Consider the following 72089-nt stretch of genomic DNA (forward strand, 5'->3'; position numbering starts at 1 on the left):
CCCACTAGGGAGAGAAAAATTACTTGCATATAAAATATGTAAATTGCTTTGGTTGACCATAAGCCTTTACCCTTTCTGGCTAAAATTAAACAACGTGTGGATTTGGGAAGATAAATTCAGCCCATCAGTGGAGAAGAATTTTCAAACTCAGAGGCTTCCCCTGCAGGTTAGTCATTGAAAATCATTGAAAATTGACCCTATAGGTATTATATGAATTTTACCTGAACTTCTCTTCAGAATAAAACAACCCTGTTAAACCATGTAACACATAAACAGAAGTGGCCCCCCCTGACACATAAGGGAGGGAACTCAATAAATGGTGCCGAAAATTCAGCGCTGAAAAACTTGAGAACCCTTTTTAAAATATCATTCAGCATGTATCCCATATCTAACTTTCAAGTTTCAAGTTTATTAAAATATTTTTTCAACCGCTTATTCAGATTTCTAAGCGGCTTACAATATAAAATTTCATAAAACACATAAAAACCAGGGATACAGAATATCAAAACAATCTACTTAAAATCATTAATAAAAATATGGACTTACTTCACATAATAGGGTAGTGGGGAAGAACTACATTTGTTATAGAAAAGGTGTTACGTTTAAGGGGGAAAACATAGAGGGAAGGTTACAATGTGCTTTAGTTTAGCTCAGCTTTGTCCTTAAAAGGACAGTTGTTAAGAACATAAGAAGTTGCCTCCGCGGAGTCAGACCAGAGGTCCATCGCGCCCAGTGGTCCGCTCCCGTGGCGGCCCATCAGGCCCATTGCCTGAGCAGTGGTCCTTGACTATTTCTATAACCTATCTCTACTCCTATCCCTATAACCTAACCTCAACCCTTATCTGTACCCCTCAATTCCTTTGTCCTCTAAGAACCTATCCAAACCTTCTTTGAAGCCCTGTAACGTGTTCCCGCCTATTTTGTTATCCAAAAGCGTCTTTAAACAAGAATGTCTTTAACAGAACTTTAAATTGTTTTTGATCGAGCTCACTGCGCAGATAATTAGGTAATGAATTCCAAAAGTAGGAGCAGTAACAGCAAAGTTATTGGAGCGCAATGTATCTATTGATTTCAAAGAGGGTATGATAAGAAGGTTCTGCATACTTACACCTGCTAAAAGCAGGTGTAAATGCCGGCACCCAACTTAAGCGTGCTTTGGGCGAATTCTGTAAAATCTATGTAAAATTTGTTGGAACACCCCCGACATGCTCCTGGCCACACCTCATTTTGAGATGCACACAATTGAAGTTAGGCGCCGTGCTTTATAGGATAGTAAGCGGCGAGATGCATGTGCAAATTTTTAAGACTGACAATTAGCATCAATAATTGGTTGGCACCCCATTCTATCAATGTTATTTGCATGTGCGTCTCTGATGCGAGCACAAAGTTGGGCATGAAAATTTGGGTGTGATATATAGAATATGGGAAGAAAATATTTAATAAAAACCTAAAAAATATGCAGTAATGACAGGTTTACTACAGCTTGTTTGGAGTTTTAAGGGATTTTTTGTACTTACCCCCTCTTTTACTAAGGTGTGCTAATTGATTAGTGCACGCTAATTGAATTAGTGTACGCTAAACGCTAATGCATCCATAGAATAACATGCATGCATTAGCATTTAGTGCACGCTAAATCGATTAGTAAAAGAGGGCCTTAGTTTTTATTCATTTTTCAAGTTCCTTCAGATGTTTGCTTCTTTGTGATATGAATTTCAAAATTATTATCAGAATGTTCACTAACTTTCTCCTCACAGATCAGGAGAACTGCCTCTGGAAGCGCGTTCCTTGTATCTACCACCCTCTGAGTGAAAAAGTACTTCCTAGCGTTTGTTCTAAACCTGTCCCCTTTCAATTTCCCCCAATGCCCCCTTGTACTTGTGGTGCCCCTTAATTTGAAAAATCTGTCCCTGTCTACTTTTTCTATGCCCTTCAGGATCTTGAAGGTTTCTATCATGTCTCCTCTAAGTCTTCGCTTCTCCAGGGAGAAAAGCAGTTGGGACTTTTCTCCCTGGAGAAGCGAAGACTTAGAGGAGACATGATAGAAACCTTCAAGATCCTGAAGGGCATAGAAAAAGTAGACAGAGACAGATTTTTCAAATTAAGGGGCACCACAAGTACAAGGGGGCATTGGGGGAAATTGAAAGGGGACAGGTTTAGAACAAACGCTAGGAAGTACTTTTTCACTCAGAGGGTGGTAGATACATGGAACGCGCTTCCAGAGGCTGTTGTGGACAAGAAAACACTAAATGGATTCAAAGAAGGTTTGGATAGATTCCTAGAAGAAAAAGGGATTGGGGGGTACAGATAGGTATAGACCATTGCTCAGGCAATGGGCCTGATGGGCCGCCGCGGGAGCGGACCGCTGAGCAGGATGGACCTATGGTCTGCCTCAGCGGAGGCAACTTCTTATGTTCTTATGTTCTTAACTACTTTCCTATTGATATATCCATGTAAATGTTTGATCCAATATTTGGGGATTAAGCACACCTTTTTTGTAGCAATGCAACAATGAGCCTTTCTTGACCTTAAAAAGATTTCTAGTGATTTACAGTCTTAAATGGAAATAAGGATTTTGTGGGTTTATTAATCATAACCTGCTTTCTTCTTTAAAATTTTTTCTCCATAGGATTTGTGGTCAATTCCCCCTAGTGGTGGTCTAAGAAAGAAAGATGTTATTAATAGTTCTATTAATATTTTCCTTATGTATTTAATTAATTTCTGGTTTTCTGTAACAAGTGTTTACTTATGATATATTAAAAACTTAATAAAAATTAAATATAATAATAAAAATAAAAAGATCAGAACTACAGACTGGATCTGAAGAAAATTCCTCTGGATCAAAAAAAAATAAAACCTGAGGTAGATCCACAAATCCAATGACATTCAGAACATATTATTTGTTGATGCATTTTTCTGAGTAGACTGTTGTTAGAATTAATGCTGTTTGTTTCTACTTGTTCCGATTTATTTTAACATTTTCCCCCTCTAACAAAGGTGTGCTAAGCTTTTTAGCACGCGTTAAATATTATCACGCGCTAAACGCTAATGCGTGCATGTTATCCTATGGACACGTTAGCGGTTAGCGCATGCATTGATTCAGCAGATGCTAAATCCGTGCTAAAACACTTAGCGCGCATTTGAAAAAGAGGGGGTTTATGTATGCAATTATTTTGTAAACCGTTTTGATATAAAATGGTATAGAAATTTTAAAAAATAAAAATAAATAAATATTTTCTTGTATACATTTTGAAGTTTCCAAGGATCCTGTATGAACATGACACAAATGTGGCTTGTCATTGGACAAGTTCAACAAACATGCAGGTGTTTTAATTTTGGTAATTTGAGGTTGCAACCTTCGTTTGAATAGATTTGCATATCTATAATCTTTAACTGGTGCTTTTCACAGAAGTTTTCTTTTAGTTTAACTTATAGGGTTCAGCTATTAAAAGCAACAGCCATAGCCAGAAGAAGACCTGCTCGGAGAGTAATGACAAAAAATATAAATACACTTCTCCCTCTGTATTCGCTGTGATAGGGGATTAACAGACCCGCAAATACAGAAAAACCGCGAATAACTTTTTTATTTGTTATTCACTGTTTTCTATTAAAAACCATCGTAAATATGGTGAAACCGCAAATAACATGGTGGGAGACCTGGCCTGTTCCTGAAGGAGAGGCAAAAACACGGTGAAGAAAGTGCCAAGAATTGGCGATTTTCTCAGCGAATGCTTGGAATCGTCGATTTCTCTATGCAAACTGATGTCATTTGGGGGAGGGAGCCAGCAAGCAAAAACCTGCGAAAAATCAAAACCGCGATTGCTGAAACCATGAATACAGAGGGAGAAGTGTAGCTCCTTTTTGCCTGTAGAGATTGACCATCTACAAATATATAAAACCACGTCCTTTGAAAAGCCAGAATCGCTTTCATGGTAGGTTAACTGCTTGATCATCGTTAAATCTTGGAATCTTCTTGAATTCTTCCTGTTTCTTTAAGAAAAGCTGGGCCAGGATATGGTCTGCTGTGGCATGGAAATAGTCATCCATATCCAGAGTTTCAAGCTGCCGAAAAGACAATAAGAGTTTTAGAATAATAATAATAATAATAATTTATTTCTTATATACCGCTATACCGTGAAGTTCGAAGCGGTTTACAATAAAGATATATTTGACAGTATATGGGATAGAAACGGTTTACAATAAAGATACGTTTAGTCAGTACATGGGATACAAGTGGGTTACAGTAAAGATATATTTTGTCAGTACATGGGATGCAAGTGGGTTACAATACAAGTGGTTTACTATCAAGGTGCATTTTGTCAGTGTAAGGGATATAGGTGGGTTACCATAAAGATACATTTAGTCAGTACATGGGTTACAATAAAGATACGTTTTGTCAGTACATGGGGTGCAGGTGGGTTACAATAAAGATACATTATGTCAGTACATGAGATTCAAGGTGGAAAGTATAATTAGTTTTGGGCCTTGGAATTAGGGGGCGAGGTGGAAGGGTCATGGCGAGGAAGAGTTGGGTATGGGAATTTAGAATTTGTTAAATAGTCGAGTTTTCAGGGATTTTCTAAAGTCCGTGTATGTAGTGGCCTCAAGTAACACTTGTTCAAGATCATTTTAAAAAATTCTTTTTCTAGGTTTCACTTCCAAAGAAACATGACTGATACATACTTACCTCTTCTATACACCAGCCCCATCGCTGCATAGACCACAGATACTTTTCCACTATTTTTTTTAAGTAAAAGGCGAATGCCTAGTCTTGCCTAGCTTGGGCTAGCTCTGCACTTAGGAGCCCTTTAACAAAAAATGCAGTATGTTTGGGCACTTACTGGGGTTACTAGACATCCAGATTAGAGAATGACACGATGACAAAATTCATCACCGTTCCTGTCCCCGTGGATAACCGCGGGAAACCATCTTCATGTCATTCTTTAAGGAGAGAGGGAAGAATCAGAGTATGAATGGCCACAACCACTGACCCACAAGCTTTGCTTTGAAGAATGCTGGTGTAGAAGGACTGAGGTTGAAACAGACACTACAGAATGACAGTCTCTGGTATCCAGAGCAGATATTGTGATGTCATAATGCCTCATTCCACCAGTGCCTAGGAGCCAATCACATCAGTGATGTCACAATGGATTCATTATCCTTGGCTCACATAAGAATCAGAGTATGAATGGCCACAATCACTGACCCGCAAGCTTTGCTTTGAAGAATGCTGGTGTAGAAGGACTGAGGGTTGAAATAGACACTAGAAAATGACATGGGATTATTTCCCGCGGTTATCTGCGGGGACGGGAACGGTGATGAATTTTGTCACCGTGTCATTCTCTAATCCAGATTTACCCGGACATGTCCTCTTTTTTAGAGGACTGTCCTGGCATCCGGACGGCTTTTCAAAACCTGACACTTTGTCCGGGTTTTGAAATTCTTCGAGCTCGGAGCCACGTCTGGGTTTTAAAGGCCCACATTTCTGGCACCTACCTTTTATGAGAATTGATTCTACAGATGCGCCTAATGGCACCTCAGGTCACTTCCGGTATTAACCATGCCTACAGAGACCTTAGGCGTCACAAGGCACTTCCTTAGACTGGACAACAACACCGTTTTTGGAGGCAACTATGGGTGTTTCAATTGGTTTTTTTATTTGGCGCAGTCAATTACTACACCGATTGAACCAATTAAAGCAATTAAGTTAGGCAGTGGTAGGGCACCCTACCGCCACCTAACTTACAGCGCCATTACTAGAATCTGGTCCTAAATGTTAAATTCAACTAATGAGCCAAATGAAACAAATATATGTGCCTGGAGGGACATAATTTAAAAAAAAAAACAAAAAAAAACCGTCTAAGTCCGTTTTGGGCCTAGGTCGCTAGTCACCCAAAGTCGGACATGTTAAAAGTCCATGCTCAAAAAATACATCCATAATATATTATTTTTTGAGAATCATCTAGTTCTATGTCCAGCCCTTTGATTGTCCAGACCGCCAAGTCATTTATCTTTATACACCATTCTCATCCAAAAATTCATCCAAGTCAAAAACGCCTAGAACAAGACCTTTTGGACATGGGCAAAGTCAGCAAAGTAATGAACCCATACATGGCAACAGAGTAGTGGAGCACCTTACAGGGCACTGCTGCGAACTGCTGCGATATTTATGTGGCACAAAAAGGGTGCCACATAAATATCTCACCATAACTCCCTTGCAGATCATAGTGAGACCCCACAACCCCCCCTCCCAAACCTACTATACCCGCCTATCTACCACCCCAATAACCCTTATGAATGCAGGAGGCACCTATATGGCAGTACAGTAAGATTTTGGTGGGTTCACATGTTTCACCATGAATGCAGTGGTTAGAGTGGCTTATAAGCCTGGGTCCTCCTCTCTCTGGTTCACTAGCCCATCCACCCCCCTCCCCCCCTTCCCCAGACTACATACGCCACCTCTATGCAGCTCTACTAGGCTTTCCTATGTCAAATTCTGATGTTCTGGAGGCAGGTAGGTATGTTTTTATTCCGATTTATATGGTATTGGGGGGGTCAGTGATTACTAGGGTAGTGGGGGGGGGGGGTCTGTAATTTGTGTCTGCAGTGGTTATCTGGTCATTTTGGATACCTTTTGGGCACGTATATCTAGTTTTAGATTGCCTAAGTTACAACATATAAGTTCTGTCTAGGCAGTCTCGTTAAACTTTCGGTTGTACTTGCAGTATGACTAAGTCTAGGTCAGTCCACATCCCGCCCAAATCCCGCCCTCACCACTCTTCCTATAACGCCCCTTTTTACTCTGGGTGTACAGTGGCAGGGAAAAGACCTAAGCTGCTTTTAGATACGTCTAAAATCCGTTTCGATTTTTGGCACTTGGACGACCTGTCTTTTTGATCGTCCAAGTGCCGATTTAGGCGGGATTTCAGACATATTTCCGTTTCGATTATGAGCCCCCTAGTGTTTAAATACTACAACCTCTTCTGACAAGCCAGTACTTTTTTTCCAAACAATTTTGAAATATCCCTAAGACAAGAAGCTTATTAATAATTCCCCCAACATTCAGCCAGTGGTGGTAAGCATTTTGCTGCCTGACACTATTTATTCCTGGATATTCAATGCTGGATATTGTCCCCATGATCACCCTACACTGCTTAAAGATAGTACTGCTATTTATGCGGTCTGATTTAAATGATTTACGTATGAGGTGAGGGGCTGAATATCGGCACTTAACCTGACTCAGCCCCTGGAACGGCCACATGTTAGCTGCTTTTGAATTTGATGCTGTTCATTTTCAATGAAGACAACCAGTTAAGTGCCACTAACAGATAGCCACACACAAGCGATTTTAACCAGTCAATAGTCATATCCATTTTGAATATAGGCCGGAATAATCCCCCATTTCTCTCATTCTTACCTTTAACATCCATTTACATTTTCACTCAGTCACAGACCACACACAAACATGTAATAGAGAAAATATCTGTAAATAAGTAAGCCACTTTGGTTGTAAGGTGGTATTATTTACACACTGTATATATCCCATACCTATACCTATATAGGTATAGGTACTTTCATATTGAATGTAAATCCATTTCAGAGCCATATAATTGAGTTATAAGATAACCATTTAACAGATCATTATACAGATCTAGTCACATGTTCCAATTTTTATAGTAATAGATGTAAAATTAATAAATATTATATCATCTTGACAATAATCTATTAGTGTAGGAGCATCTAAGCAAGTTAGACAAGTGAGAATTAAGGCAAAGTGCATACAGAGGTGATTAGACAAGAATGTTCTTTACTTACAGCGAAACGCCGTTATGAATGTGTTCATTAAAAAGCTCTTTATATGCATATAGTACCTATACCTATATGTAGTGCTATATAAGTGCTATATAAGTGCTATATAAGTGCTATATAAGTGCTACATATAGGTATAGTACCTATACCTATATGTAGTGCTATATAAGTGCCTATAATGCCTTAGGTAGCACCTAAGGCTATAGTGCAAGGGGGGGTGTACAAGTGGGTAGAACATAGGTGGGCCATATTTGTGTCTCCCAGTTACATGTGTAGATTACAGAATGTAATAAATTACGTGCATCACTTGGCACATCTAGGCATGCCAACTTACGCCTGCCATAAACATGGTTTAAGAGGGTACACCAATGCCAACTTAGGTTTATATTCCATAATTGAATCTTTGCACCAAGATGCTGTATTACACCTGGTGCTATGTATGCAGTATTGGGGAACCTAGACTGAGGTGTCAGTTTATAGAATTGTCCCATTAGCCTTTCTAGGCATATTGTATTTCCTTCCCTCGATCTCACATGATTTTGTCTTACCTGATCACCAGTGCTGAAGGCCAGAATCATAAACAAGTCTTCATCACATATGCTCTTAATATAATGCTGGGTTCCAATGGGGAAGAAGAAGACATCACCAACCCCAATATTAAAGTCAGTACTGGGTCCAGTACCAATGATTCCAATCTGGAGATAAGTTAATCAAATTGTTCAATTTTTCAAAGTACGGCACCTTTCCACCACTATCATGTAGATTTTTTTTTTAATAGTATATTAGCAGAACGCATTGTTATACAGAAAAAAACTTTTTTGACAAAATATAAAAACATGTTTGTGTTTGTACATTTTATTGTAATATGCTTTGATTTAAAGCGGACAAGACATTTTTAAAATAAAATAAATAAAAGACACACCTTTTTGTTCAGCCCTTTTACTAATTAGATTACATTCTTAGAAATCTAATGAAATCCTGAAGAAAAGGAAATTGATAACTTAGGGCCGGATTCTGTAACCGGCGCAAGGTGGCCACCGATCGCCTGTCAATCATTTCAGGGCACCCATTACAGAATCACGCCAAGATAGGTGGCTGAAATGTAGGCCTGGAAAACCCAGACCTACATTTCAGCTGCCTATCTTGGCCACTAGACTGCAGCAGCCGAGAGCGGCATGGGGATTCCCCCCTCCCCCATCAGCTGAACAGCAAGTTCTGGGTGCCGGTTAAAGAATCGCGGCTTTGGGGAATCTCTGATACTCAGCTGAAGGGAGAGGGGGGGGGGAATTTCCATGACATAGTTGGCTGCTGCGGACTAGGCAAAGATAGGCGGCTGAAATGTAGGTTTCCCAGCCCTACATTTCAGCCACCTATCTTGGCGTGATTCATGGCTGGGTAGCCACTTTAGATCACCTAATGCCACTTTGGGGGTTGCCCCACTTTAAATTCCACACTCAACCAAATATTGTTGAATGGACTAGTACTTTATCAATGGACATTCAGAATCCACCTTTTCATAGTAGAATTGGTGGAATTATGTGGTACTCTTCATCATTCCATTTTTGTATTAGAGTTATTAATCTTTTTTTTATAAAACTTTTTATTATAAATTAGAATAACTTATCTTTTTATCTTTTATCATCGGTTCCCCTTCCCGACGCGTTTCGCAATTCTTTTTCAAGGTCGGGGGAACAAAGGTTAAGAGTAAACTTTTTCCATTTCACTACTGCCGCTTGCTATCAAAACTTTGCTACTTTGGGGGTTGGCCATGCCTACTTTGGCCTTCTGCGGCCATAAGCGGCTTCCTAGCCGCGATTCCAGTAGCTATTTCAGCCACCTTTTATTTAGGTGTTGGTAGGCGCTTTAACCCTGCCTTTTCTGACCATTGGAAGGGCGCCTACCGACACCTAAATTTAGGCACTGGTTATAGAATTTCCCCCTTAAGAGTCCGTTTACTTGATTCTTGGGTGCATTTTATGTGTGTGTGTTTTGCATGTGATATTTGAATTTGTATGTTTTATTGTAATCCGCTTTGATTTAAAGGTGACAAGAAATTTTTAAAATAAATAATGTACGCATAGAAGAGCTTTGGGGGTCATACTCTATAGATGGCACCTTAAGTTAGGTGCCCTACCAGTACCTACCTTAATTGGCAAAGCCGTTAAAAAATGATTCAAAAATTGCATATAAAAATGTAGGCACCCACAAAAATGGCACCTTGATTGCGTCTACAGAGGTGCCTTAGAATACCAGAAATGACCTTAGGTGTTTCCATAGATGTGATTCACGTCAAACATAAATGCCAGAAATGTAGGCCTTCAAAACCCCGGCGTACATTTCTGGCACCTATGTTTGAGGTGGCTGCGATCTATACACAATACTGTTGCATGATTGACATGCGATCAGCAGCCTTTTTTAGGCGGTTGCCAATATCGGCGTCATTTGTAGAATCTGGCCCATTCTCCAGATGTTTTTTGGCCTGCCAGTTTTCTTCTTCTATTTTGGTTTTCCAACTCAATCAGAAACAATCTCTGTTGCACTAAGGGCCTCTTTTTTGAAGCTGTTTAGCACGAGCCACTGCGGCAACAGCCCCGAAGCCCATAGAGATTTAAAGGGCTTTGGGGTTGTTGCCGCACGGCTTTGTAACATAGGGGGGTATATTTGAAACTACCTGGATTTTATTTCCTCTATTTTTATAAACACCTAACAAAACTCTAGTTAGCACAATTATAGTAACCACAATTTCTAAACAGGAGTCTGTGGCTTCCTCTGAAACGCAGTAAATATGATTCCTGAATCTAGCCACTAGGTGTCGATAATATTCCTTGGAGGAACTTTACTTTCTCTAGGGCTCTGAATTTTGCTGAAGTAGCAAACTGAGCCCCAAATATCACTCATCATTGGACCTACTCTATACACTGTAATGTCCCTTGTTTGCTACTTTCTATCCTGCCCTCTGCTCTATCTTTGTGAGCATAAACCTAAGCCCTTCTCCACACTTCATGCATTGGATGAAGTGAACTCTTGTACTGAACAGTTCACGGTTGGTCAACAAAACAGAAAAAAAGAGAACTGAAAATTGCTTCTAACAGATTACCTTTGCACAGCCAGTAATGACATATCCCATTTCATGAGCGTTGAAGTGAAAATGAGGCTGGCGTAAGCCATTGGTATATATTCTGAGTGTGCCTAAGGTCAAAGTGTCTGCATGCTGGAAACATAAAGAAATGGTATTTATTTCTGTCACATAGAATATCTACAGTATCTAAGATATTTAGATGTCTTCAACTAAACCACTTGGGAATACTTATCAATCTGCTTTAGGGCACTAACCCACGTTAATGCCCTTTAACACACACTAAAAGGCAAATAATTAGGACAACATGTTTTACATAGTAATAAGATGCAAAACAGAATTGCATGTAAAGAAGTACATGCTGCCAAATATCTGCAGTTTCCTTATGATATCACTGGGGTAATACTAGTTAGAAACTAGAGGAAGTCAGAAAAATGCTAGAGTCCAAACAAGTCAAACTGACCTCACATTCAGATTAGTGACCAAACCTCAGGATTGTAACCACCACATTTAAAGTCACTCAGAGGTATGAAACTCTTCAAGGAGGGAGCCGCGCCCCCCTAGTGGTGAACCAGCGTTTACTTTCCAGTCATTGCAACTCTGTTGGTGCTGGTTACGCTCCAAGGTTGATTACAAAAAATAAATAAATAAATATCGTTACAGTCTTTCAAACACTCGTGTGGAGATTCTTTGTTTCTTTTTTATCTTTTCAAACGAACATCGCTCTGTGAATAAGTACAGTGTAGCTTGATAACTTAGCTTGTGACAGGTTTGGGGTCTCTACTTGGCCCTGTTTCGGTTTCTTCTTCAGGAGACCCTATCATAAGTATGCTGAAAATCCTTTTCAATGCTGGTAGAATATTTTAAGTTTGCGATGAAGCAACATCTAAAATACAAAGTGTATACAAACAGCCGGGTTTGAGAGGAGAGGTTTCACTATCCTCACTACGGCAAAATTTCTAAATAAGTTATAAGGCTAATACAGGAAGAGAGGCACAGCAAAATTACATACCGTCAAAAGAACGCTGCCGGTACTAGAAATTTCAACTGCCAGAGGAACCACAGCGACAGCTCTCCGGTTTAAATGTATACAGGGGGAGGAGTTTGCTACACGTCAGAATTATGGCTGACGTCATTCCTAGATGTGATTCAATGTTTATCTTCCAAAAGATATTGCTAGATAGGTCCATAAAAATAACTAATTACTGTTTTACTCCCAAAAATTGAGAGGTAAAACTACAGTTGTCACTGTGAAAGCAGCGAAGTATGAGTCGGGTTGATGTCACCAAGGAATCATATTCATAAAAAAGCGATCCATTCCATTTCGCTATTTAAGCCATGGGGCTGCAGCGTATTCAAAGTGAAAATCCACTTCTGTTCTTGTCTCCAAAGCACATGGGCCACATCTCCTCCTCTAGTTAAGTTAATAACATTAAGTACTGAAAATTTGAGATCTGTGATCGCATGCTGGTATAGCAACCAATGCTGGACGAGAGGGGCCTCTTTCACCTCAGAACGGATTCTACTAATGTGTTCTCCAATCCTGGTTTTAATACAGCGTGTGGTACAACCCACATACAGTAGATGGCACGGGCATTGAATCACGTACACCACTTGTCTAGACTCACAATCTGTGGCAGAAGTTTTAATTTTGCTTAGACAACTATTGTGCGTGGACATGTATTGTAAAGTGACACTATATTGGCACATTTTACAGTGTCCGCATGGAACATGTTGCCCTGCCATCCGTTCTGCTGGGTGTTTTACAAACTGGGACTGTACCAGCTGTTGTCTGAGATTACGTTTGGAGAACGTGAAGCCGGGTGTTTGTTGAAATGTCTTGTGATATTGCATAATTCCCCAATGCTTTTTGATGATCCTTTTAATATCAAATGCTCGAACTGAGTACGGGAGGACACATACTAGAGTGTCCTCCTCTTCTTTAGAAGTGGGATTCAACAATAGAGATCTATTGGCATACAGTCCTCTTTTATATGCTTTTTTGATTACTGATGTTGGATACCCCCTTTGTATAAATCGCATTTTCATGTCATTAGCCCTACAAACATACTCCTGAACTGTAGTACAAAGTCTTCTGAGTCGTAAAAACTGCCCCACAGGAATGTTGTTTCTTAAATGTTTAGGGTGAAAACTGCTGTATTCCAATAAGTTATTTATTGGCCTCTTTTCATTTATTCACGTCAGAGGACACAACGACCATTCCCACAGATTGGGACCATATTGAGTCTTTATTTAAACGGGTGGCTCATGCAGATTTACACGCAGCCACGCTTGCTGAATATTGCCGTTTGAAGAGGATCCCACGAGGATTGAGGATGAGAACAGCGCCCAGACTTTTCTTAGATAATCCAACTTTTTGGGACAAGTGGAATGCGGTGCTTAATAAATGTTCCCTAGATCTAATGCTATTAGTAATAGAAACAACAAAAACAGAATTGCAAACATATAATATTGAGTTAGATCAGGCTAAAGAGAGTTTAAAATCTTTAGACACTGTAGAGGATTATAACCAAAAATTAACAGAGCTCAATCTTAAAATTGCTGCATTTAGGGAAGATTTACGTAAGAACAAGATCAAAAAACTAAGACGAGATGAACTTGACTACACGAAAGGTTTTGTCTATCCATGGATGGACAAATCCAGTAGCAATAAAAACAAAAAACGTTCCACGTATACACACACATCCTCTGATTCCTCAGATGATGACAAAACATCCACTTCTGGCCCCAAACAAACTCAGTCGGTCCATTTTCAGGGGGGGCCATTACCAAATCCACGCAGACCAACCAGAACAAAATACAACAGGGCTCCACCTTAGTATCTAATGTATTTAATCTGTCTCATAGAATGCTAACCATGGTAGAATTATCTGTACTAAGCAAAGGATTGTCGTTTGTGCCAACTAATTCATATTACCCTTTTGACACTAGGGTATCCATGTTTAAGTTCATTAGGAAATGCAAGCTTAAACATTTTTTCCATCAGGATGAGTCACTTGAAACATTGTCATCTACTAGTGATAATGTGTTAAGGATCAAATCCACATGGTGCCCTCCAGGAACAGTGGATTCTCATATTCAAACTTTTGAGAATTTAGTATTAAAAGACATTAGTGATTTGGAACAAAATCCACTTAGAGTACGTCATAATCTAACTAAGTCTCAGCATTTTGCTTTGCAATCCCTTATGTCTGATCAGAGTATCGTTATCCGCCCCGCGGACAAAGGGGGAGGAATAGTACTTATGGATTCTGATCAATACGTAGCAGAAGCCTTACGTCAATATCACACCTAATCACCCTTCATATAAACAGACCATAAAAAGATTGTAATCTTGCCTACTCTAACTGTGTTCCATTTCCATTTGCTAATATCACACTGCTAGACACTGTTCAGTTTTCTATCCAACCCATAAGATCCCCAAGAAAAAAAAAAAAAAAATTGTATCCTCACTGGAAAATGTCCAGTAAAATCCTCTGTAATGTGATCATCTCTGGAAATGTCCAGTCAAATCTTTTGTAATCCGCCTTGAACTGCAAGGTATAGGCGGAATAGAAATCCGTAATGTAATGTAATGTAATGTAATGTAATTATCAGATCAAAATTATTATATTCCTCTACAAGAAGATCCTACCCCACACATACGGGATGCCATTTCTACACTTCTAGTATATGCTGTTGAAGCAGGGATTATTACAGATAAAGAATTTCAGTTTCTTTCATGTAAACACCCTAGGATCCCTGTGATTTATTTTGTCCCAAAAATTCACAAATCTCTCCACAATCCCCCAGGAAGACCCATTGTCTCTGGAATAGGTTCCATTTTAGAACCTCTATCTACCATTATTGATATGTATCTAAAAGATAGAGTTCCCTTGGCTCCTTCTTATGTTCGTGACTCAGCTAACATGATTAACATTTTAGAACAATATCATGATGTACCCGCACACGCTACACTTCTCACGTTAGACATATCAGCTTTGTATACCAACGTTCCACAGAATGCCGCAGTGGAAATTATTAAAGAAGAATTATTGGCATTGGATTTGTCTCAACATAGAATAGATTTGTTAATACAATTAGCACATATCGCACTAAGTATGAACTATTTCCAGTTCGATATGCAGTATTATAAACAAATCAAGGGTACTGCTATGGGGGCTAAGATGGCTCCGTCTGTGGCATGCTTGTATGTATCTAAATTTGAGAAAACCTTTTTATACACATCCATATATTGGAAAGATTTTTTATTCTGGAAACGGTACATCGACGATATCTTTGCGGTATGGATAGGAACACCTATAGATTTTCAAACTTTTCTGGAGTGGTTAAACTCCTGTGACAGCAATTTACAATTCACCATGAGCACTGACGTGAGACAGTTATCATTCCTAGACATACAGATTTGCTTACACCAAGGTAGTTTTTCTACCACTATCTTTCGCAAACCCACGGATAGAAATAACTTATTGGAATACAGCAGTTTTCACCCTAAACATTTAAGAAACAACATTCCTGTGGGGCAGTTTTTACGACTCAGAAGACTTTGTACTACAGTTCAGGAGTATGTTTGTAGGGCTAATGACATGAAAATGCGATTTATACAAAGGGGGTATCCAACATCAGTAATCAAAAAAGCATATAAAAGAGGACTGTGTGCCAATAGATCTCTATTGTTGAATCCCACTTCTAAAGAAGAGGAGGACACTCTAGTATGTGTCCTCCCGTACTCAGTTCGAGCATTTGATATTAAAAGGATCATCAAAAAGCATTGGGGAATTATGCAATATCACAAGACATTTCAACAAACATCCCGCTTCGCGTTCTCCAAACAACGTAATCTCAGACAACAGCTGGTACAGTCCCAGTTTGTAAAACACCCAGCAGAACGGATGGCAGGGCAACATGTTCCATGCGGACACTGTAAAATGTGCCAATATAGTGTCACTTTACAATACATGTCCACGCACAATAGTTGTCTAAGCAAAATTAAAACTTCTGCCACAGATTGTGAGTCTAGACAAGTGGTGTACGTGATTCAATGCCCGTGCCATCTACTGTATGTGGGTTGTACCACATGCTGTATTAAAACCAGGATTGGAGAACACATTAGTAGAATCCGTTCTGAGGTGAAAGAGGCTCCTCTCGTCCAGCATTGGTTGCTATACCAGCATGCGATCACAGATCTCAAATTTTCAGTACTTAATGTTATTAACTTAACTAGAGGAGGAGATGTGGCCCATGTGCTTTGGAGACAAGAACAGAAGTGGATTTTCACTTTGAATACGCTGCAGCCCCATGGCTTAAATAGCGAAATGGAATGGATCGCTTTTTTATGAATATGATTCCTTGGTGACATCAACCCGACTCATACTTCGCTGCTTTCACAGTGACAACTGTAGTTTTACCTCTCAATTTTTGGGAGTAAAACAGTAATTAGTTATTTTTATGGACCTATCTAGCAATATCTTTTGGAAGATAAACATTGAATCACATCTAGGAATGACGTCAGCCATAATTCTGACGTTTAGCAAACTCCTCCCCCTGTATACATTTAAACCGGAGAGCTGTCGCTGTGGTTCCTCTGGCAGTTGAAATTTCTAGTACCGGCAGCGTTCTTTTGACGGTATGTAATTTTGCTGTGTCTCTCTTCCTGTATTAGCCTTATAACTTATTTAGAAATTTTGCCGTAGTGAGGATAGTGAAACCTCTCCTCTCAAACCCGGCTGTTTGTATACACTTTGTATTTTAGATGTTGCTACATCGCAAACTTAAAATATTCTACCAGCATTGAAAAGGATTTTCAGCATACTTATGATAGGGTCTCCTGAAGAAGAAACCGAAACGGGGCCACGTAGAGACCCCGAACCTGTCACAAGCTAAGTTATCAAGCTACACTGTACTTATTCACAGAGCGATGTTCGTTTGAAAAGATAAAAAAGAAACAAAGAATCTCCACATGAGTGTTTGAAAGACTGTAACGATATCTATTTATTTATTTTTTGTAATCAACCTTGGAGCGTAACCAGCACCAACAGAGTTGCAATGACTGGAAAGTAAACTCTGGTTCACCACTAGGGGGGCGCGGCTCCCTCCTTGAAGAGTTTCATACCTCTGAGTGACTTTAAATGTGGTGGTTACAATCTTGAGGTTTGGTCACTAATCTGAATGTGAGGTCAGTTTGACTTGTTTGGAAATATCTGCAGTTAGCACCTAAGCTTAAACTGGCTAATTTATGGTCTGTCCTGAGGCAGAGTTGGCACCTTTAACGATTTTCTAAAATCGGAATAGGAAATAGCCTCTAACAGTGGCTCGGAAAACCAATGTTAGAGGCTACTTCCTATTCCGATTTTAGAAAATTGTCAAAGACACGTCTGTTTGACATGTTCATATCTTAGCTGTGTTATTGTTTAATTCATCCTTGTTTCTTAATTGATGTATTCCAATTTTAATTGACTGTTCATTATGTTATTTTAACTGCACTGACTGGATGTATTTTTTCTTCTGTTGACAGCCGCTTTGAACCTTTTCTGGTATAGCGGTATACAAAAAAAATTAATTATTATTAAATGCCGACATTCAACACTAAACCACATACAGGGTGGGGAATGAGGGCCACAGTCCAACCGTGTTTTCAGGATTTCCCCAGTGAGTATGCATGAAATCTATTTACATACAATAGAGCAGGGGTAGGGAACTCTGGTCCTTGAGAGCCGTATTCCAGTCGGGTTTTCAGGATTTCCCCAATGAATATGCATTGAAAGCAGTGCATGCAAATAGATCTCATGTATGTTCATTGGGGAAATCCTGAAAACCCGACTGGAATACGGCTCTCGAGGACCGGAGTTCCCTACCCCTGCAATAGAGGTTAAAAAAAAACCCACGTAGTATAACAATGGCAAACTGTAACCTGTTAACTGTATATTATGTATGTTAACCTGTAACCTATCCTGAGCTCTTTGAGGATGACGGGATAGAAAACAAATTAAATAAATAGATCTCATGCATATTTGTTGGGGAGATCCTGAAAGCCCAACTGGATTGCGCCCCTTGTCCCCTACCCCTGACATGAGATAATAGTATAAATTGGGCCACAATAAAGAGCTGTCCTATCATTATGCAGTTCAGCTTATGTAGTTACATAGTAGATGGTGCAATCATTGATCTTACCTATTCTGGATTACTGTAACATCATTTGTTTGGGATCTTCCCCCAAAATTTTAAGAAGACTGAGAATAATTCAGAATACCGCGGTTCGACTGATATTTGGTCTGAAGAAGAATGACCATATTAGTCCATAATATCGTTTATTGCACTGGTTGGCGTTGGAAGCAAGAGTTTTATTTAAATTTTCTTGCATTTGCTTTAAGTTGATATCAAGAAAGTCTCCAATTGACCTGTCTCCTCATTTTGAGTTATATAGACCATCAAGGAATACAAGAAGTTCTTACTTATTTGCCTATCCTAAGCCAAATGGTGTCAGATATAAGACCTTTCTTGATAGGATCTTAGCGTTTCAGGCAGGTAAATTACAATCCTGGCTTGGTGAATGTATTCATCAAGCCATATTTACTGTTTTTTTTGAAAATTAGTTGTCTTCTTTGTTTGACAAATTTATTACTTAGTTGGGTATTTTTAAGATTGCAATTACATTTTTAACTTTTTATAATGATTTTATTTTTATGGTATGAATGTATTTCGCTGATTGTTCAGTTTATTATGGTATAAACCGCCTAGAACTCTTGGTACTGGCGGTATAAAATAATAAATTTATTATTATTATTATTATAAAGACCCAAATGGTCCATCCAGTCTGCCCAACCTGATTCAATTTAAATTATTTCTTCTTAGCTATTTCTGGGCAAGAATCCAAAGCTCTATCCGGTTCAGTGCTTGGGTTCCAACCGCTGAAGTCTCCGTCAAAGCTCACTCCAGCCCATCTACACCCTCCCAGCCGCTGAAGTCCTCCCCAGGCCATACACAGACACACATCGTGCAAGTCTGCCCAGTACTGGCCCCAGGTCTTCAACATTCACCATTATTTTCTGAATGCACTTAACCGCACCTGCTATCTAGATATTGTTAAAATAGCTGATGGGATAAAATCAGTGCTTATAACGGGGCAACAATCATTGCTTTTGTCACATTTCATATTAAACAAAAGCGCCTCCCAAACACTCACTTCATTTATAGACTCGCTAAAAATGCTCTCATTCTTGTTTAATCCAATTCCACCTTTGCGATAGCGAGCCCATTGTATTATTCCTCCTGGGAACTTGAACTCTTTCGAACCTAAAACAACAGAAGTTATGGTATACAACATATAGTCATTCGAGTTTATGTCTTCTGTACTGAATAATTATTTTTAATTTATTTTTTTGTAACCAGAACAAATCCATTTCCATAGTTACATATTGGCATCATAACAACTCATATAATACCATTGCAAACCTTACAAACTTATGCCTTCATGATATGTGGATGCACTCTCCCCACTTCCCCTAATTTAGGGATAGGCAATTCCGAGAGCCAGAGCCAGGTCAGATTTTCAGGATATCCACAATAAATACGCATGAGATAGATTTGCATCTCAAGGAGGCAGTGCATGCAAATCCATCTCGTACATATTCATTGTGGATATCCTGAAAACCTGGCCTGGCTCCGGCTCTCGAGGACTGGAATTGCCTACCACTGCCCTAATTAACTTAAGCCCCTCCTCCTCCTCTATATAGGTACTCTTTGACACTCTGCTATTTAATATCATTTTTTTCCATTACATTATGACATCATGGTCACTTTGTCCATGAATATAAATGGTCTTCACAACAACCATTTATCGATTCCACTTACAGGCTACCTACTGCTCTAAGAATATGATGGAGATAGATTACTGTCAGTTAATACTAACCCCCTCTTATACAAAGGTGTGCTAAGCTTTTTAGTGCACGATAAACATGCGCTAAATGCTAACGCGTGTATGTTATCCTATGGACGCATTAGCGGTTAGCACACGTATTGATTTAGCATGCGCTAAAACGCTTAGCGCACCTTTGTAAAAGTGGGTCTAAGACACAAGGACATGATTCAATGCTAGGTATAATAATACCTCAAAGATGGGTACCTTTTGCTCACACTATAATCTTAAAAGTTATAGGAGCTACAGCAATATTACTATGTCATCTAGATTTTATATATCCCTCTTCTATACAATGATGTCACTGATGATATGGGTTTCTTATACAACTGTCTGCAGGCATTGCGGCCATCCTCAGCCAGTGGCATAGCGAGGGCGAGAGACACCTGAGGTGGTGGTGGCCCTCTCCCGCTAACTGACTTCACCACATTCTCTGGCAACAAATTCCAACTATCAGAAAAGACTGCAAGCCATCATTGATGCAAAAGAACGAAAGGTATGCAAACTTTGGAACAGGACCATTTTATTATCTCCTTTATTGCTACGGTTGTGTGCGCTTAAAGGTGTAATTTGATGCACATTAAAAATAAAAGAAATGTGTTTTGTCAGTTCACTTATATTTTCCAAAATGGTACACATCTTAGACTTATCCTGCCAGGGATTAGTAAACTTATGGAGCACAACTATAACACAAATTTATTCAAAATTGTGAAAACAGAAAAGAATGATGAGGATTTGCTATAAGATCTTAGGAGACTAGGAGACTGGGCATCGAAATAATAATAATAATAATAACAGCTTATATACCGCAATACCGTGAAGTTCTATGCGGTTTACAAAAGATTAAGCAAAGGTACAAATTGACTGACTTCAAGAGGGGAAGAAGAAAGAGAAGTAATTAGACAGGAAATTCATTGTTGAGGAGAAAAGTGATCAAAAGGACAGTAGGTCGCTATTGAGAGGAAAGAGATAAGTGGATCAGTTGTCAAGATGTTTTAGGAACAGGTGTGTTTTTAGACGTTTCCTAAATACCTCATAAGTAGAGGGCGAAAGTAATTGTTCTAGGTCTTTACCCCATGATGCTTCTTGGTGTGAGAGAAGGAATTCATGGTGTTTTTTCAGTTTGCAACCTCTCACTGGGGGGGAAACAAAGTTGGAATGTGAACTTCTCTTGTGTCTGTTGGTTGAGAAGGAGAAAAGGTCAGTAATGTATTTGGGGGCAAGTCCGTGTAATGCTTTAAAGCAGAAACAGGCAAATTTGAACTTTACGCGAAACTTTGTATGGACCACTGTAAAGTGATATACTGTATAGGTACATAATACAGGTTTCATGTTACGAGTTACCACCCAAGAAAAATATCTTGGGAGTCATTATGGATAAATATTGTTATTCCAATTAATATCCACTACTATAGAGGAGTGAAGTACAAGATAGGATATGTATTTCTAAATGGAGAAAAGACCTCAGTTTCTTCCAGTGAAAGAAAGCAATCACCTGGAGGATCTCTATGTCTGCCGTATACAACTTTAAGCAGCATAGGAAAAAACATCCCTGGTCAAAAACTCCATTGTAAAATAATATCTGAAAAACTGTTAGCATACAGTCCAGAACATCACAAATCACTTATCTTTTTGATTCACTGTCCTCCAGGTGGAAATAGAATCCAACCAGTTCAATCGGTTTCCCCACATTAACTTTCTTCTATACGTGGGAACAGATATTTTTGAGACTCCAGGTGATTGCTTTCTTTCACTGGAAGAAACTGAGGTCTTTTCTCCATTTAGAAATACATATCCTATCTTGTACTTCACTCCTCTATAGTAGTGGATATTAATTGGAATACTTTTTGTGGATTTTTTAGTATATTCCTCTTGCTATTTTTGGATTATTTAAATATTGTTATGCCATTGTAAAGGCCTATGGTGGGATAGCACTGAATATTGTATGTAGTTATGTTCACATCATATTAGAAAGATATTATGTATCTGGAAAAGGTCCAGAAAAGGGTAATAAGAATGATAAATGAGAGAGAAAACCTCCCTTAAGAAGAAAAGCTAAACAGGTTAGGGATCTTCAGCTTGGGGCTGTACATGTGATGCAGACTGGCCTCTATAAGACGGGATTCTTGGGTCAATGGACTTTGGTCTGACTCAGCATGGCTTACCTTGTGTTCTTAGCTTTCAACAAATTTTACTGTATTGTAACGGCATATCGGGTTATCAGATGTCCAAGAAAACCCGGCCATGTTCTCTTTTTAGAGCATTGTCTGGGTGCCCGGATGGACTTTCCAAAACACAGTAATTCATCCGGGTTTTGGAAAGGCCCGATCTCCAGGCCGTGTCTGGAAGGCCTCTGAGCATGTATGGATGATATCACATGCATCTGCGCATGCTCAAAGGCCCTCCAGATGGGACCCGGAGGTCGGAAAAGAAAAATGTGGCTTTGTGGGGGTGGAGCTGAAGATGGAATGGGGCAGGGCTGGAGGCAGATGGAGGGGGGGGGCTAGAGGCAGAACAAGGCGGGGCTGGGGTAGAACAGGGCAGGGCCATGTGTCCAGGTTTCTCCGTAGAAAAATCTGGTAACCCTAACTGCATAAAATGTTTTCCTTTAAATACTACAAGTGCATATTTTTTTTTTTTTTAGGAGTTTGCATGGGTACTGAATACTGGCACCTTTTCCATTGGTGGATAAAAATGTTCCCCTAGTATTAACAGAAGAGCTGTTAATACTCAGTGCTGCCTTTCATGGATTTTGTGGTTGGTTAAAGGGGGCCTGGATACTAGGGGTTGGGGCCCTCAGTGATCATCCCACTCCTGACGAATGGCCTGGTATTTGAACTTCGCCACCTTTTTTGCTAGAAAAAAAATGCGCTGAATACTACAAAGAATGATTTTGCTAAAAAATCAAACAAATTTGCCAAATTTGGCCAAAGCAAGAATTTTACTTTCCAAGCAGACTTAACAGACAGCTTACATGCTGGCTATATGGAAACAGCTTGAACGGGCAAAAATCAGTCTCACATTGGTAGAAACCAGATGCATTTGCCCTCTTCTGTATGCCATTAGCTTCATCTTAACACATGTAACTTGGGTCACATGACCTCAGCAGTCAGGCTAAGCTTTAAAAGAGGGGAATGTTGCTTAAAGAGGGCTCATTAGGTTCTAATACCTTTCAAATCATAAAAGTACTTCCAAACATGATCAGCTGGAGACTGAACATAGCTGGCGCTCTGAATGAGCTCCACCAGGTTTGATGGGAGATTTATGGCTTGATCTTCTTTAGGTCTCTTGAACGTTCGGATAAATTCAACTCCACCTTGAGGCTAAAAATGAGTCAACGTACTGTGTCAGTGAAACATGCTATGGGAGACAATACACAATTAAGGTGTTAGGCTGTCAGATTTGAGATATAAGATCAAAAGCGCTGCCAAGCTGGTACTAGATCAGTTTGGTAGTTTTCACACCTAGATAGATTTATTGACATCTAGTTGTAATGACAGAATCATCATTCATAGCATGTAAAAATTAAATACAATAGCATGCTAACTACTATATTTGGTTTGTACTGCTGAACCACACAAATGTGATCTAGAAATATCACACCGAAAAATGTCGGGAAAACCATCCTAGAGCTTGTTCTCTCTACTGATGAATATCAAGGAGCATAGCTAAGTTCCCTCTATTAATAAAAGCTTAAATGTAAATATTTTAAAAGGCATCAAGTTCAAGTTCAAGTTCAAGTTCAAGTTTACCTTTATTTGATGAATCGCTTATCACAGTACCTAAGCGATGTACAATTAAAAACCATCAGGGTGTGGTAATACATTTAGTTTCTAATAATCAATTAATAGACAGACATACATTTAGTTTATAAAAATCACTTAAAAAAAAAACGACAAAGATTGACGAACATGAAGGGGTGGGAAGAAAGGGAAGAAGTTACAATTTTGTTATTTATAAAGGTTTAAACATTCAAGGGTAGAGCACATTAGGTAGACATGGGTTAAGATGGAATAGAAGAGAATGGAAAACTTAAAAAGACTATGTTTTATAGATCAAATGCGTCCTGAAATAAATAAGTTTTTAAAATTTTCTTAAACGCAACAAGGTCTTTTTCGTTTTTGATAAAATTTGGAAGGGAGTTCCACAGTGTGGGCGCTTTTACAGAGAATATATCATTGCGTCTGGTGCCTATGATTCTTAATGAAGGGACTGAAAGCAAATTTAAAGAAGAAGATCTTAAGGAACGAGCAGATTTGTATGGGATAATCAATTTTGCAATAAATTGGGGTTCATTGAAGCATAATGTTTTGTAAACCAAAAATAATATTTTAAAGGTAATTCGGTGGGTTATAGGAAGCCAGTGAGATTTAATGAGTAAGGGTGTGACATGATCGAATTTCTTTGCATTGAATATTAATTTTACTGCTGTATTTTGGATGATTTGGAGACGTCTATTTTCTTTTTGAGTTATGTTAATAAAGAGAGCATTGCAATAGTCCAGTTTGGAAATAATAAGAGAGTGAATTAAAATATTAAGTGATTTAGCTTCCAGAAAAGTAGAAATTGAGCGTAAGAGACGTAATCTGTAGAAACAGGATTTAACTATTGCGCTGATATGGTCATGAAAAGATAGATCAACATCAATTATTACGCCGAGGATTTTCAACTTAGATACTGATTCTAGTGGAATGTTATCAAGAATGAATGGTGTTTTTTGAAATATGTCTCCTTTCCAGTTGAAAAGCATGGTTTTTGTTTTTTGGGTATTTAAAGCCAGTTTGTTATTATTTAACCAGGTTTTTATTTTTTCTAATTTATCAGTGATAGTTTTTATTTCTTCGGTGTTTTCTGGATTGAGAGGGTGCAATAGTTGAATATCATCAGCGTATGAAAATGTTGTGAATCCTAGTGACTGTGACATGGTGATAAGTGGGGATAAGAAAATGTTAAATAGTAGAGGGGATAATATTGATCCTTGTGGAACTCCGGAAAATAAAGAAAAATTTTCAGAATAGGACTCATTAAATTTAACTCATTGAATTTTCTCATCGGCATAGAATGAGAGAAATTTGTATTGCCAGCGGAATGTTGTGTTAAATTAGTAGCAGAGACTGATAGCACTTTATAGCCTGAGGGCTAGATTCACTAAAGATAGCGACTCAACCGCTGTTGGCCGATTCTCTGGCCGATTTTCCAACAACAATTGATTAAATCAGTGGTTCCCAACCTTGTCCTGGAGGAACACCAGGCCAATCGGGTTTTCAGGCTAGCCCTAATGAATATGCATGAAGCAAATTTGCATGCCTATCACTTCCATCATATGCAAATCTCTCTCATGCATATTCATTAGGGCTAGCCTGAAAACCCGATTGGCCTGGTGGTCCTCCAGGACAGGGTTGGGAATCACTGGATTAAATGATTTGCACGGAGGTACAAATCGTTTGCACGCAAACCCACTGACCTAATCGCTCAATGAGCGATTAACACAATACAGAACCCTAACAGTAGTGACAGGGGAAGCAGCCTCCAAGGCTTCTGATTTTTTTTTTTTTAAATAGAACAGATGTTCTATGCCATCTGTCACATTAAAAAAGACCTCCCCCCCTCTCACACTAGCATTCCCAAGTCACCATCCCCCCTCCCCCGAAGAAAAAGGCAGGAGTAATGCTCACTCCCTCCTGCCCTGAAGGCACCCGCCCACTCCCTCCCTCCCCTAAAAAAAGCAGCAAAAGGGATGCCCACTCCCTCCTGCTTGTAAACACCTCCCCCAAAGAAAAAGGCTGGAAGGATGCCCACTCCTTTATGCCACCGGATGCCCCCATCCCCTGTACCTTGATGTTGGGAGCAGGAAGTACAAAAAACACCTCCTGCTCCTCCAGTGACGACATTGGGCCTTAGGCCTCTCCCCAGTGCACCATGTGATACACGGGGAGGGGCCTAAGGAAGTCCTTTATTGGCACAGATGCCTCAGGGACGCCAAACAGGGACTTCCCTAGGCTCCTTCCTAAGGAAGTCCCTGATTGACTCAGAAGCCTCAGGCCCTGCCCATGGGAGGAGCCTGAAGGTGTCTGAGCCAATCAGGGACTTAGGCCCCTCCCCATGTTTCACATGATACACCAAGGAGGGGCCTAAGGACCAGTGTCGTCGAGGAAGGAGTCTAAGGAAGTCCCTGATTGGGGGCATCCGGTGGCAGGAAGGAGTAGGCATCCCTCCTGCCTTTTTCTTCAGGGGGAGGGAGAAGGTATTTTTGGGAGGAGGGAGTGGGCATCCCTCCTGCCGAATATTTCAGGGCTGGAGGGAGAGAGGGGCGTGTGCCTTCGGGGAAGGAGGGGGTGGGCATCTCTCCTGCCATTTCTTCAGTAGAGAGGGGAGCGGGTGGTCTTTCCGGGCAGGAGGGAGTGGGCATCCCTCCTGCCGAATATTTTGGGGCTATAGGGAGAGAGGGGTGGGTGCCTTCGGGGAAGGAGGGGGTGGACATCTCTCCTGCCTTTTTCTTCAGGAGAGAGGGGAGCGGGTGGTCTTTCCAGGCAGGAGGGAGTAGGCATCCCTCCTGCTTTGTGTTTTAGGGTGGCTGCGTTTGTCGGGGAGGGAACTTAATTATCAGGGGTTATTTAGGGAGGGCCATTGGCAGCAGAGGTTTTTTGGTTTTTTTTTCTTTTTTTTAATGGGCAGATATTTTGCTTGTGTAATACATGCAAAATATCTGTGCCACTGGAAAAAAAAGAAAAAACAAACAAACAAGCAGATCTGTTGGTAACACAGTTACCGACATCAGTGGCGTACCTAGCATATGTGACACCCGGGGCCCATCATTTTCTGACACCTCCCTCCCATCTGTATGAAAAACATGATTTTTAGTAACAATCCACACGTCACACATGAATATCTAGGAAAAAGGCAGCATCTTACATACTGCAGTGAGCAGTACATCAATAAGCCCATTGTAAAACTAAACAAGCCAGACTAATACAGATCAATCCTACATAGTCAATCCTAACAGATAACCATGTCTTTTAACACACAGAACACAGAAAACACCTTCGCCTATTATGTAATCACAAACCAACTCCTCCCCCTTTTACAAAACTGTAATGTGGTTTTAAGCCATGGTGGTAACAGCTCAGATGCCAACGCTAAAAAACGCTCTACAGTTTTGTAAATGGGGAGATAGAATAAAAATACGTAGACAAAGATTAAACTGAAGCACCAAGAAGCTGGACTCTGCATACAATGCAACACCACAGAAACAGCGATACATCTCACCTAAATGGTTTCTACTTTCCTCATCTTTTTGTCACTCTCTTCTTTTCATCCACTGTCTACCCTCTCTCTGCCCCTTCTATATAATAATAATAACAATAACAGTTTATATACCGCAATACCGTTAAGTTCTATGCGGTTTACAGAAGATTAGTGGAGTACAAGTTGAGTTGACGTATAAGTTGAGTTAACTTAAGGGATGTGGGAACAATGGGGAGAAAGGGCAAGAGAGAGGGAAGGAGGGAAGTGGGTCAGCTGTCTAGGTATTTCAGGAATAGGTGAGTTTTGAGGCGTTTCCTGAATACCTCATAAGTGGTGGACAATAGGAGTTGTTCTAGGTCTTCACCCCATAGAGCAGCCTGATGTGAGAGAAGATGCTCATGGTGTTTTTTTAGTTTGCATCCTCTAACCGGGGGAGAAACGAAGTGCGAGTGGGAGCTTCTCTTGTGTTTGTTGGCTGAGAAGGAGAATAGGTCAGTGATGTATTTAGGGGTTAGACCGTAGAAAACTTTAAAACAGAGGCAGGCGAACTTAAACTTTACACGAGCTTCCATCGGCAGCCAGTGTAGCTGTTTGAAGTATGGCGTCACGTGATCGAACTTCTTTAGACCGAAGATTAGTCTGACCGCAGTGTTTTGCATTAGTTGTAATCGTCGCATATTCTTTTGGAGGATTGCTAAGTAGGCGATGTTACAGTAGTCGAGTTGACTTAATACGAGGGATTGTACCAAGATTCTGAAGGCAGAGTTATCAAAGTATGCTTTAATGGATTTAAGTTTCCAGAGGGTGAAAAAACTCTTTTTGATTATATGGCATCTTCTCTCTTTCTATTTCCATTCTAGAAACTTTATGCATCCCTCTTCCATTTCTCCCTTCACTCCCATTAGTCTGGCATCCATCTTCCTCCCTTCCCTCCTCCAATGGTCTGGCATCTCTCCTCTCCTCTTCTTCCCTTCCCTCTCCCACACCCACATGGTCTGGCATTTCACTCTCTCCTCTCCTTCCCCCCAATTCCATCAGCATCTGCCCCCTTTCTCTCCCTCCAACCCAATTCCATGCAGTATCCTTCCCCCTTATGTCTCTTTCCCTGCAATTCCATCAGCATCTGCCCCTTTCTCTCCCTCCACCATGCTTCCATACCACCCTGACCCCCTTTCTCACCCTTCACCATGATTCCATACCACCCTGACCCCTCTTTCTCACCCTCCACACCCTTCCATACCACCCTGATCCCCTTTCTCACCCTTCACCATGTTGTTTCCATACCACCCTGACCCCCTTTCTCACCCTTCACCATGTTTCCATACCACCCTGACCTCCTTTCACCCTTCACCATGATTCCATACCACCCTGACCCCTCTTTCTCACCCTCCACACCCTTCCATACCACCCTGACCCCCTTTCTCACCCTTCACCATGTTTCCATACCACCCTGACCCCCTTTCTCACTCTTCACCATGTTTCCATACCACCCTGATCCCCCTTTCTCACCCTCCACACCCTTCCATACCACCCTGACCCCCTTTCTCTCCTTTCACCACCCTTCTGTGCTCCTTTCTTTCTCCATCCCAAATCAGCAAGGTCCCACGATGACTGCTTCTGTTCCGGATGGAAGAGGTAAGTGACGTTGGAGGGGGCTTGGCCGGCAAACGCAGGGAGTTGCGGCAAGATCCCGCGATGACTGTAGCTGCTGGTCCACCCCCCCCTACGTCTTCCAGAACAGAGGCGGTAGATGGCGCAGTCATCGCGGGACCTTCGTTCACTTCAGCATAGCTGCTGACTCTGCTATGTTATAAGTGCGGCAACTTTGCTGAGGTGCCGTTTGGAGCAGCGCGGGAGGTTCCGGATCCAGCCGGCTGTGCACCCGGGACGGACCGCCCCCCCCCCCTCCTCTTGGTACACCACTGCCCGACAGGTCTAGAGCAATCAGGTTTTAGGATAGATAAAACCTGATGCTAAATAGCCAAGCAATGTAAATGAATCAATCATTTATCTATTTTGCATGGGGTTTTACTAATTTGCATGGCCGGATCGGAAAATGGGCGATCGAAGGGAAAAACACGCGGTGGGCCATGTTGTGAATCGGGTTGGTTAGCAGCGATCGCTGCTAAGCCTGTGAAAACAGGTTTGGTGACGATCGCTGACCTTAGTGAATCTAGCCCTAACTGATTTATTCAAGCATCAGCTTTCTGGGACACAAGTGAACTTAGTTCTGAAGAAGAGCTAAGGCCAGTGCTGGACAGACTTGCATGGTTTGTGTCCCATATATGGCAATTTGGTTTAGGACGAGCTGGACAGGGCTTAGATGGAAACTCCAATAATTTGGAACATGAAGACCGTGCCAGGCAGGATTTTACGGTCTGTATTGCAAAAATGGCAAGATAGTTTGCATAGGCTGGAGTGGGCATCAATGGCAACTCCAACAGCTGGAACCCAAGGACAGTACCAGGCAGACTTTGATGGACTCTGTCCCAGAAATGCCAAAGAAAGCTAATTTAATCATGAATTAATAATGGACCATTCAGGTCTTGATCTGTCATCATTTACTATGTTACCAGGATGAAAGAGACTCTTCTTGTCAAAACCTATGCTTCAGTAAGATAAGAGGAAGCTAAGATACTAAAGTGTGGTAAGGTTTTGAATTCAGGGCGGGATTAATTCTTCAAGGGCCCCTAGGCACACAAGTGCACTGGGCCCCCTAGCCCTGCCCCGCCCATGCCCCACGCACGCCCTGACCCTATCCCCCCCTCCCCCTGGTGTAGTTTTAAAATAGTGCCTACTATGTGTTTTCTATTTATACGATTTTGAAATTTTTACAAGACCAACTCTTGTTACAGAAATACAGAAAACAAACATTATAAGGAAATTTATCACCTGTAAAAGAAATTAAAAATTTTAGATTCCTTAGACCACAACAAATAAGCAAAAAGGGGGATTGCAGGAAAATCAAGGAGATTATCAATTCAAAATATAATTAATCAAAAAAGGCTTAACAGAACATCCCGCATTCTTATGATAACTGTTCTGTGACAATAAACACTTCAGACTCTTCATATCTACAAATGCTTTGAGCTGTTCTGGGATAAAGAAAACATATTTTACGCCTAAGTATTTTAAACTAAACTAAACCTTAAGTTTGCATACCGCATCATCTCCATAAAGATAGAGCTCGACACAGTTTTCAGGTAATTCAATAAATGAAAACCCTGGCCTAAATGGCAGTGCGCCTAAGGATTCAATACCTACTGGCGCCCAAGACTGCTTAGGTGACACTAGGCGCAATTCTGTAAATGATTGACAATCACATTTATTTATTTATCACATTTCTAACCCGCTTAGACCTAAGCAGTTTACAAAAATACATACATAATCGTCAAACGATAAACATCAAGGTAAGAGCAAAATCCTATAGTTTCATTACAGCATCATTACTTAAGCAAAAGCTTCTATAAACAAAGTCTTTTAAAATATCGGAGAGTCTAATGGCGCCTACCAGTTAGGCACCATTTATAGAATCAATTTACCACACTTTTATAAAAGGGCCCCTAAAGTTTTTAAAGTGGACTAACAAATCAAATACAGGAATGGCCAGTTGGAAAAGGGAGATGATAATGCCATTGTTTAAGTCTCTGGAGAGGCCCCATTTGGAATATTGTGTGCAGTTTTGGAGACCGCACCTTCAAAAGATATAAAAATGATGGAGTTGGTCCAGAGGAAGACTACTAAAATGGTGCGAGGTCTTCGTCATAACATGTATAGGGACAGACTTAAAGATCTCAATCTGTATACTTTGGAGGAAAGCGGGAGAGGAGAGATATGATAGAGACGTTTAAATACCTACGTGATGTAAATGTGCATGAGTCAAGTCTCTTTCATTTGAAAGGAAGCTCTGGAACGTGAGGGCATAGGATGAAATTTACAGGTGATAGGCTCAGGAATAATCTAAGGAAATACTTTTTTACAGAAAAGGTGGTAGATGCTTGAAATAGTTTTCCGGAAAAAGTGGTGGAGACAGAGACTGTCCGAATTCAAGGAGTGGGATAGGCATGTGGGATCTCTTAGAGAGAGGATGAGATAATGGTTACTGCCATCATGTTTCTAAGTTTCTATGTTTCTAATAACAAATGCACATTCCTAGTTCCTGTACAAACCTTTAATGACCTTGCTGCAATGTCTTCTGGAGTGGAGAAAAATACATCATCAACATCTAGCGTCTGAAGTTCGTCATGTGTACTGAAGAAAAGAAGGAAGAGGCAGTCTTCATTTCCCACACTCTTCAACCAATGTAGGGTGTTTCTAGGGAAAAAAATGACCTGACCAGCTGTAACATTGTAAGTTACCACTGTGTTGGCGCCTTCATCAATAACACCAATCCATGCAGAACCCTGCAAATGTAAAAATATATATATATATATATATGAATTTTACAACTTTTGAAAAATATTTCTCCTTTATTCCATGCTATAATGTGTGCTCCTTAAAGGTCATAAGCTAAGAATGCAGCTGGGGAAAGATTTCAAAGCTATCTTCTGTTTGACCTTGGTTTGATTTATCCAGTTCCAGTTGGGTCATGTTTATTTATTTATTATTTCACTAGTTTCTTAGTCTGTTATATTAACGGGTGCTAGAATAGATGTGTAGACTTAGGCATTTCTTTCTTTCTCTCTGCCCCCTGTCTGTCTTCCCTTCTCCCTTACTTTTACCTTCCCCCTGTCCAGCAGCACCCCTTCCCTGCTCCCCCTGTCCAGTAGTAGCCCTTCTCCATTCCTTTTACCTCCCCCCTGTCCAGAAGTATCCTTTCTCCCTTACTTCTCACTGTCCAGCATCCGCTAGGCCAGGCAGCCTTGGGGCTTTTGCTAGGTTGGTCTGCCTCACATTATTGAAGTGAGCCAGCCTAGCAAATGCCCCGTGGCTGCTCCCGCTGCTGGTCCAGGGGTGAGAAGGGAGGCGTCTTCAGAAGTCAGCTAGCGTCAGAGATCGGGGCAGGAATGTTGCTGGGGAAACCGCCGCACATGTCGCAAACCGCCGAAGGCTCCTACTGCGCATGCGATGACACGGAGCCATGGATCACGGATCAGGGATCATGGCTGCATGGAGTTTCTACTGCGCATGTACGCTAAGGGTTTTATTATAGCGGATTTGTAATTTGTCTACTGTAAAAACCTGCCACAAGAAAGTAACAAGAAAATTTAAATATATAATCCATCAATTATGAAATATACGCCCCCTCCCTTTTTTACTAAGCTGCGGTAGAGGTTTATAACGCGGCGCAAAGTGCTAAATGTTCTGATGCTGCTTCAATTGTCATAGAATTCCTAGAAGCGTCGGAGCGTTTAGCGCCCCGGGCCGCAGTATAAACCTCTACCGCAGCTTAGTACTCTCAAATTTGCACTCATCAATGCAAGATCAGTTAACAACAAGACCTTCCTACTCCATGACCTCATCTGTGAAAAAACTTGGGACACCCTCATGATCACTGAAACCTGGCTCCCAGACAACGATGGGATTGCCCTAGGCGAATTGTGTCCTCCAGGCTACCAGGCCCTAACCTGCTCACACACCTCTGGGAAAGGAGGTGGATTGACCACCATCGGCAAGACCTCCACCACACCAAAACTGATAAGCTCTATCAACATTCCCACCCTAAAATCTCTAGCCTTCAACATAGGCCACAAACACAAAATCACCCTCATACTACTTTAAAGAGCCCTCAGTTCCCCAGCTGAAACCCTAGAGTCCCTCCTCGAATTCATCACCAAACTATCCATCTCCCATAAACACATGACTATCCTAGGAGACTTCAACTTCCCAGACTACCCCAACATCTCTGGACACAGTGGCAGCTTCCTCTCCTCCCTCACCGACCTAGGATTTCACCAAGCTGTAACCACCCCTACTCACTCAGCAGGCAAGATTTTAGACTTAATCTTCACCCTTAGAGACCCGACTGCAGAGCCTTAACAAACAATCTACACCACTACACCTGTCCCATGGTCAGACCACCACCTAATTGAATTCCAACTCCCACTCGAAACTACCCCAGCTCCATGGAAAGACCCTCTCCCACCCATCCAATGCCAACTCCCTAATTCAGTCAACCCTTCAGTCATGGCAGCAGGCATTCGCAATCTAAACAAAACCTGCACCCAACATCCCCACTCCATAGACCTAGCAGCCTCCACCTGGCACTCCAACATCCAATCCCTCTATAACAGCCTCGCTCAGACAAAAACAACATGAATCACCACTAACAAAACACCTGCTCCCTGGTACACCAGTGACCTCCGACCCATAAAAAGATCACAGAGGAAAGCAGAAAGAAACTGGATCAAACACCCAAACTCAGAAACTAAAGCTCACTGGGAAAACACATCTGTCACCTACAAAGCTGCCATCCTAGATGTGAAGAAAGCCTACTACTCTCACATCCTACAGCTAGCCCCAGCTACATCCAAACAACTGTTCGCCCTCAAAAACCAACTCTTCACTAACACCCAAGGAAAAAGCCACAACAACCCAACAGAACTTGATAGTGAAACTCTCTCGGACTTCTTCCAGTTCAAGGTACAAACCATCCGCAATAATCTTGACACCACCACCAGCACCTACCCCAAACCAGCATACCCCCAGCCTAACCCAAGTACCCCATCCTCTACCACTCTCCCCCAACTTCATATGGCCACCCATGCTGAGGTTCTTGAAACTCTGAGAGAACTCAAGCCCTCCAACACCATCCTCGACCCCTGCCCATCCAATCTCCTACTATCCACAGAAGACACCATGGAAGAATCTATCTTCCCCATCATTGACTCCACCCTCTCCACAGGGACAGTACCTCTCAGCTGGAAGTCGGCTATTATCAAACCCACTCTCAAAACTCCCACCCTCGACCCTAACGAACCTGGCAACTACCACCCAGTCTCCAACCTGCCATTTGTCTCCAAACTCTTAGAGCGAATAGTGCTCCGCCGATTACACCCTTTCATTGAAGAACAAGCTGCCCTGTCCCCTGCACAATATGGCTTCCGAAGAGGCCACAGCACAGAGTCAGTACTCCTGAATATCATTGATGACAGCTGGTCGATACTCGACAAAGGCAGCAACACCCTACTAGTCCTACTTGACCTCAGCGCTGCCTTTGACACTGTCGACCACCACTTCCTCTTATCCAGACTCTATGACCTTGGAATCAAGGACTCTGCCCTCCAGTGGTTCACCAGTGGGATATTCATGTGGGATCTCTAATGAGGTAAGGGCAGGGGGTGGTGAGTAAAATTAAGGAGAAGGGTCACTAGAGTGGGCAAACTTGGTGGGCTTTGGCCCTTTTCTGCCGTCATTTTTCTATGTTTCTATGTTTCTTCCTTCACCAAAGAACCCAACAATCCTACTAGGGACGCACAAATCTAACCCCAAGCCTATCAAATACGGCATTCCCCAAGGCGCCCTTCTATCCCCCCTCCTATTTACATCAGACCCGTCATTGATATAGCCCAGAAGTACAACATTAAAATCCACTCCTACGCCGATGACATCCACTCCTCCCACTAGGCGAAAACCGATCATCCCAAATTGCCAACCTCCAACACTGCCTCTCTGACATGAAAACCTGGATGACAAACAACAAACTACAGCTGAACGCCTCCAAGACCGAACTTTTATGGATCAGGAAAAAAAGTACCAAATACTCATGCCCAACACTCTCATGGGACTCCACCTTACTAACAGCAGCAGATCAAGTACGCAGCCTAGGAGTAACATTAGACGGCCACCTGTCCCTGTCCACCCACATATCTCAAGTAGGCTCTACCTCCTTCTACTACCTCCGCCAACTGAAAAGGATCAAACCCTACATATCCACACCTGACCTAGCCCAACTCCTCTACGCCTATGTCCTCTCCAGGATGGATTACTGCAACTCCCTATTTAATGGAGTAGCCAAAAAAGAACTCAAGCGCCTCCAGCAGGTACAGAATGCAGCAATCCGCCTCCTACACAACCTCAACTATCATGATCCCATCTCCCCAGCCCTCCGCGCAGAGCACTGGCTCCCAATTAACCAACGCTGCACATTAAAGGCCCTGGTAATAGCACATAAAAGAATTTACGCCACCACCCCTACCTACATATAATCCAAGCTAACCCTATACACCCCCACAGGCCCCCTCCGCTTGGAAATGAAGAAACGCCTATGCATCCCCCCAGGAAGGTCCCTCCAGTCAGAAACCACCCGCAAACGCTCCTACAGCCACTTCATTCCCCAACTCTGGAACCAACTCCCCCCCAGAACTCATTGATGACCTTCCAGAAAATGGTAAAGACCCTCCTCTTCAAATAAAATTACAACCGCAATCTACCCCTCACCCCCCTAAACTCCCCCTCCCTTCTACCTTCCCTTCTCCATTCTGATCACCTATTTAAATTGCTGTATAGTTCATTCTTTTTTTTTAAATTCTTTATTTAATATTTTTAATACAATAAACAGTACAAAAAACAATTACTGTATAGTCCATTCTTAACCTGTACTTAAATTGCCGTATAGTCCTTGTACTAGAGAATGACACGAGGAAAAATTATGTCCCCATCACTGCCCCGTCCCTGGACCACCATCCTCTTCATCGCCCTGTCCCCGTCTCTGCCGTCCCCTTCACCGCCTCGTCACCGTCCCCGCTGTCCCTTTCACCGCCCCGTCTTCAGCGTCTTCTCCTCTCCATCCCCCCACCCCCAGCACCCTTCACACGGTCCAGCAGCTCCCTCCTGCTGGCCAGCCGTGCATTTCCCTCCTTCCCTCCCTTTCCCTTACCTTCTCTTATTGAAACTGGCGATTTCTATAAGGCTATGCGCAGTATTACAGCTGGAGCCTTGAAGTCACGTCGGGTTGCCTGCTAGAAAAGTCTCCTCTGATGCAACTGGAAACAGGAAGTTGCGTCGGAGGAGACTTTTCCAGCAGGCAACATGACGCAACTTCAAGGCTCCAGCTGTAATACAGCGCATAGCCTTATAGAAATCGCCAGTTTCAACAAGAGAAGGTAAGGGAGAAGGAGGAAGGGAGGGAGGGAGGGAGGGAGACGCATGGCTGGCCGGCCGGCGGGAGAGAGGGGGCTGCCGGATCGAATGCTCATTCACCGCGCGTGACGACCATTCAGCGCTCCACGGGGCAGTGAATGACCTTGTCCCCGATCTCGTGGTGACCTTTTATTTTGGTCACCGTTTTGGTAGGTTACCCACGGCTAGCCACGGGTAAAAACCACCGTGTCATTCTCTACCTTGTACTTAAACTACTGTATAGTCTTTGTATTGTCCAAATGTACTCCACTGTGAATGTTTGCTTATAGGCCGTTCTGAGCTACTGGGAGGACGGGATAAAAATCTAAATAAATAAATAGTAATAGAGGGCTATAATTAGTTAACGTTATAGAACATATACCCCCTTTTACAAAACTGTAATAGCAGTTTTTAGTGCAGGCCGGCGCACTAAATGCTCTGCGCTGCTCCCCATGCTCATAGAAACTCTATGAGTGTTGGGAGCAGCACAGAGCATTCAGTGCAATCTTTGTGGTGGTGGTGGTGGTGATGGTGGTGAGGGGGACAGTTACAGGATTCTGTAACTGGCGTTGTTTTTTGCCAGATGCCGGTTACAGAATCCTGCTTTTAGACGAAGGACTGGCCCCTCCTTCGCCTAAAAGGTCTGGGTTTGGACGTTTGGGACTTGGGCGATTTTTGGGTTGGGAATGTGGTGTAGGGATAGACGTAGTGGCAGTCAGATTGCTGAATGTGCAGGTAGGCCATTCTCATGAAAACCCTCAATTTGGATGTTTTCTTTTGCGAATGGACATTTCCCTGCTTTTTCAGCGTCTACTGATTTAGGCCAAAAGGGGACTTAGACTTTTTTTTTTATTATGCCTCTCCATATATATAAGAGAGAGAAAGAGAGAGAGTGTATGTATATACATATACAGTATATATATATTGTCACAAGCCCAACTCCTGTTCCAGCCTTGTGCCAGTTAAGAGCCTCAGAAATCGCCCGGTGAAAATGGTTAGAGCTGACCAGTATGTCCCTGCTAGGCAGAAACAGGACCAGAAAGCTCAGGCTAAGTTCAGGCAGGACTTAGTACATAGCCCTGGAAAAAACGGTTTGGTCCTTTTAAATCCTCCATCTTTGAAACTGCTGACCAAACAGGTTAGAAGGCAGCCTCAGCTGCAGAAAGTCCTTCCTCTTGTAGGGCTAGGCGTGGCACAGTAGCTCTTGAGCATTTAGAGAGCTGGCTGTCTCAGAGGAGAGAGCAGCTCAGGGAAGCTCTCATGCTGAAAGAGCCTCCACCTCTTCAAGAGCCAGCAGATGTGGAAATGCTGAACCCAGAGACAGAGGAAGCAGCCCAGATAAACCAGGAACTAGAGGAGATGGACTGAAGTGCTTTGCCAGAGTTTGTGCTTCCTGAAGCAATGGAAGTATGCTAATTGGATTGTGTACCTGTTTTTGAAAAGTTTTCTTTTTCTTGATTTTTGGGGTTTGGCTGTTTTGCTGCTGGGACAATTATTCAGCTGCAGAAATGTTTTAGCAGCTGAGAAAGTGAATGGACTATGCTTGCTGAGGAAGGAATGTTGCCAGTAATTTATTTTGTGGCTTGAAAGGTTTTTTTTTGATTCAAGATGGCCACTGCAAGCAGAAGCTTAGCTGTAGTAAGGCAGCACTAGCAATGTCCCTTCTGGAGTTGTGAAAACCCTGAAGATTGGGGGGCAGGATTGCCCAACATTTGTGTGGTGAGTTTTTGTGGGTCGATTTTTGTATTTTGCTTTGGCAAGGTACTACTTTGGCAAATCCACCTGCCTTCTGCTCCTTAATCCCTGCAAAGGAGAGATGAACTACATTACAAAGATATAGTTTTGTGTTTAACCCAAAGACTACTTGTGACTGAACTTATGCTTTATTCTATTGAGGCCAGTGTTTATTAGGACTTACCTGGGACATAAGCTGAACGCTTAGAAATTAACCAGACCAGGCTGGTGAGTACAGCATTATTGTTTTGGTTCGCTTATGATTGCTGATATTTTGGGATTCTTTTACCACATTTTGTTTGGCCAAGTTTGGAGGATTAATAAATTTGATTGCTTTACTTTGACTACTTACCTGTGTGGTGCCATTCTGACATCTACAAGGTAAGCTCTCCACCACAGGTACTTTCTCCCTCTTGGGGAAGCACACCAGGGTTAGCTAGTAGTTGTGTACTGGTCCCTGCCTTGCCCTAAGGGACGGCCATGCTACAATAAATATATATTCTCAATATATATATATTCTCAAAGTTTACACATTTTTTTAAAACAATACAGTAAACTCTCAGTTATCTGGCACCCAAAGGAACTGGTAAATGCTGGATATCTGTAGTTTCTGGTTGCATGAGAGTTACTATAAAAATAGTTTTGTGTCTCTTCCCACCTCATCTTTCTGGTCTGAGTCACTCTCTCTTCCTCCTTCTATCATCCCCCCACTCCCACTTGTAGATCCAGCATCTGTTCCTCCCTTCCCACCCTCTCTCTCTCTCTCCCTCCCTTCTCTCCCCATTCCCCACTTATGGGTCCAGCATACATCCATCTCCCCTCCCCTGCCTTCAACCTGCAGATCCAGAATCCATGTTCCTTCCTCCCCACACACATACACTTCTGTAACACCTCTTCCCCCCCCCCAAGTCTGCCTTCCCTCCCTCCATATGTGTCTTTCCTCCTGGACCCCCCTCACTTACCTACAGCTCTCCCAAAGCAGCAATGGCAGCCAGTCAGCAGAAGCAGCTCTGTAAACAGGCTTCTTTCTCATAGCCAACCCAGCACGGCTTTTCCTCTGCTGCACTGGAAGTGATATGACAGAGGAAAGGCCCTGCCGGAGCTGGCCGCAGGCAGCCTGTTTACAGTGCTGCCTCTGCTGACCATCTCCCGTTGCTGCTTTGTGGCTGGATGGTGGGAGGGAGGGGGATTAGTGGGTCAGGACCAGGACAGCTGCCGCCGCTGCTGCTTTGGGAGCTGGAGAGAGGGACAGAGGGGGTTGTCAGATCAGGACCGCTGCTGCTGCTTCAGGGGCTGGAGTGAAGGACAGAGTGGAGGTTGTCAGGTCATGACAGCTGCCTTTGCTGCTTCAGGGGCTGGAGGACACGACAGATGCCTGTTTTTTAGGTGCCTGCCATGGGAGGTGCCGCTTACAGAATCAGCCCCTTAGAGCGCCCAGGTTATGAACATGCTAACCAGTTACCATTCGTAAATGTGTACACATTAGCTGATTAACTCATCTTTTCCCATGCTCCACTCCTGAAATGCTCCCTCCAGAAAATATATACAAAAATATAAATAATTTGTACATATAGAGCACAGAAAAGTTATTTATGGAAAAACCCTTTAACACATTTTGCAGTAAGAATTTTCTGGCACGCAAAGTGCACATAAGATCTTACAACCCTTTTTTAGGCAGATCCCCAAGAGTGGGACTGCTGATATGTCTGTCTAGATCGGAACACCAATAAATGTTGTTACTTCTTCAACTTAGGGATGTCCAACGTGCAGCCTGCTTGAGAATTTTAGTAAAACATTATTTTACCTAATCGTCTATCGCACATGATTTTGAAGCATTGCCAAGCTGTTTGGTGTATATAAAGTCACAATTTATGCAGAAATTCATAGATTTTTATGAATAAAAATCATGCCTTAACATGGCCTATGCACATGGATGTCCAGTATAAAAAAAAAAAATTGGTGCTGACCCACTATAAGAAATTGATATGACCCGTGCACAAGTGGATTTTTCACATGACCCATTGCTGAAAAACTTTTATATCCTAGCTTTAGCTCCTGCTGAGGAAAAAACACGTACCTGTAGTAGAAAGCCTTGTTCATTAGCATTGAAATGCCAGTGTGGTACACGCAGCCCTTTACTTTTAATTTGTAGCGTTCCGACAGTCATTTTGGACTGCTGATTATTAATGCTTGCTCCAAATTTCATTTCTTCATCACTGGAATAATCTTTTGCATTCTTTCTGTATCTTGCCCATTGAATGGCACCACCTTGGAACTCGAAAACCTAGAAGACAGCAAACATAATATCCTAAGAGCTGGATAAGGGTTTTTATCAGAGGGTTTTTTTTTTAAAATAATAAAAATTGAAAATATAACTATCAAAATGACATATGATAATAAATAAGGAAATTCATAGATTATGTATTATTGACTGACTTACATATGGCAAAAAAATGTTTAACTCGCTTGTAATAATTGTACTATAATCAAAACAAGTATATACATACTTCAAAAACTATTAATTTATGGCAAATGACCTTCTGAGGTACTTCTGAAGTGTCTTGACTATAAAGTCAGCCTTCAAAGGATTGCCATCTTCTTCATTAGGTCATCAAAAAAGTAAATTCATAAATTCAAAATTCATAAATTCAAAATTGAATAAACTTATCTTTTTTATGATGCTCAAGAAACTTTATTTCTCCTAGAGACAGAATTTGCTTGACATGAATTTATGTTTCACCCATAGGCTGAATCAAGAGTGTCTCTGTTTCTTAGAGCTTGCCCTTACTCTTCTGTGGTTTGTTATTGACTATGACATAAGCAGCAGATTGGGGTAAACAACAGGGGCCATGATCCCATCAATGTTTTGCCCAGCACAGCATCAGTGACTAAAAAGATTTGGATAAATTCCTAAAATAAAAATCTATAAGCCATTATTAAGATGGATTTGGGAAAATCCACTACTTTTTCTATAAGTGGCAGTATAAAATTTGTTTTACTCTCATGAAAACATGATATTAGGCTTGATGGACCTTTGGTCTGTCCCAGTATGGCAAAGCTTATGCTCCAGAGAGCTTGGGGACAGAGATTGGCTCCTCCAACCAGAAAGGCATTGTGCTGCTCGTGAATGGGATTTCCAGTTAATTGTGAACTTCCAACCAATTTTAATTTTTCTGGATACCTAAGGAGGTAATAATAATAATAACTATTTTTATATACTGCCATACCATAAACAGTTCTAAGTGGTTTACAAGGGAAGAGTATATATACAGACAGCGACATTACAGTGAACTTACGAATTTACATTGGCATGTTAAGTTTAGTCAGGTTTATCTGGAAGTGTATTGAAAGTACATCGGGTTGAGGTAGGGGTCAGAGAAATTTGTCAAAGAGTTAGGTTTTTATTGACTTTCTAAGCATTTGGTACAAAAGTACATTTGAGATGAAGTTGGTTAACCATTTGTTCCATTTGCCTGCTTGGAATGATAGTGTTCTGTCAAGGTATCTCTTACAGGTGCAGTCCTTTAGGGTAGTGCTGCCTGATTCAGGAAAAAAAATTACGATTCGATTCAGCCTATTGAATTGGTTTTTCGATTCGATTTGATTTTCCTGCCCAATTGGGTATTTTTTTTTTTTTTCCCAAACATCCTGGTGGCAGTGACGTACCAAGGGGGGGAAGGGGGGCGGTCCACACCGGGTGCAGCCTTAGGGGAGTGCACAGCCGGACAGGTCTGGAAAATTTCTGGGCTGCGACGGCACTCAGCAGCATCGGCGCCCCACCTGCCCCACGACAGCACTCAAGTTCGGCTTCCTTTTCCCGGCATCAGCAGAACTTCAGACCGGCAACAGGTGCTCAGTCAAAAGCTTCCCCTGACTCGGCTTCCTGTTTCCGCCCGGGCAGTTCAGTCAGGGGAAGCTTTTGACTGAGCACCTGTTGCCAATCTGAAGTTCTGCTGATGCCGGGAGAAGGAGGCCGAACTTGAGTACTGTCACGGGCAGGGAGGGCACCGATGCCACTGAGTGCCGTTGCGGAGGGGGGCACCAATGCCACTCAGAGCTGTCGCGGGGGGGGGGCTTGCCGATCTTGTTGCCAAAATCGGAAAGGTGAGGGAGAAAGATGGGCCTGTGGTGGATGGAGAGATTGAGAGAAGGGGACAGATGATGGAAGTGGGGGAAGGAGATAGAAGGGGCAGATGATGGAAGTGGAGAGAAGAGGGATAGAGAAGAGGGCAGATGATGGAAGTGGGGGGAAAGAGAGAGAAGGGGTGGATGATGGAAGTGGGGAGAAGGGGCAGATGATGGAAGTGGGGGGAGAGAAGAGGGCAGATGATGAAAGGAGGGAAGAAATAGAGAGAAGGGGCAGATGATGGAAGTGGAGAGAAGGGGGAGAGAGAAGAGGGCAGATGATGGAAGGGGGAGAGTGAAGAGTGCAGATGATGGAAGTGGGGGGAAAGAGGGAGAAGGGGCAGATGATGGAAGTGGGGAGAAATAAGAGGGCAGATGATGGAAGTGGGGGAAAGAGAGAAGGAGCAGATGATGGAAGTGGAGAGAAGGGAGAGAGAGAAGAGGGCAGAGGATGGAAGGAGGGGATAAATAAAAGGAGGGCACATGATGGGGGGAAAAGGATTGAGTTAGGGAAATACTGGAGGGGGTGAGGGAAAGAGGTGGCGAGCTGTAGGTAGACAGTAAAAAAGGAAATTCATAAGAGGGTAGTAAGAACGTAATCTAGATGGATGCAGAAAATAAATTATAAAGAAAAATGAGGGAAGAAAAGGATTGCAGAAGAGAGGTGTGGGAGAGGGAAGGAGAGGAGAGAGATGCCAGACCAATGGGGGTAAAAGGAGAGATGGAAGGGGGAGGCATACAGTTTCTGGAAGGGGCATAGAAGGAGAGAAGATGCCATATAGGGAAAGAGAGATGGAAGACAGTGGATGGAAGGAAGAGAGTAACAAGAAGATGAGGAAAATAGAAACCAGAGAAGACAAAGGTAAAACAAAAATTTTCTATTTATTTGTTGCTTTAGGAGAAATGTGTCACTGTTTCTGTGGTGTTGCATTGTATGCAGAATCCAGCTTCTTGCTGGTTCAATTTAACCTTTGTCTATGTATTTCTATTTTATCCCCCCTTTCACAAAACTGTGGAGCGTTTTTTAGCGTCAGCCGTGGTGATAGCAGCTCTGATGCTCAGAATTCTATGAGCGTCAAAGCTGTTACCACCTTGGCTAAAATCCACACTACAGTTTTGTAAAAGAGGGAGGGGTTAGTTTGTGATGACATATTCTATACTAAGCGAAGGTATTTTCTGTGTTCTGTGTGTTCAAAAGACATGGTTTTCTGTTAGGATTGATGGTGTAGGATTGATCTGTACTAGTCTGGCTTGTTTAGTTTTACAATGGGTGTATTGATGTTGTACTGCTCACTGCATATGTAAGATGCTGCCTTTTCCTAGGTACTTATGTGTGAAATGTGCCTTGTTACTAAAATTCATGTTTTTCGTACAGATGGGGGGGGGTGCCAAAAAATGATGGGCCCCGGGTGTCACATATGCTAGGTACGCCACTGCCTGGTGGGTTTATTTTATAGCCTCTTCACCCCCTTTGCCTTCTCCTAACCACACTGGCGCTGTGGTGTAAGCAAAATAAACAAACAAAAAAGACTTTTCCTCTCTCTATTAAATCCTAGCTCACATTTGTGGTCTAACACCAGCTCTGGCAGGATACACGTTTCAAATCTGACATATTATAACCACAAAACAGAAAATAAAATTAGTTTTTCTACCTTTTGTTTTCTGATCATTATTCAAATCTTGTTGGTCCCAAGCTCTGGTTGTCTTCCGATAACTTGCTTGCCAGGGTCTCCTTCTTTCTCCGTGCTAACCATCCATCTGCCATCTCCGTCTTCCCCTTCCGTTTCCCTTCCCTCCCCCGGAGGTCTGGCATCATTCTTTTTTTTTCATCTCCATTCACAGATCCACCTTTTCTTAACTACCCTTTCATCCAGCATCTCTCCCTCCTTCCCTACCACTCCAGGGTCCACCATATCTCCCTTTCTTTTCCCAACTACCCTCCCATCCAGTATCTCTATCCTCCCCTCCACACCATCCCTTGTGTCCAACTTCTCTCCTTTTCTGTTCTTTCATCCCTAAATCCCCATTGTCCATCATCTCTCTTTCTCTCTCCTCTATTTTTGAACCATTATTTATTCCCCCCCAAAGTCCGACATATGCATGTCTCTTTGAAACCCCCCTTCCCTCCCTCCCTCCGTGTACTTCTATCCCCCCGAAGGCCTGCACCCTACCCCTTGAAGGCTTGCCCCCCCTGAAGGCTTGCCTTTTCCCCCCTGAAGGCCTATGCCACCATCCCTGGCCTGTCCCCCCCCCTTGAAGGCCTGCCCCCTTAATGGCTTGTCTCCCCCTGAAGGCCTACCTGTCCCCCCTGGCCTGCACCCCCCCTTGAAGGCCTGTCCCACCCGAAGGACTGCACCCCCTCCCCCGGAAAGGCCTCCACGTTCCCCCTGGCCTCCCCGCACCATTTACCTTATAGGTGAAGACTGAAGAGCAGATCGTGGTACTAGTATCTTTGCAAACTGCTTTGAGCTGTTTCCTCTGCTGTGGTCCCGCCCCTCCTCTGACGTCAAAGGCAGGATCGCAGCGGAGGAAACAGCCTCGAAGCAGTTTGCAAAGACGCTAGTACTGCGATCTGCTCTGCAGGCTTCACCTATAAGGTAAACGGTGCAGGGACGCCACGGGGGGAACCGGACGCTGGGGGGGGACCGGACACCAGGGGGGGGAAGCTGACAGCAGCACTTCCCGAATGACCCTCCCTCCTCGCCTTCTAAAGCAGGTGCGGAAGCGGCCGGCCAGCAAGAGCAGTGCTGCTCCTCCTGCTTTAGGGGACAAGGGGGGAGGGTCCGAATCGGGAAGCCGATTTTTTTGGTGTTTTAAATCGATTCGAATCGATTCACTCGAAATGAATCGGTGAACCGATTCGAATCGTGAATTGGGCAGCACTACTTTAGGGATAGAAAAGCGAACAAGTAGGTACTGCGTGTATTAGTTGTGGCTGGGAATTCAAATTGATGAGACAGATAGGTTGGGGATGAACCTGTCATGGTTTTGAAGCAAAGGCAAGCAAACTTAAAAATAACCCTTGCTTCCACAGGTAGCCAGTGTAGTTTTTTGTAATATGGGCTTACATGGTCTGATTTCTTGAGGCCATAAATGAGACGAACTGCAGCATTTTGGATGGCTCTAAGTCATTTGATGTTTTGTTTTTTTTGAGAGATCCAAAGTATATGATATTGCAGTAGTCTAAGGTACTTAGGTAGAGAGTTGAAATGTGAGCGCAGCTAAGAAAAATGAAAGCAAGATCTTAAGCGAGGTGGAAAGTAACTGAATAATGAAACCAAATCATTTGAGGATCCTGATAAACTGCGAGGTTATATTGATTCTGTCAGAAAACAAAATAAAGACTTGGTGATTCATCTGTGCAGAAAGAGAAAATGAATGGAAATTAAGAAGATGAATTTGATGCACTGTGCTCTTGGCTAGGGATTATAGGCTGACTTTTGATTTGACATTTTATTTTCTCTTAGTCTCTTAGTATGAATTTGCATTTTAAAAACATTTTCGTTTTTCAGGCTTGTTTTACTTTAGTGATTGCTGACTGTTTCCTTCCAGCTCCAAACCTAATGGCACAAGGGGAGGCATGCCATGACAGTGGCAAAAAAACATAAGAAGTGAGCCATATGGTACAGGGAGAGGATCCCTGATGTGGTGGCAACAAGGAGGTATGGAGTATGAGACAGGAATATTAAACTCTGTGATTCAAGAAGGGGGAGCCAGCAATGATGATGGTGATGAAATAAGCAGTATGCCACAGAAACGCCAAACCATGTGGCACAAGAAAAAAAGAGACATAAGAATAGCCTTACTGGGTCAGACCAATGGCCCATCAAGCCCAGCAGCCCCTTCTCACGGTGGCCAAAACCCAAGGAGTAGCAACATTCCATTCAGAATCCCAAAGAATAGCAAGATTCTGGAAGCCCGAAGAGCAACAAAAGATTCTGAAACCCCGAAGAGTACAACATTCCATGCTACCGATCCAGGGCAAGCAGTGGCTTCCCCATGCTCTCTCAATAACAAACTAAGGACTTTTCCTCCAGGAAACTGTCCAAGCCTTTCTTAAAACCAGCCATGGCAACAGCAAAAAATTGAAGATTGCGTGATGGCACCTCCACTCCCAACAACACAAGATGATGAGATGAATTAAAATAAAGTATAAAAAAAAGTTTAGAGGAGGGGGCTATAAAGGAAGTGAATGTCAAAGCGAAGTAGTGAGGGAGAGGGCAAGGGAGGGGAAGAATAAAAGTGTAGAGTAGTGGGGGAGAAATCAAAGTTGAGGGAAAGAAGAAAGAATATGGGAGGTGAAAGAGGTATGTGAACACTAAAACTATGCCCTCACACCCTGACATCTTCATCACACATATACCCCATATATCACACCCCTATAGGACACCCTCATATATACTTCCCTACCTACCATCCAAGCTACCTCTCAGTGTTTCCCACCATTTCCTACACAGCCCAGAGATCTACCAGACATACCCATAAACACATACTGGAGGACTGGAGAAGCATAGATGTGGTCCCTCTCCACAAAATTGGAAGTAAGGAAGAAATAGGGAACTACAGGCCAGTAAGTCTGACTTCTATGGTAAGTAAATTAATGGAAACACTTTAAAACAGAGAATAGTGAAATTTCTGGAATACAGTAGATTATAGGACCCAAGGCAACACGGATTGAGAACTGATTGAAAGACAGAAAACAGAGTGGGTTTAAATGGTCAATATTCTCAGTGAAGATGGGTAAATAGTGGGGTTCACCATAAATATATACAGGAATGAGAAAGAACAAATTTAATAGTGGGGTTCGCCAGGGGTCTGTGCTGGGACCACTGCTTTTTAATATATTTATCAATGATCTAGAGATGGGAATAACTAGTGAGATAATTAAATTTGCTGATGACACAAAGTTGTTCCTGGTGGCCCAGTGGCCTGCCTCTAATCCCTGATTCTCTCACTCCACTACCCTAGAGATATCCCTGGTGGCATTGTTTCCAATTCTCCATCTGAAAGATTTCTCTGGTGGCCCAATGGCCCACCTCCCTGGGAGCTAACCCTCTCACCCCCAAAAATCCTAAAATTATACCATTAAAGCTGAGGGGAACAAAGTGAGGTCACTCACTCCTGAATCCATGTCACCACCTTGAAAACTATTTGCACCCAACTGCATGTGGTGTTTTCCACCTTTTCACCCCAGCCTTCAACAGTATTTTCTCAAAACCCTCTTAAAAAATTGTTCCACCTTCCTTCTCTATTTCCACCTCACATCAATGAAGGAAAATTTTCTATTAAAAAGCCAATAATGACTAATTTTCAAGTAACGCTTTTCACCACATGTCTCGAGCAGGGGTATCAAAGTCCCTCCTCGAGGGTCATAATACAGTCGAGTTTTCAGGATTTCCCCAATGAATATGCATGAGATCTATTTTAATGCGCCGCTATCATTATATGCTAATAGATCTCATGCATATCTAGAAATGAGGCCCTGAATCGATAAATATATCTGCTCATTTCAAGTATACCTCAGAAGGGAAGGTACCTGAAAGCGTGGTGAGGCATAATCAAAAATATGCCTTAATCTGAGGCAAAACGTCCACAAACCCAGCAGGAAAAATGTCCATTTTCAAAGCTGCCAAACATCTATCTTTTATTTTTGAAAATGAGCAAGGTAGAAGTTTTGGTCCTTAGGAAGTCTACCTTTTTTGCCCATTTTCAAAAATAAAAATGTCTACACGAAAAACGTACAAAAGCAAGTTTTGTAGACATATCCTCCAACTACCTAGTCTGATCGTGGCAGAAGGAATCTCCATGAGCTGAGCTGGTTTGGGAGGATTCCTGGTAGCTCAGCTGATGGGGATTCCCCCTTCCAGAATAAGCTGAGCCTCCTGGCCCAACACCCCTCCCCCTGACATCCCCCCACATCCCCCTCACATCCAGACATCCCTCTGATATTCTGTATCTCTCCTAACATCTATGCCTCCCCCCCACATCCCCCCAATATTCCTGGGCCCTCTCCCACATCCCAGGAACCACCACCCCTCTGTACCTTTGGAAGAACAAAGCACAGGAGGGAAGCTCACCCCCTCCTGCCTACAGGGCTGCATGCTGCAATGACAGGGCTTTCCCCCTCCCACTGCATCTTGGGATGCAGTGGGAGGGGCCAAAGGCCCTGATTGGCTTATGCATGAGATCTATTTACATACAATGGAGGCAGTACATGCAAATAGATCTCATGCATATTCAATGGAGAAATCCTGAAAACCTGACTAGATTGTGACACTTAAGGACTGAGATTGCCTACCTCTGTCTTAGTACATAGGTTCCTTTGCTCATTATTTATTTAAAAAATTTATGAATCGCTTAAATCTAAGCGACGTACAAAACATTTACATCCACAATTTCAAGCACAAACAAACATTATGAAATGAAATAAACAAATAAGTCAAACCTCCCCACAAATTTCCTTAATACAGAATTCTTGTCCATTATTAATGTCCACTAGTAAAAGGTATGGGAAATTTGAGCTACAAAGAATGCCTCGGAAAACTAAGCTTGTTCACCCTTGAGAAGAGAAGAATGCGAGGGGATTTGATAGAGACTTTCAAAATACTAAAAGGATTCGACAAAATAGAACAGGAAGCATCGTTATTCACATTGTCAAATGGGACTCGGACAAGAGGGCACGGGCTGAAATTGAGGGGCGACAGGCCCAGGACGAATGTCAGGAAGTTCTGTTTCACACAGCGAGTGGTGGACGTTTGGAATGCTCTCCCGGAGGAGGTTGTGATGGAAACCTCCATTATGGGATTCAAGTACAAGTTGGATGCACACCTCCTTGCAAATCACATTGAGGGATACAGGAAAATAAGGTCTTCATCAGGGAACACCTAGGTCTCCATCAAGGAACACCTAGATTGGCCCCCGCGTGTGCGGGTCACCGGACTGGATGGACCAAAGGTCTGATTCGGTGAGGGCATTTCTTATGTTATGTTCTTATGTAGTAATTTCAAGAAGAATAAATAATACCTTTGATTTAGTAAGATGATTAAGAAACTGGAATTGGATGTCTGTTGTTTTCTCCACAGTTTTTGTTGTTTTCTCCACAGTTTCCTTCACTGTAATGATCTCCACTTCTTTTTTTGGACTACGTTGCCCGGAATAGACCAATGCCAACACCAGCACTCCCACCAATGTGGTAATTACAGAGGCCAGCAGACAAACCAGAAAGATTTTCAGAAGAGAGGAGGAATTCTGTTTTTCCTGTAAAGGAGAATAAGAAAAAATAGAAACAGAGAAAAAAAGAAAGCAGATAAAGACCATATGTCCTATCTTGTCTGCCTATCCATACCATCTAGTATCTCTTTGGCTTCCTTAGAAATTCAATGTACTTGTCCCAAGCTTTCTAGAATTCAAATACACTTTTCATCTCCACCAAGCATTCACCACCCTTTCCATATAAAATATTTTCTAAGGTTACTTCTGAGCCTATCCCCTTTGACTTTCATCCTCTGTCCTCTCATTCCAGAGTTTCCTTTCAATTGAAAGAGACTTGCCTCATGTGCATTTATGCCACGTAGATATTTAACATCTCTGTCATATCTCCCCTCTCCAACCTTTTCTCCAAAGTGAACTTATTCAGATCTTTAAATCTGTCCCCATATAATTTATGACAAAGACTAGCAACCATTTTAGTAGCCTTCCTCTAGACCAGTGGTTCCCAACCTTGTCCTGGAAGACCACCAGGCCAATCGGATTTTCAGGATAGCCCTAATGAATATGCTTGAGCAGGTTTGCAGGCCTGTCACTTCCATTATATGCAAATCTCTCTCATGCATATTCATTAGGGCAAGCCTGAAAACCCAATTAGCCTGGTGGTCCTCCTGGACAGAGTTGGGAACCACTGCTGGACCAGACATGGGCAACTCCTGTCCTCGAGGGCCGGAATCCAATCAGGTTTTCAGGATTTCCCCAATGAATTTGCATTGAAAGCAGTGCATGCAACAAGATCTCATGCATATTCATTGAGGAAATCCTGAAAACCCGATTGGATTCTAACCCTCGAGGACCGGAGTTGCCCATATCTGGTCTAGCAGTGGTTCACAACCCTGTCCTTGAGGGGTGTCAAAGTCCCTCCTCGGGGGCCGCATGAGATCTATTAGCATACAATGAAAGCAGTGCATGCAAATAGATCTCTTGCATATTCATTGGGGAAATCCGGAAACCCGACCGGATTGCAGCCCTCGAGGAGGGATTTTGACACTCCTGCTCTAGACTGACTTCATCTTGTTTATATTTTTTTGAAGGTAAGGTCTCCAGAATTGAACACAATATTCTAAATGAGGTCTCGCTAGAATCTTATAAAGGGACATCAATACCTCCTTTTTCTTACCGGCCACACCTCTTCCTATGCACCCTAGCAGCCTTATAGCTTTCGCCATCACCTTTGCAATCTGTTTGGTCACCTTAAGATCATCACATATAATCACACCCAAGTCCTGCTGTTCTGTCATGCACATAAGTTCTTCACCTAACCTGTACTGTTCATTCGGATTTTTGCAGCCCAAATGCATGACCTTGCATTTCTTAGCATTCAGTTTTAGCTGCCAAATTTCGCTAGGCTGAAGTTAAGAGGTGATAGGCTCAGGAGTAATCTAAGAAAATACTTTTGTACAAAAAGGGTGATAGATGCATGGTACAGTCTCCCAGAAGAGGTGGTGGAGACAGACTGTCTGAATTCATGAAAGAGATAATGGTTACTGCTGATGGGCAGACTGGATGGGAATCTGCCATAATGTTTCTATGTTTTGTGTGCAAAAGTACTTCACTCCCTAAACTGTACTGTTCCTTCAGAGTTTTGCAGCCCAAATGCATGACCTTACATTTGTTAGCATTAAATCTTAGCTGCCAAATTCCAGACCATTCCTCAAACATTGCTAGATCCTTTCTCATATTATCCACACCGTCTATCCTATTGTAGCAGAGAGAATTAACAGAATATGAAAAACAATTCATATCAGTACTGGAATGATTTGGCTCACACCTTTGCATTAGTAGCTCAGAATGAGGGCTTACACTCTTAGAGGCCCTTTTATCAAACAGCAGTAAGAGGTGGCTTGCGCCAGAAGACGTATGAGGAGAGACTGGAAAGCCCTGAATATGTATACCCTAGAGGAAAGGAGAGACAGGAGAGATATGATTCAGATGTTCAAATACTTGAAGGGTATTAATGTAGAACATAATCTTTTACAGAGAAAGGAAAATGGAAAAACCAGAGGACATAATTTGAGGTTGAGGGGTGGTAGATTCAAAGGCAATGTTAGGAAATTCTACTTTACGGAGAGGGAGGTGGATGCCTGGAATGCGCTCCCGAGAAAGGTGGTGGAGAGTAAAACTGTGACTGAGTTCAAAGAAGCATGGGATGAACACAGAGGATCTAGAATCAGAAAATAATATTAAATTTTGAACTAAGGCCAGTACTGGGCAGACTTGCATGGTATGTGTCTGTATATGGCCATTTGGTGGAGGATGGGCTGGGGAGGGCTTCAATGGCTGGGAGGGTGTAGATGGGCTGGAGTAGGTTTTAACGGAGATTTTGGCAGTAGGAACCCAAGCACAGTACAGGGTAGAGCTTTGGATTCTTGCCCAGAAATAGCTAAGAAGGAAAAATTAAAAAATTAAAATTGAATCAGGTTGGGCAGACTGGATGGACCATTTGGGTCTTTATCTGCCGTCATCTACTATGTTACTATGTTTTCAAATTCCATTGCCTACTATTTAAAGCTATAAACGGAGACAGCCCAACCTACTGTAACAACTGACTAACTCAATCCACCTCAACCAGACACAGGAGATCCCACACACTATTCATGCACCTGCCAACCAAAAATGTCAAACGAAGAAAACTATACGACAATCTACTGGCCACCAGAGCAGCAAAACTGGACAGACAATTCACCAATCTGCTATCTTCGACCACAGACTACAAAACCTTCAAAAAAAGAAACAAAAACTCTACTATTCAAAAAATACATAAAACCTATATAACACAACCAGATCCATCCCAAGCTTCACCCACAACTACTATCTACTCCTAAGCAATTCAAAAATGTTCAAACTTCTCCTAATGTATTTCCTAATTTCATGACAATTCTTATGTAATCCGCCTTGAACCGCAAGGTAATGGCAGAATAGAAATCACTAATGTAATGTAATCTTCCCTATTTGTCCTGGCAGGCTTACAATCTATGCATAAGAACATAAGCAATGCCTCTGATCTGAGGTCCATCGTGCCCAGCAGTCCGCTCACGCGGTGGCCCAACAGGTCCAGGACCTGTGCAGTAATCCTCTATCTATACCCCTCTATCCCCTTTTCCAGCAGGAATTTGTCCAATCCTTTCTTGAACCCCAGTACCGTACTCTGCCCTATTACGCTCTCTGGAAGCGCATTCCAGGTGTCCACCACACGTTGGGTAAAGAAGAACTTCCTAGCATTCGTTTTGAATCTGTCCCCTTTCAACTTTTCTGAATGCCCTCTTGTTCTTTTATTATTCGAAAGTTTGAAGAATCTGTCCCTCTCTACTCGCTCTATGCCCTTCATGATCTTAATGGGGCAGTGGAAGATTAAGAGCTAGATTCACTAAGCCCACTGATCAACTTGCGACCCGATTTCCCTCCGACCCAATTCACTAACCTCTGTCCCGATCATCCTCCAATCGACGCATGCAAATGAGGGGAAACGGCATTCAGATGCAGGCAGGAAGCAATTCACTAAAATAAAAAAGCAACACAGACTGGGCTGGCAGATCCAAAAATAAGCGACTGCTGAGGACCAGTGCTGAGGTCATTTCCGAATGCCCTGCCTTCTGCCGACCTGCTCTCTGCCCTGCTTCTCTGCTCTCAGCCCCGAATCTCCTGCTCTCTCCTGCCTGCCCTGAATCTCCTGCTCTTGCCCCTAATCTCTCCTGCTGCCCCGACTCGCTGCCCCAACTCACCCCAAATCTTTTCTGCCTGCTGCCCCAACTCGCCACAAATCTTTCCTGCCCTGCCCGCAGAGCAAGCCCATGGTTTTAACTCGCGGGTTTAAAGCGGGTTAAAACCATGGGCTTGCAAAAAAGTTAAAACCAGTTAAAAAAAGACCTTCTCTGCCAGGTTTGGAGGGCCAACGCAAGCTTGAGAGCAATCTTGGCAGTCGGATGGGGGCGCGAGTCCGATCGCCCTCATTTGCATGAAGGCAATTCGTGAATCAGCCCTCCCCGGACACGGATCAGATCGGATCCGTGCCCTTTGTGAATCTAGCACTAAGTGACTTGCCTAGGGTCACAAGGAGCAACATGGGGTTTGAACCCACAACCTTCTCTTCAACTGCCAACTCCATGCTCCGCCCCTTCTGCCTTGCTGCGCCCTATGCTTGGAACAAGCTGCCCGAATCCCTATGGCGGGCTCCGTCTCCGGCAGTATTCAAGGCCTGTTGAAAAGCCCACCTCTTTGAGAGTGCTTTCAACTCCTAACTCTTATCACCTTGGGTTCTGCATCCCCAACACTATATGTCATGTCTGTCTGTCCATGTTAGATTGTAAGCTCTTCCGAGCAGGGACCGTCTATAAATGTCAGCCCACCTCTTTGAGAGTGCTTTCAACTCCTAACTCCTCTCACCATGGGTTCTGCATCCCCAACCCTGTAAGTCATGTCTGTCTGTCCAAGTTAGATTGTAAGCTCTTCTGAGCAAGGGCCGTCTATAAATGTCAACATGTACAGCTTTGACACGCAGCTCCTGATTGGTAAGGCCCGACTTTAGTACAGGAAGAGGCAGTCGGAGCATACAGCGAGTGATTTCCTTCATTCGCCGGCGCTCCAGCTGCCCTCTCCTGCCTCCCCTGCCCGGTCATTCATTGGACTCCTAATAAAATCGCTAAGTTTAAACATTCAGTTTCTTCAGGTCTATGTTGGTCTTGCCATATGCAGCCTGGAACTTTTATACACCTCCTTTATAAATGTTCCAAGTACAAGTATTCTGGACAAATATTTGGTCCACAACACTCTCCATAATTCATTTAGATAACAATCTTCCCATCACATATAAATCCATCATTCTGCGCTCTTCAAATCCAGATATTTTGATCCCACCAACGCATATCAAAATATTCAATGCTATGATTGCTTTAGCTATCCATCATATTGCCATCAATTGGAAATATAATTCTAAATTCAACTTTCTTGAATGGTGGAATCATTTGAGTATAATTAGAAAATCTGAGGAAATAAAATTGCTAACTTTTCTAAGAAATGGGCCCTCCTGGATGGTTTTTGTAAAAGTTCAAATTCTAATGAGAATCTCTAACTCCCTCACATGTGAAATATATATTTACAGCTTATGAAAAAATTATTTTATTCTATGTTTAATTTAATTTTAATCTAGGTTGTTATTTTATAACAGACATAGTCCTTATTAAGTTGTACAATGTGTGTGTTTATTGTTAATATTGTACTGTATGTATTGGAAGTGTATATTTGAACATAATAAATATATTTGAATTAAAGAAATCTATTAGAACTTTCTGAGAAAACAGTGTCAAAGGAACTGGAAGAACACTCACCTGTAAATAAGGGGAACACTTATTTGTCTTTGCCTGCGCTTCTTTGGATGAAAAACTCAGTGCTCCATCTTCTTGCATTTCAAATCCAGGGTTTTCCATTCTTACAGAAGAAAACAAAACAAACAATACAAACCCCAACCCTGTGCTAATAAAGAAAAACAGTTTAGAAGTTATTCAGTTTAAATCACTGAGAGAAGAACCTTGAATTCAGGATATGTACATCCTTCTCATACTTCTGGAACAAGGAAATCTTTAGAATGTATTTTGTAATAGGTAGAATAAAACCCAGTTATTATTTTAAAAAATTACAATATGTAATAAAGAAAGGTATCTCGTATCAGCAGCAAATAACTCTTCTTTTGTTTCTATGTTTCTATGTGTTAATATACTTAGCGTTGAAGTTACTCAACTACTGTGGTTGTGACTCATCCAGATAGTGAATGCAATCTGAATAAGGAAGAGAAAAATGCATAAAATGCATCTCTAACATATCAACTATCTTCCTATAACGAAACATTTGTTCCAGTCTTAAAATTATGGTATCAAGCTACTAGAAAGCAGGAGGAAAGATGAAAGAAGAAAGATTGCTCTGATGAAGACATTTCTGGAAGATATAGTTTGAGCAGCCAAAAGAAAACCGCAGAGAGGTCCCGGTCTTCAAACGAACCATACTTTAAGAGCAACCAATACGGTCTATACAAGAAATCATCCATACGAGCTTAGGACTCAACACGGGCCGTGTTTCGGCGAGTGTGCCTGCATCAGGAATCCAGGATGGAGTTAGTCAGTGCCCACAAAATAATGCCACATCACAAGACATATCACTCTCTCTAACATGCATTCTCTGTCCCTCCATACGCCTGTAGTTTAAGAACAGAAGGTAAGTGGGGAAAGAATGCAGAGCATGGCTCGTGATATTCTTTCCAAAGCATTTGCATGTGTGTGTATGTTCACGTTTTAGTTTCTCTCTGATATGTGTTCTGTTTGAGCAATACATTCAGTGTTCTTCAGTGCAAGGCCTGTGGGTCAATGGTGGTCCCTGCAGACCTCTGGGGTGGCCCCCGTCATCTTTCTATTTATTTATTTTTTTTCTGCCACTATATGACTCTTTAACCAAGCTCATGATAGAAAGGAGGAAGTGGATTGGTGGAAGAGCCACAAGCTTGAAGGACAGGCTATTTCTCAATAGGCAAAAAGAATCACATGTGGAAATGCTCTCCTTGTTCAGAATACCCTCACCGAAAAGTATGAAGGTGGGCTGGTGAGGACGGATTTCATTGATATATACTTGTCAACAGTGTCCTGGCCCTACATGGAAAGACATTTGGCCGCTATCCTTCAGCTCTTTTGGATCTATAGCGCCTGGTTTAAAAATTAGCAAAGGCACTAACTACAAGTGTTAGGGCTATAGGGAGTAGCCAATAGATTTGTACAGTTTGCAGGGAGATTTTTGGAGGATGGGGCAGTTTGCAGGGTGATGGGACAGTTATAGCTGTTAGTTTTCTTCTCTCTCTTATGCCCACCATCTGTTTTTTCTCTGTGTCTCTGGATTGGTAGTATGGAATATTGCTACTCCTTGGGCTTTGGCCAGGTACTAGTGACCTGGATTGGCCACTATGAGAACAGGCTACTGTGCTTGATGGACCATTGGTAAAGCTATTCTTATGTTCCTCTGTGTCTCTGTCCCTATCCTCCTCCTAATAGTCTGCATCTGACCTCACAATTTCTCTATCTCTGCCCCCACTCCAACCCCATTTTCAGCATTTCTCCTCTGTGCTCCTATTTTATTTTCTTCAGCATCCCTCCCTATGCTCCCTCCATATCAGCATATCTTCTCTATATCCCTGTCTCTCCCCATATCCAGTTTCTCCCTTCCTTCTTCCCTCCCTGTTTTGGTCTAGTCACAGTGTCTATGCCCCAGTCCAGCCTCTGTCACTCTTCTCTCTGCTCTTCTTCCCTCAACCTAATCCGGCAACTAGGGCCGGATTAACCAATAGGCCCAGTAGGTACGTGCCTAGGGCCCAAAATGGTCAGGGGGACCAGATGAAGAAGGCCCTCCGATCGGCAACACAGGCCCCCCGTTCGGCAATGTGGGGCTCCCCAATTGGCAACACGGGTCCCCCCTCCATCGACAGGAAGTAATACAAATGAGCAGCACAGTTAAGAAAGGCAAGGGGAACTGTAATTTTGCAAGCGGTGCTGCTTGCTCAAAGCTTCCCTCTGACGCAGCTTCCTGTTTCCACCTGGGCGCGTCAGAGGGAAGCTTTGGGCAAGCAGCACCACTTGCAAAATTACAGTTCCCCTTGCCTTTCTTACCCGCATTGCTCGTTTGTATTACTTTCCGTCGATGGGGGGGGGCCGCATTGCCAATCGGGGGAGGGCCTGCGTTGCTGATCGGGGGGGGGGCCGTGTTGCCGATCGATGCTTGGAGGGCGTCGCTGTTCTAAAATAAAAAAATAGAAGTGGTGAGAGGGGCCTGGGGTGGAGGGATAGAGAGAAGGGGACAAGGCAGAATAGGGTAGATGATGGATGTGAGGAGAAGGAAGACCGAAGGGAGCAGGGCAGATGATGGATGTGGGGAGAAGGGAGACCGAAGGGAGCAGGGCAGATGATGGATGTGAGAAGAAAGGGGCAGGGCAGGACAGATGATGGAAGTGGGGAGAAGGGAGACTGAAGGGAGCAGGGCAGATGATGGATGTGGGAAGAAAGGGGCAGGGCAGGATAGATGATGGAAGTGGGGAGAAGGGAGACTGAAGGGAGCAGGGCAGATGGATGTGGGAAGAAAGGGGCAGGGCAGGACAGATGATGGAAGTGGGGAGAAGGGAGACCAAAGGGAGCAGGGCAGATGATGGATGTGAAAGAAAGGGGAAGGGCAGGACAGATGATGGAAGTGGGGAGAAGGGAGAAGGGAAACAGAAGGGAGCAGGGCAGATGATGGAAGTGGGGAGAACTTGTGCCCAGCCCTCACCTCCTCACCACTGCTACTGCTTTCGTACATGCTGAATGGGGGGGAAGATGATAGAGTTAGTGGAGCGATGAAGGAAAGGGGTGGCAAGCTGTGAGCACAGTGAAAAGAAGGAAGCTGAGGGCTGAATAGTAAGAAAAAATTTAATTTAGACAGAGGCAGAAAATAGAGAAGAAAGACCAGAGAAGAAAAGGAAAGGGAAGAGAGGAGAGGAGAGAGATGCCAAAGAAGGGGAAAGGACACAGAGATATCACATCCGAGTGAAGGAAATGAGAAGAGAGATGCTAAAAACCACAAGGAGAGATACCAGTCTATGAGGGGAACAGAGGAAAGGGAAGGTGATGAATGCCAGACCAAGAGGGGGAGGGGGCAGGAGCAGAGATGGCAGAGGGAGACAAACATTTTCTGGAAGGGACAGACAGTGGATGGAAAGAAGAGAATGATGAGAAGATGAGGAAAGCAGAAACCAGACAACAAAAGTAGAAAAAAAAATCTATTTGTTTTATTTATTTATTTTTGCTTTAGGATAAGTTATTATTGTAGCTGTGTTGATAATCATTTATCAATAGAAAATGGAAATAAGATGATACTGTTTATTGAACTAATTTTAATACATTTTTTTACAAATTCAGAGACCATAACTCCTTTCCTCAGGTCAGTACAGGGATTCTGTAATAGCAGTATAGTTTACTGATCTGAAGAAAGAGGTTTTAACCTCTGAAAGCTAAGAAAGAAATGTATTAGTCCAATAAAATGATGGGCACTAAATTTTCTTCCTGCTATGCCCCATGCCTCCTACCCAAATGCAAAATATAAATTGGTAGGCTTCCCAAAGCCCTGCCAGCTGAAGATCTCTTCCTCTAGGCAAGAAGGGGAGTTTTGTTCAGAAATGTTTGGAGGTTGCATAGAAGAAAAACTGTACACTGGCACTGGTATGGTAATCTTTGTTTTGAATTTTAAAATAAAAGAAATAAAGTGGAAATAAAGAAGTAAATATGTGGGGGCGGAACATTGTGGGTGGGGCGGGGCGGGGCAGGGGGGTCCAGTGTACTTGTGTGCCTAGGGGCCCTTGACGAATTAATCCTGCCCTTCCAGCAATTCTCCCATCTCTTCCTCTTCATTCCTTCAGGTATTTCTTTCTTTCTTTCCCCATGTCCAACAACGCCCCTCCCCCCTTCTCTCTGGGTCACTCTCTCACACTCTGCTTCCCATCACATCCAGCATCTTTCCCTATCTGTTAGTCCACCTGTCTTTCCATGGGCCATAAGAAACATTTTCTAAAGACTGGATGGGTGCATTTCATTCTAGTTGTGCTGCATTTGCGGAACCATCTTCTGAGCCACCAGTAATCAAAGCACTCGAGAGTTTTAACTTGGTTGCTATGTGGCTGTAGGCTCATGGTACAAGCCACAGGATCTTATGTCTCTTATCATGAAACTGGCCAAAAAGTGGCAGGAAATGAAGTGCTTTAGCACTTCACTTGCTCCTGGGCTGAATAGGAGGAAAAGTTTGATAATAAGTTCAGTCAGCTTGATAAGTTCAGCACAGCTAGAAGTGAATGCAGTGTATGCCATGTATTTTTGGTCTTAAAAAATGTTTTATATTCCCCATGGGAAGGGGGGAGAATTTGAGTGGAGCCTGTCACCTCTTAACTTCATCCTATGGCCTCTCATTCCAGAGCTTCCTTTCAAATGAGACTCAACTCATGTGCATTTATGCCAAGTAGGTAAATATATCAGCATGAACAACACTGGATTTTCTTTTTAAACACCTTAAGGCCTCATGGTCTTAATCAGCAGATTGAATGGTGTGCATATTTTGGATGATTTTTTGATGACTGGCTTTTTAAAAGTTTTTCGCAAGTACTTTTGTTAATTTTGATTGGGCCTCCATCAGCCTGCCGACTGATCACTGGAAGTTGGTTCCTGCTTCATACGTGGGTTTCATCTTACGCCATTAGTGCACTGCTGTATGGAGAGCTTCTGTTGACATCCCTGAGGCAGCCAGTCATAGCAATACAAGGCTCTTGTAGGATACAGTGGACCAACGTGGATGGAATATCAAGGCTATGCTAAAAGAAGTCATTGTCGAGACCATAATTCCATGTCGTACAGCTAAGTAGAAGTACTTCCCCCTTTTTGCCCTGTGCACAGTGGTGGGCTGTTGCCTAATGCCTGATTTGAGAGTAACTTTCATTAATGCGTTGAGTTTTTTATGCTGATGAGAAGTAAAAGTTGACCAGCTTATAATCAGTTTTGATTGCTGTCAAAGTTCTGTGTTGAGGCTTTTTCTCCACACTTTTCAGTTTAATAGTTCTCTCTTTGGGGCACGACTTTTACCACTGGCTGGTGACATAATTTATACTTATTTAATTTAAATGTCTATCAAATCTCCCCTCCCCTGCAATTCCTCTAAAGAATATATATTGAGATCCGTAAGTCTGTCCCCTTATGCCTTATGATGAAGACCATGCACCATTTTAGTAGCCTTCTCCCTCTGGACCGGCTCTATCCTTTTTATATATTTTTGAAGATGTGGCCTCCAGACTTGTACACAATATTCTAAATGAGGTCTCACCAGAGTGGGGCATCAATACCTCCTTTTTTCTACTGGCCATACCTCTCCCTATGCAACCTAGCATCCTTCTAAACATCTGTTGATGATGTGGCAATACATGTGGGTTATGGAGAGGTATGAGGCCCTCCGAGGACAGGGTGGTGGGGGGGGAGAGGAGAATAAAAGGGACAGCAGTAGTCAGTTCCTGGCTTCTGGTTGCTCTTCACCCCACCAGAGCCCTGCGACTGAGGAGAACTCCCTAACTTAGTTGGGAGGGAGCAGAAACAAAGAGAGGAAGAAAGGCTTCTGAAGGTTTCTAGCCCCGCCAGAGCCCAGTGACCCAATGGGACTTCTAAGCATCTGGGAGGGAACAGAGAGGGAGAGAGAAAAAAAATAGAAGGCTGTGGTTATTCCTGGCTCCTGCCCAGGCTTGACATTTGGAAGGAGGCTCTCTGAGTTACTCAGGGCGTGGGCAGAGGAACTGAACTGTATGTACGGAAATAAGGAAAATATGTGGCCTAAGTGATTTACCTGACCTAGATTGAGACTTTTTGTCCAAAGTTGCTATTAGGGTTACCATATTTTTTTTAAAAAAACAAAAACCCGGGCACATAACCCCATCCAGTCTGCTCCAACTCCACCCAGTTCCAGCTCTAGAGCCGCCCCATTACACCCTCTAGCCCCGCCCCCAGAAAGCTACCTCTTTGTGAGGAGCTCCAGCCGCATCTGGAGGGCCTGGAGCATGCACATATGTGTGTGACGTCATCCGCATATGCTCAGAGGCCTTCCATATGCAGCTTGAGGTTGTAGGGACTTTCCAAAACCTGGACACACGCTGGGGTGAAAAAAATATTTCCTTCTATTAATTTTAAAAGTATTTCTCTGTAACTTCATCGAGTGTCTCCTAATCTTTGTAATTTTTGACGGAGTGAAAAATCAACCCACTTGAACCCGTTCTACTCTGCTCATATCTCCCCTCAGCTGTCTTTTCCAAGCTGTAGAGCCCTAACCTCTGTAGTCTTTCCGCATAAGAGAGAAGTTCTATTAGTAAGAAAAAGGGATACAAAAACCAGCAAAAATGGTAGTGGCCTGAGTTCAGATTACGAGGTCCTACAGAACTGCTTCAACGCTGCATGCGCCTGGTAGCACTATAGAAACAATAAACAGTAGTAGCAAGAAGGGCCCCCAGAGTAGAGGGTCCAACACAGAAGATCTGGGCTCCCCTCTTTCCTGTGCCCCCTTGTATTATAGGAGGCAGCTTGGCCAGAATTTACACTGTGGAAAAATGGACACGCTTTAAAAAAACAAGCAGATGCCAAAATTCACATTACAGAATAATATGTAGAAATAAAAGAAAAACAAAGGAAAATAAAATACTTTTTTTATTGGACTACTTAACCCCCCCCCCCCCACCCTTTTACAAAACCGTAGCGTGGTTTTTAGCGCAACAGCTCCGACGCTCATAAGGAATTCTATGAGCATGGAAGCAGTTTCTGCCGTTGTTGGCGCTAAAAACTGCGCTACACTTTTGTAAAAAGTGTGTGTGTGTGTGCATGGGGGGGGGGGCGGGGGATTAATGTAGTTTGATTAGCTTTTGAAGGTAACCCCCTATTGTTCTCTCAACTCCCTCTTACCTCCTTTTAAATTTATTTTATCTCGATGTACTTTACTTCTCCTTAACAATGGACTCTTTTATTGCCATATGTCTCTGTCTGTTTTGTCCCCGATATTTTAACTATGAAACACCCCCTATTTAAAATTTAAGAACTGTAAACCATCTAGGCAACCATTGATAAGACGGTATATTGAGTATGAAATAAACTTGGAAAGTTCCTCAGATCAGATAAGAAATAATCTGAGTAAGGAGGAGTATCAGTTTTTTCCTTTAGGTGTTGTTTTAACCAGTTTTGAAATGTTTGATCCCTGTACCATCTCCTACCCTCTCCCCTTCCTCCTGATAAAAAAAGGCAGGAAGGATGCCCACTCCCTCCTGCCACTGGATGCTCCCCCAAACCCCACTTCCACTCCCTGAAACCCCCCAGCTACCTTTGGGAGACATTGGGAGTTGGATGGAAGCACGGTCCCTCCAGCTCAGAGGTCTACCTGTCAAAAATGTGATACAAGGAGAGGGGTTTTAGGCGTCTGAACCAATCAGAGTCTTAGGCTCCTCCTCGTGCATCACATGGTGCACTGGGAAGGCAGAGTACGGTACTGGGGTTCAAGAAAGGATTGGACAATTTCCTGCTGGAAAAGGGGATAGAAGGGTATAGATAGAAGATTACTGTACAGGTCCTGAACCTGTTGGGCCGCCGCGTGAGCGGGCTGCTGGGCGCAATGGACCAGCGGAGGCATTGCTTATGTTCTTATGATTTCCACCTGCAAAATACCTGTTGGCTCTGGTACATTAAATTATGCCTTTCCACATGTTCAGCAATTTTCAGAATAGCTTTAACTCTTTTGCCTAGCACAGGTGTAAGGCTTGTATGAATCACCTATGAAATACTTTTTAAAAATTACTACATTGGTCACCCTACTACTATTCACCCTTCAATCCTATAGCATTGTAACCAATTTTATTGATTGCAACCTTATTAATGGCAATCTGTAAGCTATTTCTGAAGTTTTTCTGAACCTTAGGACATATTACCATCTGATCCAGATGACTTGCTGCTCATCAGTTTGTCAATCTGCTCTATTGCATCTTCCAGGTTCACTGCGATTTGCTTTGTATACAATACTACTTGGATTTGGAATTCACTCACCTCTTTCTCAGTGGTTCAAGATGAATTACTGACCTTATAATCTCTAAGTTTGTACCTGAGGCAAAGGAGAGTTAAGTGACTGGCCCAAAATATACAAGAAATAGAAGTCTGGTTTGAACCTGGCTTCTCTTCTCAGCCTAAGGCTTTTACCATGAGACATGGTGATAATATCAGATACAATTAATCCCTGTCCAAAAGAGCATAAAATTTAAATATCTGACATAATGAAAGATAAAAGTAGCTTGCTCAAGAGTACAAAAGTACCAGTAACAGGAAGGAAGGTTAAACCCTGGCTTCCCCAGTTCTAAGTTTGCTGCTTTAACCACTAGACCACTTCCTCTCATCACCAAAGACTGTTTCTAGTGTGGTTAATTCCCTAATTTCCTCTTTAAGTAAATGTTGAACGAAAGAAAATTAGTTTCCTCTGCTATGCCTTTATCCTGCCCTAATGCCCCCCCTCCTTTACTCCTTGATTACCTAATGGCCCAACTGACTCTCACAAAAAAAGGTTTTATTAGGCTTATCTTCCAGTTTTAAAGACAACAAATTGCATAGTTTGGCTACTTTATAAAAATGTTCTGGAATAAGCTATCTCAAATAGCATACACAAAATTACAAAATGGATGGAAAAAAAAAATCTGCAAGAATAGGAAATTCATGAATGCTCGGAGCTCCACACTTGAAAATTCCACATTTTTTGTTGATATGATTCAGTCAGTGATCAGAAACAATGTCTAAACATAGCATTACTGTTACAAGATTATTATTAAATGGATGGAACTCCATCAATAAGCTATATCACTCTCAAAGAGAGGAATATAACTTATAAAGAAATATTAATTTGGTGAAAATTAGCTTGCTTGATTAAAACTTAGCTCTGTAATAATAATGTATTGAGTTAAAAAGACCAGGATTCAAAGCATTTTAAAACAACCTAGAATTTTATTTCTCACCAAGCAAGATTAAACATAAAATTAAAAGCAAGCAGGTAGAACGGTTACAGATAGGATTTTAAAGCAAAGACAAATGTTGCTAAAGCAGAAGAATCAATTTATCTGGATTCAGAAAGTTACAACGTGAATAGTCCTTAAAATGGAGAAGAGACTGCATAGCCTAGTGAAGCAGCATGGTGATCCAGGGAGAAGAAGAGTTGTTGCAGCTTGATCCAGGGCTGATTTCAGAGAGAGTGAGTGTTGTTAGAAAGAATTTCCCTTCATATTTATAGGGCTGAAACCTGTTCTAGAAACAGAATCTATTCTCTGAACCAATGATACTTCTTTGAGTGGCTTAGAATGGTGTGAAGAGCTTCTAGTCCAGAGATGAATTTGATGTGAAGAGCTTCTATTGATAGAGTTCTGTTTAGCTCTGTTATCCACCCTGGCCATGTCTTTGTCTTATCTGAATGGATGTACTTAACACTTTATGAAGGTGAATGGCTCAGTCCTTTCTTATGTAATAGGTGCATTTAACACAAGAATAGTGTGATGAGCTTCTATTGTTCAGACTGGGGTAGTCTAGAAATGAATTTGGTGTGAAGAGCTTCTATTGATATTGTTCAGACTGGGGTAGTCCAGAGATGAATTTGGTGTGAAGGGCTTCTGTTGATAGAGTTCTGTTTAGTTCTTGTATCCACCCTGGCCATGTCTTTATCTTATCTGAATAGGTACTTTATACTTTCTGAAGGTCGGTCTTCCTTTTTCTACTACATTGAATGGGTTCATGTGACACTTTTCTGAAGACAGATGGCTCAGTCTTTTCTTCTGTGCATTATTGAATGGGGCATTTAACACCTTTCTGAACAGATGGCTCTGCTGCTCAGAGGTCACTACAGAAATTCACTTTTAAATCCATCAAATTAATATACTTAGGGCTAGATTCACTAAGGCCACGGATCCGATCCGTGAGCAATCTGATCCGTGGCCAGGGGGCTGATTCATGAAGCGCCCTCATGCAAATGAGGGCGATTGGAATCACACCCCCAACTGACTGCACAGATCGCTCTCCAGCGATCCCGACGCGCAGACCATCTTCTTTGCCTGTAGATGGTCTGTGCATGCACTAGCTCTCCACAAGCGAGGTCAAAACTGGAGGGGGGGGGGGGCTTAAGCAGAACACTCTGTAGGGGGATGGGAAACACACCAACGAAGGTTGCCAATTACTTGCAAGTTTTCTGCCCCAACTCTCCTGCTCTCTGCCGCCCTTTCCCTTAGTGCAGCCCCACTTTAAACCTGTGGGTTAAAACCACGGGCTCGCACTGCGGGGGAAGGGTGGCAGAGAGCAGGAGAGTCGGGGCAGAAACTTAACATAGACAGTTACAGAAAAAAAAAGTTGGCTGGCTTTTTTTGCATTCATTTAAAGGCAGGGCGGCAGAGAGCAGGGTTTTTACACAAGTCAGAGTCAGGGCAGCAGCTGGTTACTGCAGGGCATCCCCACCACTGCTAAGCAAGGAGGGGAAGAGCTGGATTCCAAAGAAGCATCTGACAAGGGAGACAGACTCTGGGGAGAGGCAGAGAGCAGGAAAGGGCCTGAGCAACTGGTCCTCAGCAGTCACTTATTTTTTTTTCTCTCTCTCTCTTTATTATTTAAAAATAAATGACAAGTAATACACTTGTTTAAGTAACACGATAAGTAATAATACAAAAAGACATAAATATTCAATTAAAGAAAATATTTTACAATCTTTTTAGATCCCAAAACATTTGTGGGGGAAGTCCTGAAAATAAAGAGACTTAATAAACATCAGGAAAAAAGAAAAAACAAAAAGGAAATGGCTTAACGGGAACAGCTCCTCAATTCATAATCATACCCTTTAAAGACTGGAGATCTTCTTCATGTCCAGAATATTTTATCCCCAAATATTTAATGAGGCATTTGCAAGGATATGCCAGTTGAAATGTTGCTCCTAGATCTTTGGTCTCTTGCCTCATTGCCAAAAATATTTTCCTCCAGTGGCGTACCAAGGGGGGGGCGGGAGGGGAGGTCCGCCCCAGGTGCCAGCCCTGAGGGGGTGCTCCCGGCCTTGCCGTTCAGTCCCCCCACACCCCCAAAGGACCGCTCGCCCCACTGACCTTCCTGCACCACCTGTGAAGCAGCCCGCAACAGGATCGCGACTTCAGCGATCCCTGAGCTGCTTGGGCGCTGCTTCCTGCGCCGCGGTCCCGCCCCTCCTCTGACGTCAGAGGAGGGGTGGGACCGCGGCGCAGGAAGCAGTGCAGGGATCGCTGACATCGCGATCCTGCTGCGGCTGGTTCATAGGTGGTGCAGGAAGGTCAGTGGGGTGAGCGGTCCTTCGGGGGTGGTGGGGGGGGACTGAACGGCAAGGCCGGGAGCATAGGTAGTGCTGCTTCATAGGTGGTGCGGGGAGGCCAGGGGGGGGGCGAGCGGTCCTTCGGGGTGGGGCAGGTGGGCAGGCAGGCAGGCTTTCAAGGGGGGGCAGGCCTTAAAGGGGGGGGACAGGCAGGCCTTAAAGGGGGGGAACAGGCAGGCCTTCAAGGGGGGGGCAGGCCTTCAAGGGGGGGGACAGGCAGGCCTTCAAGGGGGGAGGCAGGCCTTCAAGGGGAGGGACAGGCCTTCGGGGGTGTGTGCAGACCTTCAAGGGAGGGCAGGCAGGCCTTCAAGGGGGGCAGGCAGGCCTTCAAGGGGGGGACAGGTCTACAAGGGGGTGAGACAGGCCTACAAGGGGGTGGGACAGGCCTACAAGGGGGTGGGACAGGCCTACAAGGGGGGGACAGACCTTGGGGGGGGTGCAGGCCTTCAGGGGGAGTGCAGGCCTTCGGGGGGGCAGAACTTTGGGGGGTGCAGGCCTTCAAGGGGGGGACAGGCCTTCAAGGGGGGGACAGGCAGGCAGGCCTTCAAGGGGGGACAGGCCTACAAGGGTGTGGGACAGGCCTTCAAGGGGGGTGCAGGCCTTCGGGGGGGGGTGCAGACCTTCAAGGGGGTACAGGCCTTCAAGGGGGGGGACAGGCCTTTGGGGGGTGCAGGCCTTTGAGGGGGTGCAGACCTTCAAGGGGGGGACAGGCCTTCAAGGGGGGACAGGCCTACAAGGGGGAGACAGGCCTACAAGGGGGTGGGACAGGCCTTCAAGGGGGGGACAAGCCTTCAGGGGAGTGCAGGCCTTTAAGGGGAGTGCAGGCCTTCAGGGGGGGTGCAGGCCTTCAGGAGGGGTGCAGGACTTTGGGGGGTGCAGACCTTCAAGGGGGGGACAGGCCTTCAAGGGGGGACAGGCCTACAAGGGGGATACAGGCCTACAAGGGGGTGGGACAGGCCTTCAAGGGGGGGACAAGCCTTCGGGGGAGTGCAGGCCTTCGGGGGGGGGTGCAGGCCTTTGGGGGGGTGCAGAACTTTGGGGGGGTGCAGACCTTCAAGGGGGTGCATGCCTTCAAGGGGGGGACAGGCAGGCAGGCCTTCAAGGGGGGGACAGGCCTTCAAGGGGGGACAGGCCTACAAGGGGGTGGGACAGGCCTTCAAGGGGGGTGCAGGCCTTCGGGGGGGTGCAGGCCTTCGGGGGGGGTGCAGACCTTCAAGGGGGGGACAGGCCTTCAAGGGGGGGACAGGCAGGCAGGCCTTCAAGGGGGGGACAGGCCTACAAGGGGGGGGGACACGGAGGGAAGGGGGTGTTCAATGACGTGCATATGCCAAACTTTGGGGGTGGAGGAAGAAATAATGGGTCTGAAAATAGATGAGAGGGAGAGAGATGATGGACCATGGGATTTAGGGAGGGAAGGAACAGAAAGGGAGAGAAATTGGACACAAGGGATGGTGTGGAGGAGGGATAGAGATACTGGATAGGAGGGTAATTGGGAAAAGAAAGGGAGAGATGGTGGACTCTGGGGTGGTGGGGAAGGAGGGAGAAATGCCGGATGAAAGGGTAGTTAAGAAAACCTGTGGAGGGAGATGAAAAAAAGGAAAGATACCAGACTTCCTGGGGAGGGAAGGGAAATGGAAAGGGAGGACAGAGTTGGCAGATGGATGGTTAGCATGCAGAAAGAAGAAAGAAGGAGACTCTGGCAAGCAAGTTATCAGAAGAAAACCAGAGCCTTGGACCAACAAGATTTGAAATATAACCAGACAACAAAAGGTAGAAAAATTAATTTTATTTTCTGTTTTGTGATTATAATATGTCAGATTTGAAATGTGTATCCTGCCAGAGCTGGTGTTGGACTGCAAACGTGAGCTAGGATTTAACAGAGAGAGGAAAAGTCCTTTTTGTTTCTTTATTTTATTTACACCACAGTGCCAGTGTGGTTAGGAGAAGCCAAAGGGGGTGAAAAAGCTATAAAACCCACCAGGAGTTTTGAAAAAAAACCCACCCAACTGGGCAGGAAAATCAAATTGAAAAACCAATTCAATAGGCTGAATCGAATCAAAATTTTTTTTTCCTGAATCTGGCAGCATTAGTTTGCGCTACTGTCTTAGACTTTAGGACCTGGGATTGGGAAGAGATGGCATCCTCAGTACTTTATAATGCAAGTGAAATGAGGATTTGGTCAGACTTTTGAAGGGTCTGCAGAAAAAAAATATTGTATAGGCCGGGGACATGAGATAGCAGGAAATGGGAACTTTTCTTCCTTCTATTTTTGTGAATGGAAAGGCTGAGGATGTCAGAGAGTTCAGTTAAAATATGTGCTTTATAAGAAAATATAATAATGTGTTTTATAAAGTTTATAGCATAGCTGGCCTACCCAGTGAGGTGTTCCTAGTGGTGATGGTGGCAGCGTGTCAATGTGTTGAGAGGAAGAGGTGGTCTGGGAAATTCTGCTGAGCAAACTCCGGGCCCATTTCCACCCCCCAGTTAGTCCACTCCACTCAACTGATTCACACACTGAGTGGGTCTTTGGGTGTTGTTTTGGGATCTCTTCCAGTGGTTTATCAGTATCTCCTTCTGGTCCAAGGAAGGAAACTTTGTTATCCTTAGCATTGACCTACAGAATATGTTTGTAACGGCGCTGCTTGTGTGGCATTAGGCTATGTAGTGATCGAAAGAAAAAAACAGACCTTTGCACATTTTTGCACTATATGGTGGGTGTATGAGGAGATTCACATTTCCTGCACAGCTAAGTCCATGTGAAGTTACCTTGTGCTGTATTTGACATCTAGCAAGGTCTCTGTTTGAAAGGAAAGATCTAAACTTAAAAATGAAGTGGCCAGAAGTTATGGTAAAAGCAGATAGTGTAGCTGGTTTTAAGAAAGATTTGGACAAATTCCTGGAGGAAAAGTCCATAATCTGTTATTAAGACATGGAGGAAGTGTCTGCTTGCCCTGGATCGGTAGCATGGAATGTTGCTACTCTTTGGGTTTTGACCAGGTATTAGTGTCCTGGATTGGCTACCATGAGAATGGGCTACTGGGCATGATGGACCATTGGTCTGACCCAGTTAGGCTATTCATATGTTATGTTCTCATCTGTAGGGGCCTTTGTTTTCACTTCTTATTTAATGTATTTTTTTTCTGGGAACTTATCAGTGTTTTTTATAATGGGAACAAAAATGGAAGAGAATTAATGTGTGTGGGATGAGGGGGTAACTAATTTCTTCAGCTAAATAATTCAATCCACTTCAAACAGACATAGGAGAACTTACGCACCATTCACACACCCTCCAACCAAAAACGTCAAAAGAAAAAAACTGTTCGACAACCTCCTAGCCATTCGAGCTGCAACACTCGACCCCCAACTCTACAACCAATTGACATCGACCACAGACTGCAAAACCTTCAAAAAGAAATAAAAACCTTTCTATTCAAAAAAACACATAAAACCGAACTAACACAATCAGAACTGTCCCAAGCATCACCTGCAACTACTCCATATGTACTTCTGATGTCATGACAATTCAGACATAATTTATGTTATGTTATGTTTGGAATATAAGAAAATTTTCATTGCCTGTTTCTATTCTGACCATTTATTCCGTTTCATGGTCATTACAAAAAATATTTTTTTACATGGGGGGGGGGGTGGTCAAAAAATGATGGGCCCCGGGTGCCACATACCCTAGGTATGCCACTGTTTTCCTCCTTTCTTGTGTTGTTTTATTAACGTCAGGGTATATCCAAATACGTTGACCAAAAAACGGAGTTTGCAAATTACAAAAATAGAATTTTAAAACAGCGTTGAGGTTCTGTTGAAACACGAATGAAACAAGTAAGGTAGCTCTTTCTTCCAAAATTAACGTAGATGTTTCTGAAATGGCTGATATATTTCCCAAGTCAGGAGGTTGATTCTGAGGACCATGAGGATTTTCTTGCATCTCATTCCCATTTTTCTTAGGAAAACCAGTTAAATAATTAATTTTATTCAAGGGAGGAATAGTCTCTGGAGTGAAACTTAAAATTTGTATTAAGTATTTCCTAAACAATTCCACTGGGGAAATCTCTGAAGATCTAGGAAAATTCAACAGTCTCAGATTCAGTCTTCTATTATGATTCTCCAATTGCTCTATTTTCCTGTGTATCATTAATTTGTTTTTAATCAAACTTTCAGAGACAGATTTCAAAGCAATTATCTCCTGATTCACCTTATCATGTTTTAGTTTCATTGTCAATTTTTAAGTCATTGACTGTTTTTACCAATGAGTCCACCTTAGTCACTAACAATAAAGTTTCCCCTGCTGTTTTCTGAATGGTAGTATCCATTCTCTGGAGTGTCTTCCAGACATCCAGTAAAGTTGATCGGCCAGCCCAGTCGATGTCCCTCATTTTTTTAGTGAATACACTGCCTGCCTATATTTGCATGCCATTCCCCTTCATTTGCATGTGCAGATTGGATCAGGCGCAGATCGGATTGGGAGTAAGGTTAGTGAATTGGGTCGGAGTCACAAAGTGGTCGGGACACAATCGGTGTCCTTAGTGAATCTAACCCTTTAACTCCAAGCAGAATTGTAAAACCATATCATTTTTACTTTAAGTCCCTCAGAATAAATGATCTATTGGGTAAGGCAATAATTCAAGTTCAAAATTCATAATTCCAGCAACATTAACTATATCATGCTACAAATTTTAACTCCAAGCAGAATTATAAAATCATTTCATGCTACATTAAGATTCTGCAAATTGCCACTTTGCAAAATAAAACAAAACTTATCAGCTACAGTGGCAAAATAATGCTTAGAATTTAGGAAGTTAGTTGGGCGGAGAATTTTTCAGCATGCCCTCGTAGTTAAATGTAAAACCAGACCAGCCATATGAGCTTTGAGCCACTAAAAAGTTCTTCTTGTCCTGAACATAATGATGTATAATTTGCCTAGGTATAGATCAGGGATCTCAAAGTCCCTCCTTGAGGGCCGCAATCCAGTCGGGTTTTCAGGATTTCCCCAATGAATATGCATTGAAAGCAGTGCATGCACATTGATCTCGGAAATCCTAAAAACCCGACTGGATTGCGGCCCTCAAGGAGGGACTTTGAGACCCCTGGTATAGATGATATAGCTTGAAAGTTTTAGTGCAAAAATCCTGCAATGATGACAAACCTTAGCAAAGGTGACGTGCTGATAATTCTGAGAATATTCAAAGACAGTTGTGAGGCTGAACTAGAATAAGTGTTGCTAGTGTTAATAGGATTTGACTCTTTATCCTGTATAATGAGCATCTTTGTGTTTACATTACATTACATTAGTGATTTATATTCCGCTTGTGCCTTGCGGTTCTAAGCGGATTACAATTTATAAGACTGGACATTTCCAGTAGCAGTGCAGTACATAGATTCAAGAATGTGTCAGGATACAATTGTTAATCTGGGTTTTTCGGAGGAACTTGAAAGCTAATAGTAGATTGTGATAAGTTGTTGTGATGAGTAGATATAATAAAGTCAGGATTCTGGTAGGTTGTTGTGATGAATAGAAATAATAAAAGTCAGGGTTCTGATGTATTGCGATGGTGGTGGTCATGAGAGTATTTTCTATTGTTGTTGAGGGGTTATGATGATGGGAAGTGTTTTTTGAAGAGATAAGTTTTGATTTCTTTTCGGAATATTTTGATGTCTGTTGAATTTATCAGTAGATTGTTGATGGTGGGATCAATCTTTGCTGCTTGTGTCGCTAAAAGGCTGTCGTATATTTTCTTTCGTCTTGTTCTGTTGAGAGGGGGGTGAATGAATAGGCTCCGAGTTCTCCTTAATCTATGAGATAGGTTACGGTGTAATCTGTTGTTTAGGTATATGGGTGCTGTTCCGTGTGTTACTTTGTATAGTAGACAGTAGAATTTGAACTGGGATCTTGCTTTTATTGGTAGCCAGTGTGAG

The 72089-nt window shown here is 42.9% G+C and overlaps 1 protein-coding gene across 1 annotated transcript; it reads right to left on the reverse strand.

The window, feature by feature from the left end:
- Positions 1 to 3924: 3924 nt before the first annotated feature.
- On the reverse strand, positions 3925 to 54670 carry LOC117358345. Its single transcript, XM_033940015.1, has 9 exons — positions 54572 to 54670; positions 49005 to 49238; positions 39934 to 40140; positions 31232 to 31465; positions 22987 to 23140; positions 19086 to 19195; positions 10904 to 11017; positions 8355 to 8501; positions 3925 to 4059 (listed from the first exon to the last, which is right to left on the reverse strand). Exons 1-9 carry the CDS (start codon positions 54668 to 54670, stop codon positions 3925 to 3927), a joined length of 1434 nt encoding a protein of 477 aa, XP_033795906.1.
- Between the last annotated feature and the right edge of the window lie 17419 nt (positions 54671 to 72089).

This window comes from Geotrypetes seraphini, chromosome 1, assembly GCF_902459505.1.
Source record: "Geotrypetes seraphini chromosome 1, aGeoSer1.1, whole genome shotgun sequence".
Classification (NCBI taxonomy): Eukaryota; Metazoa; Chordata; class Amphibia; order Gymnophiona; family Dermophiidae; genus Geotrypetes; species Geotrypetes seraphini.

Coding starts and splice junctions, on each gene's coding strand:
- LOC117358345 (XM_033940015.1), bottom strand. CDS start 54,670: ATGGAAAACCCTGGATTTGAAATGCAAGAAGATGGAGCACTGAGTTTT. Junction 31,466..39,933: donor AACAAGGCTTTCTACTACAG/GTACGTGTTTTT, acceptor TTACATTTGCAG/GGTTCTGCATGGATTGGTGT. Junction 8,502..10,903: donor TCATTACTGGCTGTGCAAAG/GTAATCTGTTAG, acceptor ACTTATCTCCAG/ATTGGAATCATTGGTACTGG.